Consider the following 71,050-nt stretch of genomic DNA (forward strand, 5'->3'; position numbering starts at 1 on the left):
ATGAACTTTTATACTCCACTTCGTCAAAATCCATTGGTCTACCTTGCACTTTGAATGGACCTTTTACCCAAGCATGATTTTGTAACATTGGCCATGCAGAAAAATTGGCTTGCTGATTTAAGCAGATCTTTCAAAATTTGACATATTTCATTATATAATATCAAAAACGCCACACTTTTTAGTATCACCACTAAGCTCATCAAAAAGTCTTGAAGTATTGGGAAGCAGTCCAGCTCACAGCAGAAAGCCTCCTAATGGATAAGTTTTCTAAAAATTCAGATTTTAGCCTGAAGGTTTGAATTTTATCATTGGCTACCATACTGTCAGTTGCCATCCTTAAAGTGACAGGCTCATTCTTGTTCATTTTTGAGAAAATGCCTGCCAAAGACCAGGTCTGAAGTTCGTCAGGCACTCTTTTGATTAACTATGGTGTTCCATGAAAAAAGTGGCTAGTCCAGTTTGCAACTTTAAGAATCGCACGTGTTTTTTTCTCGAGACACTCATCATGGCTCAGAGTGCAGCAGATGAGATTTATGCATACTTCTTATTTTACCACATCTGACAGCAAAATGTTCTGTTCTCAAGGGTCAAGATTTAATCATTTCATGGCTCTGTCGAAGGCACTATAAAGTGAAACTGGCTCTTTTTATTTTTTTTTCTGTTGTGCATGGTCATGAAGAATACAATTACTATGAGTATAGTTTGTCTTGATTCATGCTAAGACACCATCAGTTTTCATCACGATTTCTTTTGCACCATCAGTGAAAAAGACAAATAACATCTTAATGCTATTATGGAATTAGTTTTGGCTTTGCAGGTTCCCTGGAAGGGTCTCAGGGACCCCAGGAGTCCCCAGACCACACTTTTAGAACTTCTGCTTTAGCTTATGGTTGATTCTAGAAGCAACCCAACATGCTTCGATAAACTCCCTTTTCCTGAAATCAGCCCCAGTTGGTTTCTGTTGCCTGTCAGCAGTGTTCCATGTTAAAATGTCATTGTTTATGGTTGGTTGATTCAAAACGTTTAAGGAACTCTAATTTAGGGCAATTTATAAGTAAGTTCTTTGTTGTGATGGTTTGCACAGCAAATAATCAGGAAGAAGGAAAGATTCTACAGTTTCACTTTACTAAAATAATCTAACATTTATGTACATTCTTGGTGTTAAGTCAATTTTAAACAACCAAGCAAGTCTACTCCAGTCCATGAATTGTGGCAAAAGAAGGATAAGGGCACTAATGTTTTCTCCCTTCTTAGGCATGCTTCCAGCGACCTTCCTGAGCTAAGTATTATTATCCTCACTTTAGACATTAAAGACTTGAATTCTGTGGTTAAGTCTTTGGCCAAGGCCACTCACTGGTCAGACCTCTCATCCTGGCTAGAGGCTCCAAGGCCCAGGCCTTCTTTACTCTACCACGCAGGAATTTTTGATAAGGACAAAAATATAAGCCTGTGATGTCTGAGGTTTATGCCTTAGAGCGCAGTGCTGCAAAATCATGGACGTCGCCAGTGGTTCTTTAAGAAATTTCTTTTCTAAATTCTATCATGATGATATGATAAAATGCTGGCTCTCTACCAACACATTTTTGACATACCATAGAGTGGTATTTTAGAGTTGGAAGAGACCTAAAGCATGTGGTCTGTCCAAATTTCTCACCACTGGGGCATGCTGGACGATTCAACGTGCATTTCAAATAGTACCTCCTGGGCGATGACTGCTGATAACCTGATTATTGTTCATCCCACTAAATCAAAATGTGTCACATTATAAGTGGCAGGCAGCTCTTTAGATGCCCCAATAATCCCTGCTCCCTGATATTCACACCCTTGTACACTTCCCTTCCCTTGTGATAAGATCTGTAACTTGCTTCTAACCAAAAGAATATAGCAAAGGTGTTGGGATGTCACTTCTGTGGTCAGGTTTCCTAAGACAGTGACTTCTGTCTTGCTAACAGGGTCTTTCTATTGTCTTCTAGACTTGCACATTTCGGTGAGGCAAGCTGCCATGTTGGAAAGGCCCACGTGGTAAGGAACGGTGGGCAGCCTCTGGCCAACAGCCAGTGGGGAACTGAGGCTTTCAGTTCTATAGCCCATGAACAGCTGAATCTGGCCAACAACCAGTGATTGAAGTTGGAAGCAGATCCTTCCCCAGTTGAGCCATCAGATGAGACCCCAGCCCCAGCTGACACCTTTGTGAGAGACCCTGAAGCAGAGGACCCTGCTAAGCTATGCTCAGATTCCTAAACACAGAAACTCTGCTATAATATATGTGTGTGTCTTAAGCTGTGAAGTTTGGGGATAATTTGTTAGGAAGCAATAGCTAACTACTACACTGTACTATATTTTATTTATCTGTTGCTCTTTTTAGTAGGACCAGGAGTGAGCTGTTTAAGGTCACTGAGTACTTGTCATGTGTGTTTACCTGTTACTGGAGAGCTTCCTGCCAGGATCCATCCTCATGCTGAAAGGTGGAACCTGAGGCCTGCAGTATAGTTCCTAGTGATCCAGGAAAGCCCTCTGTGCCCTGCATCAGTTCCCGACTTTGGGTCTCACACTAGAACATCCATAACTGTCTTTCTCCACTTAAGTATCATTTAGCTTACAAACCAGAGGCAGCAAGCCAATTACTCCCTGGGGTCTGAAACTTCAACCTGGGAGGAAGACTATTCCACAGCAAAGGTATGAATGCAGAAATGCACATCCTAATCCAGTTCGTAAGCAGAGGTGCACAATGTCTGAAAGATCGAAGCCGTGAGATAAGAAACTCTTTCAGAGAAAAAGAAGTTAACTGGGGAGATGTTGAACTATATGCACTGCATAGGGCATCGGACAGCCCATTTCACTCTGGAGGCTTCAGTTTCCGCATCTGTAGAATGGAGGCTTGCCCCGGGTGCCATGGTCTTTCGATTCTCAGGCTGACACAACCTGGGTTACTATGAGCAGGCTCTCTGGGTCTTGAATCAACTATTAAAGGAGGGTAACAGAAATACCTGTCTCCTAAGGGGGTTGCAGGATTAAATGAAATAGAGAAAATGTGAAATGTGCAGCACAGCGCCTGGCTATTGTTACTTCTCCAAGGGGGTGCCAGGTCCCGAGGGAACTGGGGCCGCCCGGAGAGCAGCGCAGCCCGCACCGGGCCTGGTGGCCTGCCCCGCCCACGTGGGGCTGCGGCCCGTCGAATGACTCCGTGCAACGTGTTGGTGGCGGCTGCCGCGGCGGCGGCGGGCGGCTCGGACTCTTCCGGGCGCCGCAGCTTCCTGCCAAGCACCGCGCAGTCGCCTGGCTCCGCCGCGGGAGTAGCCGGTGAAGGCCTCGTCGCCGGTGCGGGACCCAGGGCTCCGTCGCGCTCGCCCAGCCCGACCCCGGGCCGCCGGACCGCACCATGCGCGCCGCGCCGCCGGCCGCGCGGCTTCTGCCGCTGCTGGTGCTGCTCGCGCTCCTGGCCGCGCCCGCCGCCCGCGCCAGCAGAGCCGAGTCCGCCGCCCCGCCGCAGTCCGGATCCGAGCGCCAGCCGCGGCCACCGCCCGGCCCTGGGCCCGGGAACGCCACCGGGATGGGCTCCGGGGAGGCGGCGGGCGGCGGCGGCGGCAGCTCCAACAGCAGCGGTGACGCCCTGGTGACCCGCATCTCCAGCCTGCTCCGCGACCTGCCCACCCTGAAGGCGGCCGTGATCGTGGCGTGCGCCTTCTCCGCCTTCCTCATAGCCTGCCTGCTGCTGCGCGTCTTCAGGTGGGTCCGCCGCCCCTTTGCAGCCCCCGCGGGCCAACTTGCACCGCCAACCTGCTGTCACTGCGCGCCCGCCGCACCTGCGCGCACCGATGCTCCGGCCCCGGCGCCTGGGTGCGCTCCCGCTAGCCCGGGACTCCCGGCCCTGCTCCACAGGGTTGCACTCGGCTGGTTTTCCCTGCTACACACTTTAGGAATTTTCTCCCCTTCGAACGACATCTCTATCTATAGCTATAGCTGTAGCTATAGCTATGATATGTATCTATATATATCAATAAATATATAAAAAATATTGAATTCCTTTTCACTCTCCACTAATGCTTAACACTCTCCATCGCGCTCCGAATTATGACACCCTTACACGGAATTTATTTTTATACCTATTTCATAGATGAGGAAAAATTTTCCGGAGAGGCAAGGTGGCTTATTCAAGTAGGCTCAGTGGTGGAAGTAGGATTTGAACCTTACCCACCTTGCTGAGCCTCCCTCTGTTCCCTCTGAGGGCTTCTCAGGCACCACCTGCTGTTTTTTCTTTTCATCCGTTCTGCTACCAAAAGAAGCAGTGTCTAGCCTGTGGGGATACCTGTGGGAGGCGCGCATTGCGCGCTGGGCTTTAGGGTGTTTGGCCATCCTTGGTGGCCTCAGTGACTTTCTGCCTACCACCCTGCCTGAATGAACTGCCGCAATGAAGATGTGCAGGGGCATGAGGGATCTTGGAGAGGCTTTTTGTAGGTTGCTCAAGTTCAGGGAGAAAGTGGGAAATTAGAAAGGATGGCCGGGGTCTCTGGAGCAGGGGGATGGAGAGGGCTACAGGGGATGCAGGGAGGGTTGCATTTCCCCCTAATGCCTGGGAAATTCTGGTTTTGCGGGAAATGAACCAAATGTGTCCTGTTACTCAGGCGGGCCTCTGGGAAATCTGGGCATGTGTGTGTCAGTTATTCACAGCCTGTGCCTTCCCCTTCCAAGTGTATACAGTGTGCTTGGGTGTTTGATCAGCTGTTGGAGGTTTGGGGCCAGGGGCTTGTGAGCTTTTTCAGAGCAGGAGCAGAAACCAGATCTGGAAAGGCCGGGTTGGGAGCTCTCCCTTGAGGCTTGCTATTGGTTGCTGTGTGACTTTGAGTCAAGGTGTTTCTTTGTGGGGCCATAGGATTAAATGGTAGTGGTCCTGAGAAAATGGAGAAGGGGGAACTGTGGGCCCACATCCCCTCGCCCCATCCCCTGCCCTGGCTCCGGCTACATTGTTTTCCACTGTGCTGATCCCCTGATGTGCAGCAGACGTTGAATTGCCCCTCTCTGTACCCCATCCTTCCTGCTGCCCTTTATCGTCTGCTTGCAAACTTCAGTGGCTCCCTGTAGCCACTACCTGGATGTGGCATTCAGACCCTTACAGACTAGCTCCAGTGCACCTTGTGGCCATCAGCCAGCCCTTCTGAACCTCCTGTCGCTTCTCTCCTGACACTCTCTGCGGCTGGCTTGTGCTCGTCCACTCCTGGGCCAGTTCCCACTGCACACTTGCCATGACTGCACGCAGCCACCGGGGCCCAGCTCCCACGCTCCGTCCTCTGGGTAGTGTTCCTGGACATCCGAGCCAGGCTGTTGCTTCCTTTTCTGGCCTCCCCCAGCCCTAGCCTTGTGCATCCTCCGTACGGCCCTTCTCACGCCAGGCTGGTGGCTCCCCCACACAGCAGACAGTCCTGGACGGTGGGCATGTCCAGTCCCCGTGCCCAGGGACGGCCTGGCCTTCAGCAGATGCGCCGTAGTCCTTTACTGCCTTCCTGATTGTTCAGTTGTGTTGAACGTTGGTGCCTAGAGCAGCTCTGAGCCTGGAGGTTTGAAACATTTTGCTCAAAATAGGCCGCTCAGCCCACAAGGCGGTGCACTTCTTAAGACGGTATTTGAAGTATTTTGCCAGTCTGCTCCGTATTACCCAGGAGCGGGGCCGAAAAGCAAGCAGCATGTGGCCAGATGTGAGGGCACGTGTTTGAGCAGGAGAGCCGGTACTCAGGGCTGGAAGGGATGGGTCCTTGCTGGCCTGTGAGCTGGGCGTTGGAGGAAGGTTCCGACTTCACAGGAGAGGCTCCTTATGGATGTGCCTTCTCTTTCCAGGAAGGCCTTCTTGTTGGGGAGAGTTTCCAGGGGTTCAGCTGACACCCCAGTTCTGATGTGGATAGGAACTTACAGCATTTTACAGCTGGGAAGGGCCTTGATGGTACACAGGTCCCATGTGCTCCTTTGCAGAGGAGAAAGTTGCATCCCAGGGCGGGGAGTAAGTCATCCGGTAGACTCTAGAACACTACAAGTCTGTGGTCTGTACTGTGACCTTTCCACAGGCCGCTGCACGCTCGCTTCATCGGGCTTCCTGAAGGCCTGCTGCCCTGACTGGGCGTCTTCCTTACCTGCTTCCCCTCCTAGCCCCTTAGCATGCAGTCACCACATCCTGGCTATTCTGCCTCTCAAGTCTCCCTGAGACTGTCTCATCTGGGCCATACCCCTTCCTCCACGGGAGCTTCCCCACCTGCCAGCCCTTCTGCCTGACTCACCTCCCTCCCTCGTGTCCGGAGTCACAGCAGTGCCCTTCAGGCTGGCGTTCCTGCAGCCAGCCTTGTCCCCACTCCCATCCATCCTCCCTCGTCTGGTTTCACCCTTCTTCTGCCCACTCATCCCCCCGTGCGCAGGCTTCTCAGTGTGCTGGCAAGCTGGCTGTGTCTAACCAGGGCCCCACCTCCCTCTCAAGCCCCCATCTCAGCTGTGCCCACTGCTCCCGCCCTGCTGGACCTTCAGGTGTTCTCCAGCGGCATCTGGTGGCCTTAGCCCGGCATGTGCCTCTGACCCTCTGCTTGGGGTCCCCTCCACCACCAAGACTACGTGGCCAGCTCATTGCTGTTTGCCTGCCTGTGTGTCACCTCCTCTGAGAAGCCTCCCAGCAAGGCCCCCTTCCAGAGCACATGTGAGTTTGGGATTTTCTACTTGGAGTCAAGAGTGTCGCTGAACTTACTGGGCGGAGGGCTCCTAAGAGCAGGACTGGCCCTTAATCGTTTGTGCCTCTCTAATGCCTGCTGTGGCTACAAGCACAAGCTGGCATCTGATAAAGGTATTTTTAGCAAATGAATGAACCCCTAAGTATTTTGCTTTGCTGATGCTTTGCTGATGCGTCTCAAAATGTCCTCTGTGATGAGCTGCATGGCTGATGCTGGGAACCTGTGAGATCGGGACTTATTTGGACAGTGGCCGCCATTTCCTTAACGATGGATACAGAGAAGGGAGGGAGGTAAAGGAGGAAGAGTGTAGTAAGTATTATTGCTTATACATAACCCGTGTGTCTGTTTTCCCTGAAGGAGTCGCTTTGCCAGACAACAGAAAGAATGTGGATCCAAGGAAACTGTTACAATTAGAAGCAAAGAATATGTATCGTGGTAAGAAAGATATATACCTTTAACCAAGCAGTCCCATTTCTAAGGTACGCACAGTTTTTACTGCAATACCTATTCTTTGCTTCTAATTTTATTACTTAGGAGAGGAAGCAAAGATGCATGGCCAATGAAGTCCAGAGCAGTTCTGTTTAACAGTGAAGAGATTTAAGTAACCTAGGTATCTAACAATTGAGCATTGGTTAACTAAATTATGGTAGTGCTTACAGTGAAATACTGTGCAGCTGTGAAAAATGATGATGCTAATATAATACTCACTATATGCTGGTTGAGTGAAACAGGTTACAAAACAGCATGTGTAGTATGAGCTCATTAAATAAATAAATAATATATATATATATGGATGTGCAAAGAATTTTTTGTATGCGTGTGTACATGTGTGACTGTGGGAGATTCTTCATTATGTATTTATTTATTGTTTATGATATATTTCTACATTGTCTGAATTTCCTCTCAATGGACATTTATTCATTTTCTTTCTCCCTGTCTGTGCACTCAGCTCCTTGCTACATCCTTAGGTGTGTCTTCCTGAGGACCTGTATGAGAGAGTCTGGGGTGGACCCCTAGGAGTGGGATTCCTGGGTCCCAGGGGTACTCTTACACGGTTTCCTTGAGTATGTACCAGTTTACCCTCCCACCTGCAGTATCTGGGGGTTCTCAGATCCTCCCATCATATCTGACACTTAGTATTATCTGACTTTCTAATGTTTTTCAATCAGATGGGTATGATTGGGTATCTCATTGCTTGCTTTTGCAGATCTCCAGTTCTTATTGAGGTTGAGTAGCTGTCTCTTCCCATACTTATTAATCAATCTGATGTCCCATCTGCAGAATCATTTACAGTTTTTTCATGTATTGGAATCATTAAGGAAAACTGTTTAAAGACTGGAGACAAACTTGGAGGGAGGGAAAGGCAGTTTGGAGGCAGAGCGCCCTCGAGCCAGAGTACCTTCAGGTATATGTGTGTGTGTGCGTGCACGTGTGCATGTGTGTGTGTGTGCAGTTCTGCCTGGCTTGCAGTAGGGCCAGCCTCCCTAGGTCTGTTGCTTGACATGTTTATGAGAGCTGGAAGGAAATCAATAAAGAAGCTGTGTTTAGGAAGTAGAAAACTCCTCCAATTTTTGGATGTTGGAAAGCGTCTCATGGGGTCTCATGGATTCAGGGTTAACAAGCGTAAGCCAGTGGCCGCTGTTCAGTACCTTTTGCCCCCCATGCTCTCTGAGGTCTGACTTTACCCTTTGAGATCTGAGGGGGAATCTGACTTTACTCTGTGGTGTCTTATGAACGAGGTGGAGACAAGTTAGAAACTGCCACCTGAAACCACGACTTTCATTTCCTCCTGGGGATCCTTTCCCCGTCCTGTCGAGTCTCCCAGCTCTCCTGCCCAGGCCACACTTCTCCCAGATCTCTGTTGGCTGCATGCCCAGCCACTTATTTCAAAAGCTGTGTAAAATCGTCTTATCTGAAAGGAGGGTTGTTTTGGTGCTTCCTGGGGGATGAAGAGGAAGACAAATTCTAAGTGATCTGACATTGCCCAGCTGTTGCACTTGGATCAGTGGCAGAGTTGCACGCTGTCGTGTCCTGAAGACGCCGGAACCACGGGAGCTTAGTGAATTACTAAGCCAGGTCTTTGAAAAGGAATAAAAACGTTCCTGCTTCTCCTGGATTCCCCGGATCTCCCATTGTCTGTGTATTTATATTTGTCCTAAGAATAAAAGTTATTTAAGAGAACATCTAGAAGTTTAATGCTTTCAGGATTTGGGGAAAGTGTTCTGAAAAGTTTTTAGTTATTGCTCATTAGTATATCAATATTATTTTAATAAATTGGAGCTTGGGGCAGAGCCCTGGTTAGAAAGTTAAGCCCCTTTTTATGACTTTGAGATTGTGGCGCTTGTGTAGCACCAGGAGGTCATTTTTAAAAAATTTTATTGAAGTAGGGTTGATTTACAATGTTGTGTTTAATTTCTACTGTACAGCAAAGTGACTCAGTTATACATATATATATTTTTTATCATATTCTTTTCCATTATGGCTTATCATAGGATATTGAATATAGTTCCCTGTGCTGTACATAGGATATTGAATATAGTTCCCTGTGTATATTCCCTGAATACAGGACCTTGTTGTTTATCAGGAGGTCATTTTTGATTGCTTGACCAAGGTTTTGAATTGGGGGAGAAGCTATAGTTGTGAAACATATTTATCTTAATTTAATTTTTACTTTTCAAGTGGGTTTTCTTTTTTCTTTGTTTTCCAGTTTTATTGGGATAAAATTGATACACAGAACTGTATAAGTTTAACGTGGACAACATAACGACTTGACTTACATATATTGTGAAATGATGACCACGATAAGTATAGTGAACATCCATCATCTCATAGATGCCAAAAAAAGGAAAAAATCATTTTTTTCCTGGTAATGAGAACTTTTGGGGTCTACTCTCTTAGCAACTTTCCCATCTATCACACAGCAGTGTTAGCTATAGTCATAATGCCCACTCCATCCCCAGGACTTATTGGTCTTATTGGAAGGTTGTACTTTCATCCAATTCCCATGGATGTTTAATCTTACACACCACAGTAAAGAAAGTGTTAAATAAATCTAACCCAGCAAAAATCCAGATTAAAAAAAAAAACAACAGGGTAGAGAGTATGCCCTTGATTCAGTTTTCCACCAAGATGAAAAAGAAGTCATAGCGTGTGGGAGGAATAGGGTCCCTCAAGTGGTTCTTTCCTGGGCGGATTCTGCCTGCTTTGGGGTCATTTAGCAATTTCTGGGGACGTTTTTGATTGTCATGACTTGAGGAGGGGGATGCTACTGGCATCTTGTGGGTAAAGGCCAGAGATGCTGCTGGACATCCTACAGTACCCAGGACAGACCCCCTTAACAAAGAATGATCCAGCCCAAGATGGCGGTAGCACAGGTGCGGGCCTCCTGGTTGTCTATGTGAGCAGTTTACTGAACCTTTCTGGGCATCTGCTTCCCAGCACTAATTAAAGTACCTGCTTCCCAGGGCTATTGGGATGTTTGGAATGAGATTGGGTCAATCAAACCCCTGGCTCCCCTTTAAGCAGCCAAGTGTCCTATTGTACTTAAAAAAACGATTCTGAAAACAGATGTAATTTATACCCAACCTTTTGGTCTTGCTTTTGCCTGTAAATGAGGATTCAGCCATATGGCCAAGATCATCAGGCAAGTGCATCTGTTTCTGAGCCTTGCAGATATGAAACTGGTGACTCTTTAGCCTGCGTGAGCCTCCCCGGACACCTAGGACCCCATGTAGGGTCCCGCACACAGCTGAATTCCCCTGGGGAAGGAGGTGCCTCATGACTGCCCTTACTGACAGGCCTGTGAGGACTCAGGACCTGCCACTGATCCCTTCTATCCAGTTGGAAAGGGAGGAAAATCTCTCTTTAATTTAACCCTGAGCCCCCCGGCTTATTTGGCTTTGCCTGTAAACTCTTATGCCCATGTACTCATCGAGTGTGGGGTCTTTGCCAACACAGGCCCTTCTGGAGACACGGGGCACGTCTAGGGGTGGGGTGGGGGTCTCCAGTGTCAGTGTCTGCATGCATCCTGTACGGAGAGTGTCACAGAAGGGAAACCCTCCCAGATTTAAGCAGAGAAGGCTTCATAGGTTGTGCCTGGGATTTTAGTTTTATGGCTGATGTTTTGGTTCTAACTATTTACAAAGGGAAATTCTGGGACCACGAATTTAGAATCATGTTGTCATGGTTTCACTTTAAAAATCTGTATTTAATCTTCCTGGCAATCTGCCAGGAATCCAGACTTGCTATTTATTTTCCTGAGGGTGCAGGGAGGAGGCAACCCCCTCTCATTGGCAGGTGTGGAGCAGAAGAGGGGCCATGGCAAAGAGCCTGGGCAGGGCTCTTCAGGCCTGGGAGGGCTTCAGACCCTTGTAACCTCTTGGGTGTGGGCTTTCTTTGCACTCAGAGTGCCACTGAGCTCCCTCCTTCGACCCATTGTACAGATGAGGAAACTGAGGCCAGGAAATGGGAAGGGTTTGTTAAGGTCACCCAGTGAGTTTGTAGGAAAAGTAGGACTCAAGGCCAGGTGTTCTGATGCTCAGCCTGGCCTCTTCTGGGCCTCCAAGATGTGGTGGGCTGGGTTTTAGCCTGGTCAGTTGAGTCTCCCCAATGCTCAGCCAGGGACCCAGGAGAGAGCATGGCTGAATGGATGGAGCAATCTTACCAGTGTATTTAATGACCCATTGGAAGCCTAGAAGGTGCTGAGAGAATACAGCTGAGGTGAAGGAGTTTCCAATTCAATCTGGAAGATAGGATAATGCCTTTGTATGATTCTGCTTGGCAGGTGAAAGGCAATCTAATTCTGTAGGGGAGTCATGTGTCAAAAGCAACACTTGATAAATTGCCAGAGGACTTATCAAAGCCCCAGGGACTTTGGCGGGGGACATGGTGGTCAGGGAGGGCATATGGGATGAGTAGAAGGATTAGGACCTGATGGGGTGGGAGAAGAGGTTCTTCCAGGACCGGCTGGCCGAGCAGGTTTTGTGGTGGGCAGGGTTTGTGAAAATGATCATCTGGAAATTATGGTGACAATAATAATAATAGCAACTAATATTTATTAAGCCCTTACTGTATACCAGCCTCTGTGCTAAACATTTTATATGTTTCCTCATCCCTGTGAGGAGTGTCCTGTCGGAATCCCATTTTACAGATGAGTAAATCAAGTTGCAGAGTGATGAAGTGTCTTGCTTAAGGCCATATGGCTGGGGAAGGGCAGGAGTCTGATTTCCAATCCAGCATTCCTCCCCCACTCCTTTTCCTGTTGCAGCCGGATTTTGGAAGACAGGAATCCCAGCCAGAGGATTTGGGGATTAGTCGTGGGTCAGAGGAGCAGATGGAGGATTTGAATGCAGGAGTGTAATGATGAAAGGGCTGCTTTAGCAATGCTGACCCCTTTTAGGTGCTTAACATGTATTTGCTGAGCGAATGGATGAATAGTGATGTGGCTGCCTCGGGGATGCAGGATGGCGGGGGAGACCAGTGGAAGGTGCTGGAAGGACCAGGAGGGAGGGCTGGAGATTCGAGTGGGTGAAGAGGAGGATGAAGAGGAAAGTGTCAGGAGGACCGGAAGGGCCTGGAGAGGTGGGCGTGGTGAAGGGGATGGTCAGGCAGGGGAGAAGCCTTGGTGAGAAAGAGGGTGACAGAAACACCATGGAAACGCCAGCCACGCAGCTGGACATCTCGGCTTGTAGTGGCGGGGTTGGGAGTTCTGTCAAGAAGTGGCTGTCCCTGAAGTGTGGACTGTCCCTGAAGTGGGGGGCAGTGGCGGCAAGGACTGACACCCCTGCGCCTCCCCTACCATGTGGCAGGGACAAGTGGATGCTGAAAGGGTCATTTATGACATGTGTCCCGAAGCACAGTGACCCCAGAATTTCAAGGCTGTGGCTGTGTCCCTGGGTCCACCAAAGAGTCCCTCTCGGTCATCTTGCCACTGCCCTTGAACCAACAGAGCCACCCCTAGAGGCTTCCTTCCTCACTTTTGGCCTCGCTTGCCTCTCCTGGCACCTCACAGACGGGTGAAGTGGACCCAACCCTTTGCAAACACACTTGGGAGCTGGAGGAACAGGTCTTGGGGCATTTGCTGTGGCCACATTTCACGTGGCTCCTTAAACAGGTCAAAGCCGGGGCGTACTTATTTTTTCTTGGAAGAATGAGAGTTGGATCTGTCCCTCAGGGATTGAGGGAAGGAAAGGGAAACAAGGGTGGGGGGCAGGTAGAGGCGTAACCCTGAGGAGTTATGAAGAGGAACCCTAAGACTTGTCAACGGTATGTGGTCCTGTGTGAAATGGAAGCCCGGGACACACTGTGCATTGGGTGCTGGAGGCCGGCGTTGTGATCAGTCAACAGTGGTGTCACTTTGTTAATCCTGAGGGGACAGTGCCCAGGAGAGGAGGGGAACAGCTAGGCTGTATAGGTAATGACTAGTACCTCTTCATCGTGACTGAACTGCTGGTGAACAGATCTAGGACCTCAGTTGACAGTGAGAATCAGGCCATCTCTCTGGGCCCATGATTTTAGCTCAATTATTCAGTGTCACTCATGCGTGGCACCCAGGACCAAATAAACCATGGCCAGGAAGCTAAGTCAGAGGTTGCAGACTGACGGCCCACAGATACGTCTTTTTGTTTTGTTTTGATCTGCACAGTGGTTCTGTTTTCATTTTTTATTAAAGTGCAGTTGATTTACAGTGTTTCACGTGTATAGCAAAGTGATTCAGTTATGCATACGTACATACATATATATATATATATTCTTTTTCAGATTCTTTTCCATTGTAGGTTATTACAAGGTATTGAATATAGTTTCCTGTGCTATACAGTAGGTCCTTGTTGTTTATCTATTTTTATATACAGTAGTGTGTATCTGTTAATCCCCAATTCCCAATTTATCCCTCCCCCCCTTTTCCCCTTTGGCAAACATAAGTTTGTTTTCTATGTCTGTGAGTCTATTTCTGTTTTGTAAATAAGTTCATTTGTATCATTTTTTTAGATTTCACATATACGCAGTGTTTCTAACAACTGAGATAACTGAGAACACTTAAAATTGGGAGTCTTCACATCAAAATCCAGATCTGCTTTTCTCAACAGATGGGAATACTGGAAACGCAGTGCCTCTGTAACGAGGGGCGGGTAGGGGGGGCGGAGAGCTGGGTAGCCACCATCCCATCTCGTCTGTGTTTGTGAGTGCCAATCCTCGTGTCTCCTTGACTCCAAGACCGAGCGTTGGCTGTCATTTGTCACCGCGTTTGTTCTAATGTTTACATCACACCAGGCTCGCTTCACTGCTTTCCTGCGCCTGTGGGCTCTGGGGCGTTTGAGTCATCCCGCTTGACTGGGTGCTGGTACTGGAGCAGAGTGTCTGGCGTGGTGGGGAGGACAGGCATCAGGTGTGGCAGCGCTGCTCGTGTACCTGGAAGTCTCTGGAACACCTGTGTCTGAGAGGGCTTGGCCGGAGCCCTGTTAGAGCTGGGCTGCCTGAGATCCTGCAGCTCTCACTGCACTAGAGGAAAATGCTTTTGTCTCATGTAACCGAGAGTCTCAAGTGGCCCATCTGGAGCGGAGCCAGATGAGATTCAGATCACGCTGGTGCTGGGCTCGTTTAAACTGCTTTAAAAGGATGGTGATGGGTAGAGCGCAGGGGCTGTGCCCAAGGCTGGAAAGGGAGGAGGCTGGGGCTTGGGAATTGTACCCTGGTCGCCAGCCTTGGGTTTGCCCCCGAGCCTGGGGCCCATCCCAGGTCATCGCCCCTTCTTGGGAGGCATGGCGCTGTTGTCACTGGTTCTCCGGCACCTGCTTCCCTACATGGTGGGGCTGCACAGTGGGTTTTGGGGTCGTGTCCTTTCTCCAAGTTTGCTTGGTTTTCCAGGGAAGGCTCAGTGTTGTCATGTTCTGAGGGGGGAAGTTGCAGGGTAGAGGTCGGAGGTTCAAAACAGGAAAGGCCTCTGTCCTCAGAGCACTGGAAGCTTCGGCCGGGTGCGAAGGCGGGCAGCTGACTCATGGCAGCCGCTTGATCCGATCTCTCCCCTGCACATGCCGTTTTCATCTTCTGTATTAATTTTCCAAATGTCAAAGGTAACGTGCTCTTTGGAACGAGTAGTGTGGTTTCAGCAGAAGGCTGGCCCTCGAGCCACAGAGCTACTTCAGTGGGCTTCACACTGAAAACAGCTCAGGGGGAGGAAAGGTCAGAGATGCTGGGTTTGGCTCCTAAAGTCACCAGGTGAGCAGGAGACGGCAGGCAGCCTCTGGGTGGGACAGGGGGGCCCCCGGGCCTCTCCAGGAGAAGGGTCTCCTGTCCGAGAGGCAGGCCTGACACACACGTGGTCTGTTTAAATTTTTATCTTAACTACCTTCTTTGAATTTTATTTATTTATTTACTTGTTTGTTTTAAAAATAGCTCATATATTCACATGGTTTGAAATTCACGAGGAGCCAGAGGGTATAGTGAACAATCTCCTTCTTAGCCCCGCCTGCCCTTCGGCCCCCCAGCTTCCTTCTCTGGGGGCTGTCAATTTCTTGTGACTCTTTCCAGAGAGATTTTATAAGTAGAAATGAATGAATGTGATAGATACACATACGTACATATCTATCTTTCCTGCTTTTAATGACAGCTTTATAAGATGTAATTCACATGCCATACAGGTGTCCCATTTAAAGTGTCCAAATCATGGTTTTTAGTACATTCACAGAGTTGCGCACCATCACCCCAGTCAATGATAGAAGACTGTTGTCATTCCAGAAAGAAACGTGAGCTCGTTATCGGTCACTCCTCATCTCTCTCCCAAGCCCCACCGCGGTGAGCTCTGCCACCAGCACCCTAGCTGCACCGGGGAAGTGCGTGACGTGGATACGAAATTCGGGTTCAGGGTGAGGGACTTTCCAGGAGGCTCACAGACAAAGGAGTTGCTGGGCTGAGACGGAATCGCACCCCTGGACGTGCAGCCTGTGGATCTGACCGCCGCACCCCCAGACTGAACTTCTGACGGCAAACTAACCCGTCCGGCTTTGCGTTGTTTTGTGTCTCTTTGCAGGGGAGGGTGGGGAGGGCAGGCCCCTCTCCACGTGGGTCCTCTGGGCTCCCACTCTGCTCCCCAGCCTCCGTGTCTGCCTGAGCCGTGCGCTGGGGAGCATTGGGAAACCAGTTTCCGACCAGCTGTTGAGCGGGCCTTTGAGTAAACCAACCCTCTGGCTTTAGGATTACATTTCAGAGTAAGAGAATTTGAACTTCTCTTCTGTCTAGTTAGAAATGTTTGTTTTGGCCCCAGTGGAACGATCCTTTGTCTCTTCTCGAGCTTCTCTGGTCTTGCTGGGTCCTGTGAAGCACAACGTGGACATTTACTTAAAACCACCCTTTAAGTAAATGCCACCGTCTCTCCGTGGAGGCCACTGGGTGTAACGGGACCTTGTACCAGAAAAGAAAAATTACGGCGAAGGGGCCATGCTGTTGCAGGTGGGCCAGCAATATCTCTTCCCTTCCTTCTTCCCTGAATCTCCCCCTTCTTGGGCGGGGAGCGCTGTGACAGTTGTGGCAAAGCTCCTTCCTGCTTATGCCTCCCACCCACCCCTGGGTAGGTGAGGAAGCAGGGCTGTAAGCAGAAACACCGGGATAGGAACCCAAGTCTGACTCTAACCTGGGACTCTGTCTGGAACCCGTTGCTTCTTTCTCAAGCTGTGTCCTCGAGGCTGACCCACTGCCCTCCCCCCCGGGGACACATGGGTGACTGCAGATTCTCTGAAGCTGTGTAGCCTTAGCCTTTTCCTCAGACCGGGATGCTGGTGAACAGCCCTGTGGGAAGATCACCAAGGATGCTTGTCGTCTCGGAGAACCTGTTCACAGGTCTCCCTGCATGAAAGCCTTCACGATGTTGTCACCGAGGTGCATTATATGTATGGTTCCTTGTTTCTAGAACCAGAAACAGGGAAGAGTCCCAGGGTTTTAAAGGATCTGACAAAATGGGAAAATTATACTTACATGTGGAAGGTTTGCTGTTAAAATGTTGGACAATCCCGAGATGGTGTTTATCATTACAGCCATGCCTTTTTTCCTTCGAGACCCTGTGACAACGTTTAGGGTTCCTTTGTTTGTGGGTGACAGAAAGCCCTGACCAGACCGGCTTCGGTGACAAACAGAGTAGCATTGTTGGTGTCAAGGAGGGCTGGCATCATAGTAGACTTGGAGCTGGTCTCTCCCTCCAGTCTGTCCTCTACCATGTTGGCTTTATGTTCCATTTCTAGAAGACGGCGATGCAGCTCTCACCTGGGTGAGTTACTGACCCCTTTCCTGCCTGCCTAGCAAAGGTCACTGGCTCTGATTAGTCCCATACTCCCCCCAACCTCCCAGCCATGGCCCCGGGGGGTGCAATACACTGATTCTGACTCAGGTTTAAGTCCCATGGTCCACTCCTGGAGCTGGGGGTGTGGCCAGTGGTCAGGCCTCCTCACCCACGGGGACCATGGAGAGGGGCATTCACCAAGGATACAGATGCCCAAAGGAGGGAGGAGACGGAGGCTGGGCTGCCCCAAACCAACGCGTGTCCTGAGAGAGTCACCGTTAGAAAGAGTTGACGAGAAGTCTGCCCAGATCAATTTGAAATAGGAATGCGTGAGCTGTGGTAAGCGACAAGTTCCAGAAAGTGTGTACCAAGGGCAAAGAGTTTCTTGGTGTTAAAGGTAAGTGGAGGCGGAGTCTAGTGGCGGTGTGGAGTGGGCTTGCAGAGGGAGTGAGTGGGGGACCTGGCACCTTGCCTCTTGCCCGGCACGAGGTGGTTCAAGGTGAGCCTCCAGGGAGGTTCGTGCTGGAGCAGCACTTGGCCCTTGGTCCTGGGGAGATCGACCTCTCTGAGCCTCAGTTTCCTCGTCTGGAACACAGAGATAACAGCGCTGCCTCATAGGGTGATTTATATGTTTTGCACGTGATGTTACACGTAAATTGCTTAGCTGGCACCCAGGAGGAGCTCAGCTCTTAGGGACCGCTATTGATCAGAAAAGATGCGTTAGAGCATCCACGCTCAGAAGAGACAGCAGGACTCAGTGAGGTCACGTAGGCTTTGAACGAATCTGTTTTCCCCTTATCTCACGTCTTCCTCTCCGAGGCAGGGTGTCTCCGTTCTCTGACCCGGGACAGTGAGGCTTGGGGATCCAAGGGTCTGCGGGAAATGCTGGTCGACTATTCATGCATTTCCCAGCTTCTGACTCACACACAGCTAGTAAAGGAAGGGCTCACCTTTTAATTTGAAAAATACATGAGGTGAGGCCCCCTCCACCCAGCCCTCCCCACGCGACTCCAGTCATACATGTGGTTTCTCTCTGGCGCAGCCAGTCACCTTCTGCCATGGGTGAGGCTGCGTCTCTTTCAACTTCTCACAAGTCCTGGTTTTCCCTTCTTAACATGTCCAGTAGTGAAACAGCAGAAGGTACTTTTTTGTGAAAGGTATTGTGGCTCAGAGAGTTGACTATTTGAAATGTAATGTCTTCAGCTCATTGTGTCAAAACTGGTGTTTGATGCATGTATGAGGGCTCTTGCTAATGGCCTTTTGGTTTAGGCAAGGCTCTTTCTGTAGAGAAATGGAACTAAGAGTGTGTGTGTGTGTGTGTATGCACACATACAGACTTGAAATCCAAGAAGAGCTAAGATTTCCATTTTAGTCTGAATGCAGGAAAAAAAAAAAAAAAAAGAATGAGGTCCCAGCTCAAAGGCAGTCCAGCAGGAGAAATTCTCTCACTTGTGGGATGTCAGCCTTTCTTGTCTATTCAGGCCTTCAAGTGATCGGGTGAGACCCACCTGAGTTGGGGAGGGCAATCTGCTTTACTCAGTCTACCCATTCCAGTGTTAATCTCAACCAGAAACACTCTCACAGACACATCCAGAAATAATGCTTGAGCCAATGTCTGGGTAGCCTGTGGCTCAGTCAAGTCTACACATAAAATTAACCATCACTGAACCTTTGGTGTGATCTTCAGGTTTAAAATTACCTTCTCAGGTGACCTGCTTGGAATGGCTGTCATTAGAGCAAGTAGGCCATGGTGTTCTAGAGGTTGGGCTGTGTTCCAGCTTCTCCCGTGGTAAGTGTTCAAGGGTCTTATTTTAAGCTCGGCAGGTAAATTTTCTCATCACGAGACTCTGTGAACAATCAGGAAGAAGGAAGGTGATTTTATGGTCGATGGGGATCCCTTTCCATGAAGCAGGGCTGAAGTCAGAGCCTCCAGAACCTTCTCCCAGGGGCAGCCGTCAGTCCTGCTCCAGAGCCAAAGACTAAGTGAGGTTTCAAGTTCCAAGTGCAGGACGAGGTTTAGGAATCAGATTTTGCATTTTTCTAATAAGCCTCATGGTATTTGAAAAACAGTTACAAACAATGGCGACTCTTCATCCAGAAACCATCTGGCGCCAGTCGCTTCGGGCATCTACAGGAGCTTTCTCAAACCCTCGGGTCCACAGGACGAATCCTATTCCAGCGTTCCAGATGCTTGTCCAGATGTGTGTTGGGAATGGGCAGCCCTGGCACTGGGCACAGTTAACAGAAGGGCAAGTCCGGATCCTTTGCAAAGCCAGGTGCTTCCTCTGAACAGCTGTGACCCATCAGGGCAGAGATAGGAGACTTCTGAGAAAAGTATGATGTGTGCGTCCGTGTAGAACCGGACCTTGAGCCTCGTCTAGAGGGCTTGGGGGGTGGGTGGTTCTCCTTGTGGCTTTGTCTTGGGTTGCTTGTGGCATATGGAGCTGTTTCTGGGCTTAAATTTCCCCATCCAGTACTGGAGATTGAATTGGTCAGGGATTATGTCATCTGGGGCAGAACACTAAGATCTATTTTACTCCTTTGTGGGGAGGTGGAGAGAAAACAAGAATCTGTTGATTGTGAGAATCTGGACCAGCGGTATTTATAACGTAAGCATTTACGCTCCCTTTTGCAAAGCCTGCTTCCAAAATACTGTTGTCCCGTGGCCACTGGGGAGGTGACCGGCTGTGCCCCTCTTACCTCTTAACCACCTGGCTTGGTGTTTGCACCGTGCTGCAACGTGTTTGAAATCCACGCAGTTTCACACCCACACCTCTGCGTGCGTGCCTGTGATGAAAGCAGGAAGGACAAATTGCTTTGTAATGAGGCTAGGGGATTGTCAGGCTTTATAGCTGATTTCCCAAAGTCTCTACACAAAGAACCACAAGGAGCAGTGCTATAGGTTGTACAGGTTGCTTTAAGCCAAAGGTATAGATAAATATTTATATTTTCTATGCAAACAATCCTTTCACAAATCATGTCTTTGATAAATAACACTAGGTAAGAAAAGAGCAAGTTGCCGTTGCTAAGAAACTCTTACTTGACGGTGAACTTCTGTTTTCATTGTTTTGCAAACTTCTTGAGGAGTTTCTGTGTGCTGGGGTCAGAGAGACGGGGCATGTGTCTTTGATGTGGTCTCCAGCTGGGTACGGCTTACAGTCTGCAGGAAGCATGTTTAGAGAATATGATTCTTCAATGCCCCATTTATGATTCTGGGGGGTTTGGCTGGTTTCTCATAGACAGTTTCAAATATTTTTTAAAAAGGAGGGACAGCAGAGAATACAAGGCATTTGGGAAAAAGTTCAAAACAGTGCAGAAAGAAATGCTTAGAGCATCAGTAGTCATAATAACAATATCGTTCCCTGTGGCGTCATAAACTGTCAGCTGTGTCCTGATCAACGTCTCGTGCTTTGTGCAGAGGGTCTGACACTGGCGATGGAAAGGCTTGCTCGGCACTTTCCCCGTGGTTCCCAGTGACCGTCGACCGTCCCAGAGGTAAAAGCATAGGGTTATAACTCCCAATGCTCACAAATCCTTGTGATGGAAACAATACTCATTTGTACAAGTCCTTGTCATGTGAGAGAGGCTGTAGCACGTTTAACTCCCATTTGTTGATTATTTTCACAGACAGTCATTTTTGCCGAGAGCTTGCTGTGTGTAGGCTCGTTAAATGCCTCATCTCACTTAATCCTCCCTCGCCTCCGAGGGACAGATACTATTCTCATCCCATTTTATTTATGAGGAAACTGAGGCCTAGAGAGATGGACTGACTTGCCCATGATCACACAGGTAGAAAGTGGGCAAGCCTGCGTTCTAATCCACCTGGCTGGCCCATGGGGCAGGGCACACAGTGCCAGGCTGTGACGCCTGTGCTTGGAGCAGTGACCTGCCAACACGGCAGGGCTGGGATGAGGGTGAGGGGCCGAGGGATGAAGGGATGAGGGGCATCATGCCAGCCCAGGGGCAGGGCTGAGTTCCGTCCGTGTTGAACATTTTGGTCTTTTGCTCATCGTGTATTTTCTTTGCATTAATTTTGCCTTTTAAAATCTTGCATTTGGGCATTATAGATCTTGATCGCTGGGTTTTACGGTGCTTTGGGCAGGTGTGCGTGAGGACCACGAGGGTTGCTGAGGTCAGGAACCCGCCCAAGGTCCCATGGCCGGAAGTGGAGGAGCTGGGGTATTTGCCAGATCTCCTGGGAGCCAGGCTAGGGGCAGCAGCGTGGCTTACCCCAGTGGGCATCGCTGAGTTCTCAGGAATGTGCTTCCCCTCTTCCAGGTCGGGGAAGAGGTTGAAGAAGACCCGCAAGTATGACATCATCACCACTCCAGCCGAGCGAGTGGAAATGGCCCCGTTGAACGAAGAGGATGACGAAGACGAGGACTCCACAGTATTTGACATCAAATACAGGTACCGGGTGGGAACAGTGGCTTTCTCCTGGACTCGCTGGCTTGGGGAGGTGGGGCGGTTCACCTGTGAAGACAGTGAGTGGCCAGGCGTGTATTCTTGTTCTTTGGCTAAGTCTTTGACCTTGGGGTATTCTGCTTCTAGGGGGGAACTGCTTTGATCTCTCCCAGGAACGCGCAGCACCCAGAAAGCCAGCAGGGAAGTGCTTGCAGGGAAATGCTTATTCTCAACTCTTTCCTGACGAGAACCCTTGAGAAGTCAGCTTTGTGGGCGCGAAAGGAGAGCTGAATTTCGGACAACGAGCTTGTCATGTACAGACTGTGGGGAATCTGGTCCAAGCAACCGCCATGTACCATGCGCCATGCACACAAATGGAAACTTGTTTTTCAGCCTTGCTTAGTTGGTAATGGAGAGCGTGGGGTGGGGGTTACTCCTTGGATGGAATTTACCGCTGAATTCCAAAGGCAGGTGTGTTTCTTTAACGTGGCCCGTAGGAAAGTCAGAATGACTTTTTAACTTCAGGATTGTAGTTTGGGCTTTGGCTTCTTTTGGGAAGTACTACTCTGGGTATGTGAGATTCTCAGTGTTAGAGCTGGAGGCAAGTGTAGTTTAGGGATGAGGGCTTGGAGGCCCAGAGAGGGGCCATGGGTTGCCCAAGGTCGCAGTTATTAGTGGCAAAGTTGAGACACAAATCCAGGCTGGACCCTATCTGGAGATTCCTCCCTCCCCACCAGGGTCCTCCAGAGAAACAGAATCAATAGGATATACACACACAGAAAGAGATTTATTATAAAGCTCCAAGTCTGAAAGCCTGAGAACCAGGAGAGCCGATGGTGTAAGTTCCAGTGAGAGTGCAGGAGAAGACCAATGTCTCAGTTCCAACACGGTCAGGCAGAGAGAGTGAATCCCCCCTTATTCTGCCTTTTGTGCTATTCAGGCCTCCAGTGGGTTGGATGAGGCCCACCCATGCCGGGGAGGGCGATCTGCTTTACTCAGTTTACCCAGACAGTTGTTAATCTCAGCCAGAACACCCTCCCAGACACACCCAGACTAACGTTTTACCAAACATCTGGGCACCGTGTCACCCAGTCAGGTTGACCCGTAAGAGTCGTATCACACACAGCTTTTCTGTACCTCCTGACTTGTCCTTTTCCAGGACAGCCTTGGGTATTCTTGGCTATAAAGGAGTTAGATTCAAGAAAACAGTGTTTGGGATTTCGATTAGAACAGCATTGACTCTGTAGATTGATTTAAAGAGAATCAGCCCTTTATGCTAAGTGAAATAAGTCAGACAGAGAAAGACAAATACTGTATGATATCACTTATGTGTGGAATTAAAAACATACAGCAAACTAGTGAATATAACAGAATAAAAAGAAGCAGACTCACAGATAGAACAAACTAGTGGTTACCAGTGAGGAGAGGGAAGCGGGGAAGGGGCAAGATAGGGGGAGGGGATTAAGAACTACAAACTATTAGGTATAAAGTAAGCTACAGGGGCTTCCCTGGTGGCACAGTGGTTGAAAGTCCACCTGCCGATGCAGGGGACAGGGGTTCGTGCCCCAGTCCGGGAAGATCCCACATGCCGCAGAGCGGCTGGGCCCGTGAGCCATGGCCGCTGAGCCTGCGTGTCCGGAGCCTGTGCTCCGCAATGGGAGAGGCCACGGCAGTGAGAGGCCCGCGTACCGCAAAAACAATAAAATAAAATAAAAAAAATAAGCTACAGAGATATAGTGTACAACATGGGGAATATAGCCAGTATTTTATAATAACTATAAATGGACTATAATCTTTAAAAATTTTGAGTCACTATATTGTACACCTGTAACTTACATAACATTGTACATCAACTGTACTTCAATAAAGAAAAAAAAGAGAATCAGGCCCTTTATGTTGACTCTTCCCATTCATGAACATGGAATAACTTTCCATTGATTTAGGTATTGGAAAAGATGTCTTTCAAAAACTTCTCCATAAATGTATTATAAATTTTTTCTAGATATATTCCCAGGTGTTTTACCTTTTGAGATATATATATATATATATATAAAATTTTTTTTCTTTATTTAAAAAAAATTTTTTTGTGGGTAGGATGTATCTTTAAAATTTTTTTAAAAATTTTTTATACAGCAGGTTCTTATTAGTTATCTATTTTATACATATATATGTCAATCCCAATCTCCCAATTTTTTTTACTTTAAAATACTGTTTACTTTAAAATACTATTTTATTTATACTCATGTCTGAAAAAAAATGTCTGTATTATCATGTTCACGTACATACCAATATTGGAAAGAGAGTTTGTTAACAAATCACACCTAAATTTTATGAAGAATGCACAACATTGACATGGATTGGTTATTGATAGAGTGGAGGAACAAACCATAGCTATAATTTGCAGTTTAGGTATAGAGCAACCCCCTTTGAGAAGAATCAAAACAATTACTAACCTGCACCCATACTGCAAAATACTAAGTACTTAAGAAAGTGATTATACTGATTTTATTGCTAAGCCGTTTTATCGGTCTCACATTCAAGGCACAGAAATGAAACAAAATGGGAAGACCACGATGTCCTCATTATGAGTCACAATGGAAAGGCTCAGCTGCATCCTGCAGGCCGGGGGTTATTGTACGATAGGGAGCCCTTGATGGCTTAAGTGGATCAACAGACTGTTTTGATTTTGAGCCATGGGATGAGATCTCATCCATATTTGGTGTGTGAGCCGACTCCACGGGGGCTAGGATAGATGGAGCCATTTTTGTGGTAGCCTCAGACCCAACTACATAAGAAAAGACCCTAAGCAAAGAAATATCACTGTCTGTCCAGAAAGTCTAACTGTTGACTCTTTCTTGAGTATAAGCTGGAAAAGGGGCCCCTCTAGAGAATCTGGATACAAATATTATTGTCGTCTAAAGACTGCTGGGTGGAGGTCGTGTCTGGTGTCACAAAGAGGAGGAAAGTATTGTCAGATTAAGAGCCTTCCACAACGAGTCTCAGTTCTTCAACTAATGGAGCAAGTTCCTTTCCTAGGAACAGTTAGCGCTACATTGGCATTGCTCCTGGCTGTGAAACTCACCATCAAAGGCAAATGATTTCAAAATTAAAACTTTTTTTTCAGTTTTATTGAGGTATAATTGACATACAGCACTGTATACGTTGAAGGTATACAGCATAATGACATACATATATTATGAAATGATCACCACAATAAGTTTAGTTGGCATCTAGCACCTCACATAGTTACAAAAACATTTTTTTTTTACCTTGTGATGAGAACTTATAGGATCTACCCTCTTAGCAGCTTTCAGGTCTATCATACAGCAGTGTTAACCTGTAGTCATCATGTTGTACATTACGTCCGCGGGAGGTATTCATCTCGTAACTGGAAGTTTGTACCTTTTGACCGCCTTCACCCAATTTCCCCCTCCGCAACCCCCTGCCTCTGATAACTGCAAATCTGATCTCTTTTTCTATGAGTTCGGTTAATCTAGATTCCACGTGTAAGTGAGATCGTACAGTATTTGTGTTTCTCAGCCTGACTTATTTCATTTAACGTGATGCCCTCATGGTCCATCCATGGTATTTGTAAATGGCAGGATTCCCTTCTGTTTTATGCTGACTAGTATTCCATCGTGTGTGTGTCTGTGTGTGTACGTGTGTGTGTGTGTATATCACATTTTCTTTATTCATCTGTTGTTGCACACGTAGGCTGTTTCCATGTCTTCGCTATTGTAACTCATGCTGCTGTGAACGTTGTGGTGCAGATATCTCTTCAACATAGTGATTTTGTCTCCAAAGGCAAATGATTACATGGATCTACCTGGTAGGTGTTAAGGTAGCAGGTAATACTTTTGCTGTTTGGGAGTCCGAGCTTGCTCCCTGGTCTGTTGCAATGCTCTGGAGGATTTTTGTTGGCCACTGTAATAATGGGCCCTCTTCCCGTGAGCCATGGCCACGGGGCCTGCGCATCCGGAGCCTGTGCTCCGCAACGGGAGAGGCCACAACAGTGAGAGGCCCGCGTACCGCAAAAAAAAAAAATAATGGGCCCTCTATCTCTATGAGACACAGCGATAGCATGGGGCCCTTTCACACATGGTAATTTTTAATTACAGGAATCACTTAAGGTCCCCCAGGCACCTCCATGCCTCTCCTCCACCCCGATTCTGGGCAGAAACTCAGGACTCAGCAAGTCCATTCATACTAGTCTTTCATCCCAGATCATCCACGGTAATGACCCCTGTATCCCACAGGATCAGTCTCCACGCCCGGGTTTCTGATTCTGGGGCTGCTGGCTTCCCTCTGCTGTCACTTTGGGGACAGCTTCAAAGACAGGCTCCTCTGCAAGCCGCTGCCACACGACTCATGACCTCAGTCTGATCTCTTTTTTAAAAAATATCACTTTCTTACTTTCTGTTCATGATGTCTAGAAATGCAGTTGATTTTTAAAAACTATTGATTAAAAAAAATCCAGCAACCTCATTAAACTCTTATGAATTCTAGTAGTTTAAATGCAGATCTTTTGAGTTTTCTATGTAGATATATCACTTGAGACTAATAAGACTGCCTCCCTTCCCCCCAGGTCCTTCAACATTTTATCTCTCTCTTTTTTTAAGCCTTTTTATACTCACTCTTGGCCTCTAAGTCATTGTTAAATAGAAGTGATGATAATAGGCATCCTGTCTTGTTTTTGATCTTAAAGGGTGTGCTTTCAATATTGACACTAAGAGCAGTGTTTGCTGTAGGGTTTTGTAGATTTTTTTCCCCAGCAAGCTTCCCTCTAGTCCTAGTTTGCTAATGTCAGATTTTATTAAATTCTTTTTCTAGCTCTGTTGAGAATATTATACTTTCTCCTTTAATCTGTTAAGGTGGTGAACTCATATTCATTGATTTTTTTTCTAATATTAAACCAACTTTGCATTCCTGAGATAAAGGAGCTTGGTCATGGTCATGTTATCTTTTTATTCACATTGCTACATTCAGTTTGATGATATTTTGCTCAGGACTTTCTTGTTTCTCTTAGTGACTGAGATTGGTTTGTCATTTTCCTATTTTGTAATATCCTTGTCAGGCTTTGGTAGAAGTTTTACTAGCTTCATAAAACAAGTTAGGTCGGTTCCTTATTTTCCTTTTCTCTGGAATAGTTAGTATCAGATTAGAATTATTTGTTTCCTAAATGTTTAGTAGAATATGCTAAAACTGGCTGGACCTTGATGCTTTCTTTGTTTGAAGATTGGAGAAAACTATTGATGTCCAGGCGCCATCCTGCTTCCCTGTTTGTTGTGAAGGACGGACTTCAAGTGGTTCATGTGAGAAGTTGGTGCTGTTTGTGAGGATGTGAGTGAACTTGGGGGTGAGTCACTGGACACAAAACCACTCTAGTCCTCAGGCCCAAAGATGATTGACCATTTAAAAAGACCAGGTCATAGCTTTTATTACAGATGTAATGTGTGGTATAGAAATTACGGATAAGAAAAAGGGAAAATAAAATCACCTTTAATCTCACTACTTAACGATAACCACTGGAGTGTGTGTGAGTACGTACCCGTGGAATTTTCTTTTTTACAGAAATAGGACCATGTTACACGTGCTGCTTTGGAACATTTTTCCACCCGAACGGTGTATCACAAATGACTTTTCAGGTCAATACGTTTGACAGAACAAGAATTTTAAGGCCAATTTTATGTTGGCTTTAGCGTTTTTGAGAACTGCTCTGTCTGCACGTGATGATCTGTTCACAGGTCCTCATCTTTCCTGTTTAGAGATGGCTCAAGTAAATTTTTTGGTTCCCCCTGGGAGACAGACGACATTTAAATCGGATGTGGCTGAATCATGGCCTTGGGTGGTTTTATGAGTGAGTGCAAAGAGGAAAATCACGTTTTTGGCACCTGGGCAGTAAGGCCGTAACCTGCCTTGTATTACACGTGCAGCTCGCTGATAACATCTCCTGACTTAGAGCCCGTGAGCATCCGCCAGGCAGGAAGTGGGGTGGAGAGAAGGCAGGCAGGGCAAGGCTTCCGTGGGCAGCCCTCCTCCCAGGCTCCCACGCCACTGGGATGTCACAGCGCGTGAGGTAAGGCCTCCGATGTTTAGGGCCAGATGTGGGGAGGGAAAAGAGCTGTGGAAGTGAGTTTCCAACTCTGTATTTAAAAAGGCTAATTGGAAGAGAGAAAGGATGGCTCAATGGAGTACAGAGACCCCTGGGGTTTTGAAATGGTTCCGTATTTCAAAAGGCATTTGCATCCTGGCTGCGTGTGTTTTGAGCTTGGTTGGCCTAGCGTGCAGGTGTGGCTGATGTCGTGGACCTCTGGGCCTCCGTGGTTTATCACCGGAGCCTTCTGTGACACCCTCCAGGTGTCCCCTGAGGCGAGGCAGATGCCGCTCTTCCTGCCGTTTGTCTGGTAGGTGGCACCAGGAGCCATGACAAGTGCAGCCCGAAGGTGTGCTGCTGGGAGGACACGCAGCTCTGGCCAGTCCTGGTCTCCAGGGGCCGGGAGGGAGGGCGGGCTTGGTGCCTCTGCTTCTTAGGTGTGGAAAAGACGTGGCCCATGGGGTGCAGATGTGCTCCCCAGAAATGCCTGACTCCCACCCTCTTGTGGACAGGGCTTCCGGAGGGAATATAATTAGAAACGGATGAGATGTCCCCTGCACCTCTGGGGGCTGTGCCTGGCATCTTGGCTTTGGAACAAAAGGCGTTTGGTGGCTGTTTGCAGCCAGATGCCCCTGGAGGCTGTGGTGGGAGAGGGAGAAAATGGACTTGATTTGCTTATCCTAGACTGAGGGGTCAGGGGTCAGGGTCCGCATGGCCACCCTATGGCAGAGACAAAGCTAAGGCCCTGCTAAGCACACTCAGGGCAGTGACTTCTAGAATCCTTGAGCTCGGAGGACCCTTCGGCCCGCCCCACGCTCCCTCATCACCTGAGGATGCGGAGTGAGGCTGCTAGAAGCGTCAGCGTGGGGACCGCTGCAGAGGCAACCGGTACCCTGAGCTTCTGGGGCCTGGAAGGAATCAGACGGGACCTGGTGACCTGTGGGCTCCCTAGGGTGGCTGGAGCATCCTCCCTGGACCTGAAACGGCATCAGAGGCCATCCCCAAAGCAGGTTGAATAACTCTCTGCCAGCCCTCTTGCTTGTAGAATTCCGAGCTTATGTGTTATATATAAATGGGCATCTCCTGAGGCATTTTTGTTTTCTCTGAAAAGCAATATTGGCATTCTGGGGGCAGTTCTCAGCTGAGGTATCGTGCACCTTAAAACTATTTGAGTTTTATATCTATGAGGAGGGAGACTATGCAAACGGGAATTTGTGTGGCGATGAAAATTTACTGCTAGGTGATTCTGTTTTTCATTGAAGTATAGTTGATTTACAATGTTAGTTTCAGGTGTACAGCAAAGTGATTCAGTTACACAGATATATATATCTGTTCTTTTAAAGATTCTTTTCCCTTATAGGTTATTACAAAATATTGAGTATAGTTCCCTGTGCTATACAGTAGGTCCTTGTTGGCTAACTATTTTATATTGATATATAGAAGTGTGTATATTGTTAATCCCAAACTCCTAATTTATCCCTCCCCCTCCCCCCTTTCCCCTTTGGTAACCATAAGTTTGTTTTCTATGTCTGTGGGTCTATTTCTGCTTTGTAAATAAATTCATTTGTATCATTTTTTAGATTCCACATATAAGTGATATCACATGGTATTTGTCTTTCTCTTTCTGACTTACTTCACTTAGTATGATAAGCTCTAGGTCCATCCATGTTAAGTGAATCTGACTTAGTTTCCCGCCTACATGGACACACAGTTTATAGAGCTGTGTAAGGATCAGGCAAAGAAAAGGGGGAAAAAAAGGAAAACACACAAATAATCCTAACTAGCACTGCTTTTGTAAAAGCTAGCCACGTTATTCAGTTGTTCTTTTTTGTGTTCGACGTCCTGGGATGAAAGTGGGAAGTCTGCCGAGGGCCCCCCGGCACCTGGTGGTGTGGTCCTCATGTCTGTCTGTCTCAGGAGAACTCACACACGTGGCCTGGTTTCCTCCCTCGGCTTCTCCATTCCGTGGCTGCTGTGCCGTCTTCCTGAGGTGTCCTCGTCTGCTGCACCGAGGGGTCAGCTGCCAGCGTGCAAGACAGGTGCTGAGACAGGTGCTCCTGTGTGGAGGGCTCTTTCTGCCAACAGACAAACTTCTTGTAAAACATGGGACAGGGACAGGTTGGGGCATGTCCCTCTCCTTCTCTGGGATGGCTGTAACCCAATGTCGCTGTACAGGACGGTTGCAAGTCGGAAGAGAATAAGCATGGGTCATGGCACCTAAACGTGCCTTTACTTCACCTGGAGTTTCCAGGGAGTGTGGGAGCGGGGTCTGCATGGATCACCTTTCTGGTTAATCTTAGTGATAAAGCAGGGATGTCAATAGCAGTTTGGCTTTTCTGGAGGACGGAAAGGGCCCAGAGATCCCTCTTAGAAATCTCTGCTTGTCATCTTCTACGTGCACCCAGCTCACTGCAAGTGCAAGATGGGTAAGCCTGGCCCTGCCCTCTGGGAGCTTGTGCTGAGGTGGGGTGTCCAGGAACATGGACTCTTATAAGAGGACCTGGTAAACGCCACAGGGAGGAAAGAACAGGGTGCTGTGGGCAGCCACCAGGGGCACATCTCCCTGGCACCTCTTCCCAGAGGAGATGAAGCTTAGAGGGGGTTTGGAAGGACAAGGGAGTGAGCCTGGAGCACATTGACGGGCAGGGAGGAGTGAGGGCATCCGAGGAAGAAGTAATAGCATGTCGACAAGTGCGAGTTTGAGCGGGTGTAGGGCCAACCGGGTGAGCTGCATCTGTGAGCCTGTCCCCCCAGGACCCTCCCCTGGGGAGAGCCCCAAAGCTTCATGGCCTCAGGGGAACAGCGGGATGAAAAGAAGAGGGCCGGGACTTTACAACCTTCCTCCTCACCCCAGTCCCTCTGTCGGTTTTCCCCAGAGCTGCCCGAGTCACAGTCACACCAGAGAGTCTGAAGGGCAGCGAAGCACACTGCTCGGACTTGAGGTCCAGAGCTGGTGACCTCTGAGGTGCTGGCACGCGCCCAGGGAAGCTGCTCCCCGTGGGGCAGGCGAGCACATCTGTTTTCTTTTTCCAGGAGCAGCCCTGGAGATTTAGTTCTGCTGAGGAGGGAGCCTGCGGAATCAGATGTGCTTGATGGTTCGTGGTGGCTCCCCTACTGCTCCGTCTCCACCCGCTGTGTGTGTGTGTGTGTGTGTGTGTGTGTGCGTGCGCGCGCACGCGCGCGCGCGCGTTTCTTCCTATAAGCACAAGGAGTCAACAGCTGCCCACAGGGGGTTGGGGTGCAGGCAGGGAAGCTGGCAGAGCATCCCGGGGTGTGCCCTTGGGGCATCCGGAAGATGCAGTTCAACGAAATAGCAATCTTGGGACACCTGCGAAGGTGAATTTTCAATGCATTGGCGGTATATAAAGTTCACATCTCTGCGAATTCTGACGGTCTGCTGTTTCCAGATTCAGCAGGCTGAATCTACCTGACTCCGTAGTCTGCTTTTGTTCATATGCACACCTGCTCTGGGTAGCTCTTGGGAATCGGGTCCCTTTACTCTGGTCCGATTCTTGGTTTTTGAAAGCTTTGCTGCTCCGTCTCCAGTCCCCTGGCCCCGACCCGTCACGCTCAACATTGAACTTGCAGCAGGATGCAGGGGAAGACCTGACTGTGGGGTCAAGGCCGCTGGGAGTCTTAACATTTGAGGTCCTCAGGCTGCATCTGTAGAGTGGGGGTGTCTGGGCTCCGTGGATGTCAGTAAGCGGGGGTGAGCCCCCCTCTTCCTAGCCCAGAGGAGGGGGCATGTGGGTGACGCAAGAAAACCAGCCTTCACAGCGTGGACATGGCCGTGGGGATTTATCTTTTTCTTCCTCTAATCTGTTGAACAGGGGACCCTAGTGGTCAATACGAGGATACCCATGTCTATTTTTTTTAAATTTGGAAATAATTTCAAACTTAAAAGTTGCAAGACAAAAACAGTAGAGAGAACACCCAGATACCCTTTACCTAGATTTTCCTATTTTAAAATTTTGCCTCACTTGTCTTATGATGGCTCTGTGTGTGTGTTCAGATTTTTTTTTTCTGAACCATTTTCTGAACGCGTTATGTCTCTCATGTCCCTTTCCCCCCAGTACTTAAGTGTGTATTTCCTAAAAATATGATGTCCATATCTTTCAGTAATTAGTTACCTGATATTTATATTTGGGATCATGTAACGTTATGAAAAGCAGTTTATTATTTGATAAGTTCTATTAAGTCTCCACTGTTTTTCCATGTGATTATGTAATGCCCACGTTCAAACATTAATAGATGCTGGGGACCTCTCAAATTTTCCCTCCTTTTCTAAATCCCTTTGGATGATGTCTTGAATAGATTCAGTTTTTCAACTTTCACCCATTGTACAAATATTTCTTGCACCCCCTTCAATTATCTGACACTGTGCTTGGTGCTGGGGTTTAAACGTGAACAAGCTCCGACAAGGGTCTCACCCTCAGGGAGCTCCCAGTCTAGGCAAGAGACAGACACGAATCAGATAATTACATAAACCATAAACCAGGGGCCAGCAGGCTAAGGGCCCTGGGCCAGATCAGCCCACTGCCTATTTTTGTATGGCTCCTGAGCCAAGAATGATTTTTACATTTTTGATGGTTGAAAAAGAAGCAAAAGAAGAATAACATGTAAAAATTAAATGCAATTCAAACCTCAGTGTCCACAAATAAAGTTTTATTGGAACACAGCCATGCCAAGCATTTCCAGCAGCAGGGTTGAGCAGTTGCCATGAAAACTAGAGGACCTGCAAAGTCAAAAATATTTAGTACCCTCTGGACTTTTACAGGGGAGGTTTGCCGAGCCCCGGTGTAAACTCCCACAGAAGAGCTAGGAAGGAGGATTACAAGGATAAGAGAGGTGGTGTTCTAGGGGTCTGTGTGGGGACCTAGGAAAGCATCCTGAGGTGGGAGCTGAGGGAAGGGAAGGTGTTACCTGGAGGAGTGGGTGTGCGTTCCAGGCAGCACTTTCAAAGGTCCTGGGGTTGAGGAGGGTGGCGTTTTCAAGGGCTGAAAAGGCAGTTGTGTGGCAGGAATAGAGATGGGGGGTGAGAGAGATGGAGGCACTGCTGGAGGGGCATGGGGAGGGGTGTCAACTGCCCTGCTAGGACGGCGGCGTGGCCTGGAGGATGGTCGTGGTTACGGAGGGGGTCACAATGGGTGTGTGGCTCTGCCAGAGGCCACTGACTTCTTCTTCTTCTTTTAGGTAAAACCTGTTCTCCAGCGTGTTGGCATCCTGTGGCTGGTCGGCTGAAGCTGGGGGGTGTGAAGGATCTGGAAGCTGTCCCGTCCGAGGTGTTGAAACCATAACAAACATTATTTATGAAACTCTGGCACATTTGTGTGTAGAACGTCGGCTCCGAATGTCACTGCAGGAGACACCACCCTCTGGACGCTCCTTTAAAATGTCACCCTTTATTCCCTCAAGAGGGCTTTTGCCTTGCTAAGGGGCAAGGGGAAACATGCTGATTTAAAAAATAATTTTAAAGCAACTGCCGACAAAAGTAAAAGAGATCAGAAGTTATCAGGAACCTAAGAAAAGCCTAAAGGATATTCAGCGGCATGTTTAGGGTTTCTGACAGTCTGCTCTCCTGGATCCACGCACTTTTATATGTCTGACGCTTTGTGGCCTTTCTGGGCTCGGTCGAGTTCTGGCCTTTCATTGGTGGTGGCTGCGTGAAAGTTCAGAGTGCAAGGGCTCGGAGCTGCTCAGCTTGTAGCAGATGTAAACACGTCCTGTGGCTCCTTTTCTTTTCTGTTTCCGAAAGGGTTCAGCAGAATTAGGCATGGAATTTTAAAAAAATCACTGTGATAATTTAAATGAATGGTGGTTTGGTTGGCTGAAAAAAAGCCCACTGCCAGGGACTACGTTTGCAGTTGGTCCAGGCCAGACTGGCCTAGGAACCCACCTGGACCCAGGAGGTTACTGCAGGAAGGCCCCTTGCACAGGCGGGTTTGGGTGGTAGCTTGTCTTGCAGCTCGAGTGCCCGCCCCTTGCTGGAAGCAGGGCCTCGGGCTGACTCCTCAGGATGAGAGAGGCCTCCCATTTCACTATTTCCCCAGGGTTATTTGCTGCAACGGATATCCTTCTGCAAAAGTCTCCTAGCAGTGCCTTTGGGGGTGGGCTACTCTGTTCTCTCTGGAAAGGTGTTTTGTAATTTTTTTTTATCTCCTCTTTTCTGGCATTCTGCAGGGTTTGCAAATTTGCCTGTTTATTGTCTGCTCCTCTGCTTGGGATGAAAACTCTGGCCTTTCCCTACTCGCCCCTATTTTCAGATTTTTCAGTTTCCTGGGAAGGGGCTGCCCTGCTTTGGGGTCCCCTGGTCCCCAAGACCCTCTGGGCATGGGTGCTCTGCAGCCCTGGCCCATCAGGGTGGCACTTTAGCCTCTGCAGAAGAGAGGGGCGGCCACTCTGAGGACAGTGGCCTGCTGGTCCTCGGCTCCCTCCTGTGATTTGGCTTCTTTTGTTGACTTTCCTTCTCCCTTTCTCCGCCCTGTTTGCCAGAGGGGGGCGGGGGGCTGCTTTATCTCTACTCTCCACCGTGTCCTCATGGGCCAGGGTGGTGACTGAACGGGATGGGCCGCCTAGCAGCTGTGCGCTGTCCGGACCTTTGAACTGGAACCGTGGCTCACACTTGCCTTTCCGACAACCGCGTCTGAGCCATCTGCGGAGAAGCTGGATTCTTCTGCCTGACGCACGAACGCCGGCCTCTGTATGCCAGGTGCTCGTCGCAGGCCTGGCAGAGGCGGCCACCGAGAATGACCTTCCAGACGCCACAGCTTTGGCACTAGAGGCTCTTAAATAAAAAACGCTTCTGGCGTGAACCGTGTATGCATCAGTTTGGAGGTTTTCTGAGATGGAGGCCAGCAAGGTGCCTTCTTTTGATGAGGGATGTGGGCCTGAGGCTCAGAGGAGGGCAGAAGGGGTGCCCAGGAGGAGGTACTGGGCCTGGGTTTGAAGCCCTGGGTGCCTCAGTGCTGGGGCTTGGATCGAGCTCAGGGGTCAGGTCCCACCCAGGCCCCTCTGCCTCTAAGTCCTGCCAGAGTGACAAAGTTCTGTGGGATTCCAGAGGTGCAGAGACAGCTGGTGGTGGTAGGGAGGCTAGAGGTCCCCTGTTGTGGGCAAGGCATTTGTGGTGACCAGTGCTGGGGAGAGTGAGGTCCCAGGCAGAGGGGAGAAAGGAGGGTGGGATGGGGACAGGAGGCTGCAGGGGGCCTTCCTTTACATGCGTAACCAGCTCTTCCTCTGCGAAGACAAGTTCCGTTTCTTAAAAGCAGAGTGAGTTGGGTCTCGGGGAAGCAAAGTTGGGCTGGAAGGAATATCAGACCTGGGTGGGATGACTTCCTTTCTCTAATGCCGCCTTCTTTTTGTTCTTTTCATGGGCGCTTCAGAGGGGCCAACTTTGGGGTCCAAAGGGACAACACTGTCCAAATGGATCCCACACCCCCCAGTGTTCCTGCTGTCCTCCCTCGGTGAAAGATTAGATGTTCCTTAGCTGGGGGCACCCCGATTCCAAAGACCCGGTTCCCGTTCTTTTGCGAGCATTTGGGGACTTTTCAGATCACGTGTCCAGTATCGGCTCTGGAAGGTGTGACCATTATAGAGACATGATCTAGTCGGTGTCTTCTGGATTCACTTAAAAATAGGACTGGAAGTTATAAGAAAACATTTCAGACTGATTTAAGGAGCAGAATTTTGATTAAAAATGGATTTATTATAAAAGCGATGTTTTCATGGGTGACATTTTGGAAGACAGATAGTTAATTATAAAGAAGATAAAACAAGTTATCCGGATAACAATACCCTTAACAGCATTTTGACGTCCCCCTCCCCTTCCTTCCTTCCTTCCTTCCTTCCGTCATTTATCTGTATTTATCATTTGCAAACCTTTATTGAATGCCCACTTACTCTGGGCTCTGTGTTAATTGGAAGGCTCGAGAAGTTGAGTCTCGGGAGAAGACCAGACACGTGACCTAGAGGGATGACGGATCATAAAGGGCTGTGACAGGGATGCGAGGGCCTCAGAAGACTTGACAAGGGAGGGGCCAGCTCTGCTTGGCGCTACGAGTGGCCTCTGGGCTTCTGTGTGGGCGCCTTTTCGTGTTTTTCTCTACACATTTGGGTCCTGCAACCTGATTTTTTCACTTACCATTATGAATATTTCCTGGTGTCCACAAATATTTAAAACGGTTTTAAAAAAAAGCCTTAGCATTGTGTTTTGTAGAATTGCACGACGAGGGACCCCACCTCTGATCTCTACTGGCAAAAGCAAAGAACAAGAGGGGCCCCATGCCGAGGACAAGGAGTGAGGTCCCTGGGGTCTGAACTGGACCCCAAGGAGAACTCAGACGACGGTTGGTTTCCTTTCCTCCTCTTTCGATATTTCAGCCTGAAGCCTGGGGAAGGATGATGTCTGCCTGAGCGCAGAGCTCGGCTCACCACGGTCCAGCATCAGCTCTGCTCGCGGCCAGGCCTGGCCATCACCACCCAGCTGTGTGCAGTTCTGACCCTCGGCTGTCCCCACCCTGGCTGAGCAGCTCAGTGACTGTCCTTGTGTCACTGAGTGGAGACCACAATGGGCAGCTGTTGCCCGTGTGAGCCTGTCCAGGGCGGGCAGAGTACGCTGGGGCTCCTGACCCCGCGGCAGACCCATCGGAGCCCCACCAAGCCTTCCCAGAACCGCTGTGGGTGTCGCCTCAGCACGAGCCCCCAGTGGTCCTGATGTGCAGAGACGGTTCAGAAGCACTGGTCTCCCCGAGTCCTGTCCTTGAAGTGGCCATCGTGTGAGGTTTGGATTCAATTTTGGTTGTTCTCAGGTGTCTATCTGATTGTCCCCACACCACTGACTTGGGCTGCTGCCTTGGTCAGGCACTAAGTTCTATATCAGACTTTCATGTTCAAAGCTTTTGCATCTTAGCCCTACGGTATTAATGATCATCCTTGGGTTGAGGTCCTAGGGCCTGGAAAGAGCCAACCCAGAGCCTGCACCCCAGCACGGAGCACTGCCAAGCAGGAGGACGCCGGGATGTGTAGGGTGGGTGTGCCGGCTGGAAGGGCACTGGGGGGTCATGGAGTCCAGCATCGTCATTCTACGCTTGAGGAAACTCGGGCTCCCAGAGTGTATGGGAACTCCAACTGTTTCCTCCACAGGAGGGTAAATTCCCTCTGAGCCTGGAGCGTCTGTAGCTAGAACCCTAAGCAGTACTCAGGCGGAGGCCGCTGTCCTCCTCTTCCTCCGGTTCTCCCTTCTACACCTGTGCCTCATGGCTTTCCCGCCCCACCTGGCGGGGGGATGGTGGGTTGCTGAGGGGTGTGTCGGGGGCACCCCTCCCCCACGTCCAGACTGGAGAGGGTGTGGTGACTGTCCGCGGGGCAGAGAGTGGATTTGGACCCACCTATAAAAAAACCTCAGATCCACAGTGCCGTGCCGCCGGGGGAGACCACCGTCAGGTGTTTCCCAAAAGCAGTGAGCTCAGTGACTATGGAGTCTGAAAGCCTTGAACTTCACCAAGGGGGACGAGAGTGGCATCCCCAGAATGTTGGCCATAACCAACCGGGGCTGCTCCTGCTGGGGCTTAAGCTGCATGTTTCCTGGTCTGGAGGCCCCGCCAGGGCACGCCCAACTGGGGGCAGGAGGAGGGGCACGGGTCCCAGTGGGGCCCAGTGTGAGGTCCACGGAGGCCAAGGCAACGTGAGGATGCACGCGAGCTCACCACGGGAGCCCAGAGTCAGCAGGCCTGAGACTCTGCATTTCCAACAAGCTCCCAGGAGAGGCCGCAACTTGAAGAGCAAGAAGGTAGGTTGCCTTTTTCCTGCACCCTGCTTTGCCACCGCTCATGGCTTTCTGAGTTCTGACCCTGGAGGTTTAGGCCACAGGCCCAGCATCGTCCCGGACCTGCCCGCTCTCCTGCAAGAGCCCTAGTTACTGTTATGGCTCCTGGAAGTCCTAGTTGAAGGGTCACCTGTGCCAACTCGTCCCAGATACTGGAGGCCAGAAAGCAAGGCTGAGGATGTCACTTATGTCCTAGAAGAGAGCAGGGACGTGGTGGGGTGACAGTTTCCTTCCCATGCCCAAGAGAACCACCCTGCTTGGAGGATCAGGGTTTCCGAGATCTTGGGAACCTGGGAAGATGGCCCTCATGTCTGAGGAAGGGTCAGCTAGTCCGAGAGGAGGGTTGGTTATCAACCCACATGGATATTTGGCTCTTCCTGGTGAGCGGGAAAAAAACTTAAAAAAGTACTACAGTTTCCTTTCCTTCTCAGCAACCTACAGGTGAAAAACTCAAATCAAAACTCAATCACATAAAATGTCTGGGGGCGGTGTTTTGACTTTCTGGAGGAACAGGGGGTGTTCCGGGGGAGGGCTAACCGTGTGAACCGCAGGCACAAGTGCACACACTTTTAGAAAGGGGCTTTGCATGTTCCTGCTTGTAAACGTGCTTTCCATCCTCTTGCCGCTGGAATGTCCCCTTGTTCCCAACGTCCAGCCTCATACTCTTGCCAACACTGCTCTTTTCGCCCATCCTCTCTTGCCTCTGCGTACTCTTCCCATCCCTTCCCCCATAACCAAAAAACATTCCAAATCCCCCTGCTTGTTGCTTGCAGTTAGTTCACCCTCTTCTCTGAGCCTTGGGATGGTCCATTTCAGGCTTTCGGGACCTCCCCTCCTGCCCTAAGCCCCGATCACACTCTCCCCCACTGCCCTGCCCGAAGCCAACAACACTCTTTCTCTCAGAAGGTGCCATTATTCAGACGTACCCCAGGTACTTGTTGACATGACTGCAAGGTCATCAGAGCACTCACTGGTCCAGCCTTCCCCATGATGCTCCAGCTTCCAGGAGGCCATGGACTGTTAATTCTTTTTTTTTTTTGTGTGCCAAGTCTGGGCACTTGGGTGGAGGGACAGTAATCCCTTTTGACAGTGACAATAACAGTAGTAGGAAGACCCGGCAGTGAGCGACTTTGGAAGTGTTTTTAGAGTGACAAATCGAGTCAACCAGCACTTTACTATAAGAGTACTCTGAAAGCCCTCGTTGATCCTGAAAAGTCTCGTACAAAAGGAGGAGACAAAAGAAGAGAATGAAGTGAGGTAAGGGGAGGGACTCCCAGTATTTGTAGAGGAAGGGGGAGTCCATCACTGCAGCAAAAGCAGGGGTGAATCCCCGAAGCTGACTGTCCTGAGTCTCTGGGCTTCATAGGAAATGCTGTGATTTCATTCATTCACCCTACTCTGTGCCAGGTACTGTTCTAGGAACTGGGAACACCCTAGTGGACAAAACAGACTTAGCTTCGGTTTCCGTGGAATTTATACTAAGCAAAAGACAGACATGGAGCAAATAAAAATCCTGCCATCCTGCTGAGAGCTCTAAGGGATGATGGAGCACAGGCGGTGGTCAGCCCTGAATTGAATTTGAAGGGACAGGGCTGGATGAGGGAGGACCCGGAGTGAGGCTCAGGAGAAATGGCTACCAGGTGGGCTGTGTCCTGAGACCCCCACCTACTTTCCTATTGAAGAGACTGGAGGTGGTTTCCCAGAGTCAGACGCCCTCTCCAGGGCAGGGCTACCTGATTCCTAAGAGAGCCTCGTGACTCCTTGCAAAGAAAAATGTGGAAGAAGAGGGTGATGGGTTTTAATTGTTCTAGTTTGGATTCTTAAATTTCACTTGGCAAGAAGAGGCCTCTAGCAACAAGACGGTTGATTTCATAGAGAACCTGCATCTGGATCTAGTTTCACCTCAGAAAAGGGAACAGTGAAGGCTCCTTGCAGCGTGGGGAGGGGTGAGGTTTGGGACTGCCCCCTGGCTCAGACATTTCAGCATCCCTGCGAGGTGACTCCCATGAGTCTTTTTAGGGATGGGGACCCGCCAGGAGTTCCTGGTGAGAAAGGAGTTACAGGATGGCTCTTTCTTTGTAGGAAAAGTTAGAAGCCTGGGATGATGTTATCGTTTTCCGGACAAGACTTTTCTCTGCTTCTGACGCATGACTGCTGGCAGTACCAGACGGCACTACCATAATCCAAGTTCACAGCTTGAGGTCCCCTGAATCAACTCGATGACAGGAAGCTGAGCTGCAAGTCCATGGAGGACTGGCTCATTCACCTTTACTCTGAGAGCATAGCCCTTCTGGGTTAGGGTAAGGGAGGTAGGGGAGGGCTCGGTAGGGTCCCCAACTTTGGTGGGTATTGTGCCGTGGCTTTTGTGTACAAACCCATTGGAAGCACAGATCGGTTTCTAAGCAGATTTAGCTGAATCCTCAAGGCAAAAGAAGCTTCGAGAGCTGGGTTTACTCTTCTGGGTCCTCTTCTCTATAACTCTGCCCAGTAATTCCCCACTATCTTGTTATCTCTTTGATGCCTTTAAGAAGATTGTTCATTTTATAATATTCTACCTTTAAAAAAAAAAAAAAACTGTCTTCAGGGGACGGTTTCAATGGCCTAGTGGGCCATTTCCACCAAGGGAAGTCTTAGTTACTTCTCTTGGTACCTCCTTGACATGGGACTTCTTACCAGCTTCAGAGATGCCCACTGTGAGAAAACAGCATCCAGCAGAGCTGGTGTAGGGGAAGGGCAGAGGGAGGCGAGCTGGGCCCTGGGGCAGGGGTGGAGGCTGGCTCATCTGGGCCTCTGGGCCACCCAAGGAAGCCTCTAGAACTGGCGTCTTCATTCACCAGCTGTTGAGTCCATGTTTCCCTCAGGAACTTTGGGGATAAGAACAGCCCGGAAGGAAAGGAGTCAGGAGTGCTGGAGGCACCTGCAGACCTCAAAGGGTCAGAGAGGAGGGATCATATTGCCTGCAGAGATAAAGAGCTCACATATTTTTAGGGGACTCCCACCTAAGCATTTACGTAGGGTATTCTGTTTTTTTTTTTTTTCCCTGAACTTAGGCAGTGTTATAAAAAGAGAGGCCCAAGTGGAAATCAAATTACATTTACATTTCTTCAAATTCACTCCAATTATTTTCCCGTATACTTATATATGTATTTTATCTACCTATCTATCTATCTATCTATCTATCATCTATGTTATTGTGGTCAGCTTGTGCCTTCTGACCTATGGCCTTCTTCTGCCACGTCTCAAGGACAACTGTGCCAATGACCCTTCTTCGGCAGAGGATACATTGTATTTAGGTCTTTCTTGTTATAATATCAAATAAGGAGGAAGAGAGAAGCAATGAGGATGCTGAGTCCAGAGGGTCTAGATGGTGGCCGGGCGCTCGGGAGGCTGGAGGTGAGCCCAGGAGACTCTGGGACAAAAGCCGAAGACAGGAATTTTTTCTCTTTTGAGTCAAATGCTGCACACTCTGCAATGTAAGTCTTCTCCACAAAACCCCACATTTCCTGCAAATTTACAGAGTCCTTTGCAGGGTTGGTTTGGTTGAATTTGAGGTTCCTGCCATCTCTTAGTCCTACAGCGTAGCTGAGGGCACGGATGGGTTTCCTGAGGAACGTGCTGTCATTTATCTGAACCTTCTCCTATCCTGGGACCCCTATGTGGCTTCCAAGTTTTCGTTGTTATAATTAATGCTTTGAAAAACCTTTTATGAGCATCTTATGATTGCCTTCTCTTATCCTTTCTCAGGATAGATTCCTGAAAATGGGATCTCAGGGCAAAAGTTTTTGGTATATTATATACTATTGCTTTTATTTTTTCTACAGAGTTTGTACCAGCTTGCGAGCCAAGAAGCCTCAGATAACATGAGTCTCACCCAGGCTCCCCTGTTAATGTGCCTTGTCCTGATTCCATACTTCCTACATTGTCAACTCCATGTGTGTCCTGGAGACACCCCAGGAGGAGAGAGGAGTTGGGATTGTTGGAGGGGTTTGCAGACCTCAGAAGATCAGAGAGGAGGGTCCCTGGGATGGAGCCTTTCTCTTCTTCTTAATGATTACCTTGGCCTTGGAGGTGATCAGTTTTGGATACCAAGGAAAACCAGGCTTCTGAGCTTGCAAAGCCAGGGTGGAGGTCCTCCTGCCTCCCCTGGTTCTCCCATAGCCTCTAGGGAGAAGGATGCCCTTTGGTAGCGAGCCAGCTATCAGTAACCGGCATTTCTGGTAACCGCGCCTTCGGCAGCTCGGCTGGCAGGGACCCTCCTCAACTTCGTAACTGCACAGGACTTGATTCATTCATTCATTCATTTCACAAATATTTACTGAGAACCTACTGTGCGTCATGCTCTATTTTGAGCTCGGGGGACACTCCAGCCTACAAAGCAGGTCAAAAAAGTCCTGCCCGTCTAGATTTCATATTCTTAGGAACGTTTTCCTGCATGAGGATAACGTTAGGAGTCTTTCACTCTTTTAAGCCCTCGGAGTAGGATTTCCCTCTCCCTGTGCTACACAATTCCCCCCTCCGCCCCCAGGTTGACCTGTTCCTGAACGAGGACGGCTCCCTCCAGAGCTTGTATTTGCCAGCAGCTTAGGGTGCATGGAATTTCTTTAGTTTCTATCACTAGCCTCTGTGGGCTGAGCAGATCCCTTTATTAAGTGTAAGACCCGTGGGGTGGGGCAAGTTGCAGGGAAACCAGAGCTCAGTGTTGGCACCAGCAGGCTTTCATCGCAGGGAGGAATGCGGGGCTCGGGAGGCTAGGGGGTGGGCTGGGGTCCAGTCAGATGCAGCATGTGGCATACTCCCTGGGTGGCCCAGATGTCAGCTAAGAGAGCTACAGGAGAAGTTCATTCAGCCCAATGTTAGGACCTGAGATCGTGACATGGCTGGGGTTTAAACGTCTATCTTCAGAAGGCTGCAGCAGTTGAAAAAAAAGACTTGATCCAGTCCTAAATGTCTTCTGGATGCATTCATTTGCATTTTCTTTCCATTACACGGATTAAGAAATGGGATGGATCACATATTTGCATGATTGCAATTTAGCACTTCTCAAAATGTGTCAATGACTGAGCTCCCTTAAGACCAGCAGGGCTGCTGTGCAAGATTGGAGGGTGGTCTGCTGGATGGGCCCCTCCTGGCTGTCTTGGGCGGGGGCGCCACCGCATCATCTGCGACCTGTGGGATCCCATGATCACCAGTGCTCCAGGCGACAGGTCAACAGAAAGCCAAAGCACGCCTGCGTTTTTCCTGCCCCGTTCTGGAAGGGGGCTTCTCACTGTCCCCTGGCCTCAGACTTCTGCTTGAATTAGCAAATGTGAAATACAGCTCCTGCACCATTCTCCGCAGACAGACCAATTCTAGGAGGTCACTTGAAACATACATACAGCTCACAACGTCAAGACTGGCGTGAGGAAGGGCAACCAGACATTTCTTGGTCCTTTCTGCAGACTTGGCTGCTTCAACGAGGCAGGGAGGCGGGAGTGGCATGCTGAGCCACATCCAGTCCTCAGAGATGCCACCAGCAGGGCCCCTCCCACCAATAGCTACTTCTCCTCCTCCAGTCCTGTCCTGTGAGGAGGGGAAGTCCTCCCCTGTAGGGCTAAGCTTGCATGTGCCAACCCCTTAATCGCACTCAGCCAGGTAAAGGGCTGTCCATTCACTGAGCTGCCCAAGCCCGCAGGAGGTAATGGAGGTGATGACAGAACTTTTGGAGGTGGGAAGGGAGACGACAGCTGGTGTGTTCACAGCACAGTATCTTTTCCGGGATGCAATACACCTGTGCCTAGTCACCTGCTAAATCTGGCTGTGAGCCCCACCGGCACTGGGGCTCAGACAGAGTGTCAGTTCTGTCTGAATTGACATGGAGACACGGCTCTGATGAGGGCAGGGCTGGTGCTCCATCCTTTCCCCCTCAGAAGCTAGCTTCCTGGGAGTACAGAGGAGCTGCCTCAGGTCTGGTGAAGCTCTTGAGTCCCAGAGTTAGGGGCAGACAGGTGAGGCCAGCGTGGTTTCGTGCCTCCCTGGAGGCAAGATGTCCTCTTCTAGATAAGAGGGCAGTTGGTGTGTCTTCTCCATCTGCCACCATGAATAAATAAAGCACTTAGGGAGGGTCCGTCCCCTACCGCAGGTATGGACATATTTTGGGATATTTTAATGGGGCCTGGGGAGAGGCTATCCATCAGTTTCTATGGTGTGCACCATGCAAGCACATACTTTACATGTGTTTTAAAAATGTAAGCTCTGGGAGCATCACAGAGGGCTCATGAGGGCGTTTTAGCAGCTGTCCAAGGGCGAGTGTCTCTCCCCAGTCCAGGTACCCCCTTGCTTTCCTCCTGGTCATGGATGATACTGTGCTGACAACTGTAGTTTTCTTCCTAAGACACAATTCTCCTCCAAAGGAGCATTCTAAGGGTGGAGAGAAAGCACCAGCCCATCCTTCCAGAACTTCTTAGTGTCTCTCTTTCATATGTGCCACATTAGCACCGTGTCAGTATCTCCAGGGCTTACAGAAGGAGCTTGGCAGGCAGGAATCCGTTGGGTCTCTGTATCTGATTGCTTTCTTGAAGCCCAATAAAGGACACCATTGTTTCTAGGAGGTCACTTGAAACATACATACAGCTCACAATGTCAGGACTGGCGTGAGGAAGGGCATCCCGAACCCCTGCTCTGGCCCCTACACCCCCAAGCTCAGCAAACTCCTGTCAACTGCTTCAGGCAGAATCAGACAAGGTGTGTCCCGAGCCGGGAAGCAGCTGGGTCAAGCAGGAAGAAAGGGCAGAGTCCAAAAATAAACTGTTGATACTTATCTATTATACGGCAGCTGCTTATACTAGCTGGGGCAAGGGCTGGCTGTTTCCTCTGTTCTGTATACAGTTCCCTTTGCAGGAGTTGGTCTACCCGGGAGGCTCTCAGGAGATGTTTGTGGAATTGGAAAACAATCCCCAATTAGATGCCTCCTCAGAACGGTTTTCCAAGTCTGCCTTCAAATTCAGATGCAGATACACCAAACAAAGGCTGACACCTCTGAAAGATGTTAGAGAAAGTTTATGAATGTGTAACCCTTCATTGAAATCACCACCTAGTTGCCTCTTTCCCTAGGTTGTCAACACCCATATTTATTTGTAAGTAATTGTGTATCTAGTCACTTAGTGGACTGATAAAGGAAAACTCAGGTCTTTGAGATTACGTTAGGGTAGGCCAAACTGCTAAAACAAATAGACCCAAAATACAATGGCTCGAACGCAATAGATGTTTCTTTCTTTCTCACATAATAGTCCAGGGCAATAGTTCCACATTCTTGGGACTGGAGGAGGAAGTTCTGCTGTAAGATTCCCTGAGTCGCCCAGGCTGATGACAAGTGGCTTCCAAGGTTGCTATCATCGTCAGCATCATTCCAGGCATGTGACATGGGAAAATGTAGAGGAGAACGCCTGGGAGGTGTCATGGGCTGCCTGGAAGTGGCACACACCCTTCCGCTCACTTTGGAGAGAACGTTGCCACCTGGCCACACCTAACAGTGTGACTGGGAAACAGGGTAGTAGATGGGCAGTCGTATATGTAGTAACCTTGGAAACAGGGACTGAATTTGGGTGGGAGTAGAGAGACTGTCCATGTGAGGGACAGTGATGCGTGCTTCTACCGGGAAGAGCTCTCCCAGAGATTAGCATCTGTACTGGCTCTGTTTATCATGACCTCCCACCTTCACAGTGTTTCTTGAGGTTTCTACACATCCCAGAGTACAACAACATGCCCGCATCCTAGAACATGAGGATGTTCTGAGTCACATTCTTGGAGTGTGTGACCACCACTACACTCACAAACTCCTTCCCAAATGTCCGCTTTCAAATCTGAAACACAGACTAAGTACAAGAGAAGAAAAACAAGTTCCAAGAAAAAGCTTCTTCAAAGGAAGCCCCGAGACCCTGGATCGGAAGGTGGGGATGGTACCACCACCGTTTCTGTTTGCCCCAGGGGCTGCGGCTGCCCAGGCTCTCTTCCAGATGGGTTCTGTCAAGTCAGGTAGGAGCACACATGACCATTAAGACTTGAACTCCTTCTGGCTACTGAGGGGTGTCAGTGCTTTCTCTGGGTGAACAGTTTAGTTGGGGGATTTCGAGGAAGGTTGAAGAGAAAGCGGTGTTAGTCAAGTGGCCATGCCAACAACATTCAGGTGTGTCCACTGCTAGTTAGTGTAACACTTGAAGACTCTTTGCTGGTCTGACTTGGACCTCTCTCTTACTATTTCCTGTTCCTTTTTTCTGAAGCCCTCATTCCCACCGGTGGTTCAGATCATGCTCTGTGCATATCATTTCTTCCCTTTGGCCATGACCACTCCACTTGTCTCAATGTCACCCTTTCCATCCAGCCCAGGCAGAGGTCCTCTTGCCTTTCAAAGCAGTTTCTGGACATTACACCAGGCTCTGGATCTACTGAACCCTCTTGTTTGGGCTTAACGTTTGAATATGATTTTTTTTAAAGCAACATCTTCTGGTTACGAAAGAATTTATACTTTTGGCAGAAGATATGAAAAAGGCAGAAAAGTATAAAGGGAAAAATAATTCATCATTGCATCCTTGGAGATAGTCACCCTGTACATCTGGGTGGATTTGCTTCCTTTTTTCCCTGTATGTATCCATTATACGTTATGGTTTGTAAAATTGATACCATGCCGTCAAAGTAGTTTCTCACTCTACCTGGCTAAGATTATAACACGAGTATTTTCCCAGTCAAGGCTCTTCCCAAACGTGACATTTACTGACCACACAAGAGTCTACTGAATGAGGGAGTATCATAATTCCACTATGCAGAAGTTTCCAAAAAGTGCTCATTTACACTCCCATCAGTATGAAAGTGCTTGTGTCACTTCATTTGCCAGTTTGGTGTCTGAGAGACACACACCCAGATGGATCTGGGGAGGAGGATGCCAGGGGAGGGGAAAGGGTGGAGGGAACAGGACAGGCAGGACAGCCTTCAGGTCTGATGTCTGTGGAGGCGATAGAGGACAGGATTGGGTAGGAGACTCTTAGATCGCTGCACGATTTTAAGAAAGTTTTGGACAGGGACGGAAAATCCCCACCCAAGTTTCTAGCAGGTGGATTTCCGAGAGTCCGGCAGGAATGGGCTGGTACAAAGACATTCCTCACTCTCCAGCTTTGGTTAGGGGCCTCCATCGTGAGGAGGGGGCGGGCAGCTGGAGCTGTCAGTCAGCTCTGATTCCCTGGGGCAGGTTCTCTTGGAGGTGACTGAGCAGCACCTCTCCCCCACCCAAGACTGCCCCATTTCACCGGATCAACTGTGAATATAGTCAAAATACGTAATGATTAACTGCAAACATGGTCTCATTTTGCTGGTATGCCTTTTTTCTGATTAACCTTGAGATCAAACATTTATCATGAATTTAGCTACACACGTGTTTCTTCTAACAATCATATGCCTGGCTTCTCAGTTTGCCCATGGTTGTTTTCCTTATTAATGTATACAAGTATTTGCTGGATTAAGCCTATTGTTCATTTCCCTCAAAAATGTTTAACCACTTAATCTTTTCTCTTTATGTTTTATGTAAGATATTTTTGATACTGTTTTTTTTAAACTTTATTTTATTTATTTATTTATTTTAACATCTTTATTGGAGTATAATTGCTTTACAATGGTGTGTTAGTTTCTGCTGTACAACAAAGTGAATCAGCTATACGTACACATATAACCCCATATCTCTTCCCTCTTGTGTCTCCCTCCCACCCTCCCTATCTCACCCCTCTAGGTGGTCACAAAGCACCGGGCTGTTGATACTGTTTTTAAATAACTGATTCTTCAGTTACGATCACCACTTTCGTTTGTTTCGTGCTCAGAAAGCTTTCGCTCATCCTGGCTTTAGTTAAATATACTCCACTATTTTCTTCTAGATGTTTTTGGATTCTTTATTTTTTTTATACTAACACACTGGGATTTTATTTTGGAGTGTGGTATGAGGGATAAAATTTGATTTCCCCCCCCAAAAGCCTCATTTTCTAATTTCGCTTTTAGATAATTCAACCATTAACTATTGCTTTTTTAAAAAGTTGAAGTATAGTTAATTTACAGCGTTGTGTCAGTTCCTGGTGTACAGCAAGTTAGTTCACTTACATAGATATCAATTCCTTTTCAGATTCTTTTCGATAATAGGTTATTACAAGATATTGACTCTAGTTCCTTGCGCTATTCAGTAGGTCCTTGTTGTTTATTTTATATACAGTAGTATCTGTTAATTCCAAACTCCTAATTTGTCCCCCTCCCCCCAACTATTGCTTTTTGGTGATCCCTTTCTCAGATTTAAGTTTTTAAAAAATATATAATAGATTTCAGGATTGTCTGGTTCTAATTCATTGATTGGTTTGCATAGTCTTACACCAGCACCACACTATTTTAATTACTTTAATAATAATATAGTTAAATCTATCTCTTAGGGAAAATACTTCCCTGATCTCTTGATACTCTTTAAACAATTCTTAGCTATTCTCATCTTTTCTTTTTTTTTCTTCCAGATGAGCTTATAATCTTTCATCAAGTTAAAAAAAAATCCCACTGGAATTTAATTAGGATTGTATTTCACCTAAAAATTACTTTGGCAAGGATTAACGGCATCAATATAGCAGTGTTTGAATCCCAGTTCATGTCTCTCAATGAACTTTTCTCTTTTATTAATCTCTGTCAAAAGTTTGTTTTTAATATGTCTTAGACATTTCTCATTAGTGTTGTTTATACATTTTTTCAATATTCTTATGAGTGCAATTTCCCCCCTATATATTCTGCCAGTTGTTGGAATATAGGAAAGGTATCAATTTGGGAGATTTTTGTATATTTATCTTGTATCTTACCACTTCCTTAATATCTTATTAATACTAAGAATTTTCCAGTTGATGCTCTTCTATTATCTTGGTGCATATCATACTGTAGTCTACAGATATATCAAACATTTTGGATCTTCCTTTCTATTATAGAGTTTGAAAACAAGTTGGCATGCTCTCTTGTTGTCTTGAGGGTTGACTTTTCAAGTTATAGGGTTGAATTTATTTTGAAACTTCAGATAACTTAAAAGGACAGCATGCGGTTTGGGGGTTTATTAAAATGAGGACCGGGTTTGAACAAGGCAGTTCTGGAGTGCCAAATATACTGGCCTATATTTCAGGATAGTCTCCCTCCTTTTCTCAACTGGATGGTATATCATCCCTGATGAATCCCACATGTGCGAGTACTTCACAATGCTGGTTAACATGCAGTACAATCGGAGTGGGTTTGAGATCTTCTGGGAAAGCTGAGAATCCTAACAAGTCCATGGGTTGGAAGAGCATGGGGTTGAGAAAGCACACACAGGCCTGTAGGAACAATGTCACCCTCCAAACGAGCCAAGTGACAAAAGCACCCCTAAACAAACACTTGAAACTTTTCAGAGTCCTAGTCATTGTGTCTTTCCATCAGGTGTCCTAGAAGACGTTTCCCAAATGTTTGTTCATGAACTCTGAGAGGCATGTGGAGGAATTAAAGGAGGTAAGTGTCTAATTAAAAAAAAAATCTATATGTATTTTTAAACAATTCCCCTTTAAGGCAAAGTGTGGACGCTCTGTGCATGTGTTGGCTGCATATAGAGGAGGTTCAGGGAGACTCTGAGCATCTTCAGGACTCTAGTGGTTGAGGGGCTGAGCTCTCACTTGATCACTGCCAGCTGCCAAGTTGCTTTCTGACCAACGAAGAGTTTTAACTCTTTTACCTTAGTCCTCTGGTATTTGTTTTAGACCCAGAATGGACTTGTTAGTTTAAATTGGGAAGAAAAGGGAAACCTGATGTTGAATTACAAGTCAATGCAGAGCGTAAGCATGAAAATAGTTCTACAGATGTGCTGCAGGATAACCCTTGTCAGATGTATAGGTTGCCTTCATCTCATCAAAATCCTTAGTTTGAAGAACATTCTGAAGTACGCTTACATCAAGAGGTACCTCAAAAACCGGTGTTCAAGAGGAAAATGAACATGCACTTCAGGGAGGTGGGAAGAAAAGCCTTCTTTTGCCGTAACGTGTCATACGTGGAAATGTGGAATGTGCATGACCATTCTCTCTTACCATTTAGGAGCAAAACATAACAATTATGAACCCATGCCAGTATTTTTAGTGTGGAAATTCGTGCAATTAAAAGTCATATATTTCTAAAGCTTTGATCTAGTTTTGAAGCTGTGACATGTAGTTAAATTTCAATCTCAGGTTTTAATTTTTGATTCCACCAAACCAAACACAATACGTGTTTATTCACATTTGTTGACTGTGCTTTTTCGTCTGGCTTGAATCATTCTGAACAGTTGTAACCTGTTGCCCCCTTAGCCTAGAGACACATTTCTGAAATCACTATAAGATGCTCAATTAACTTTGAGCAAAGTAGTTTCCTGCATCCTTCAAGAAAGACATGTCTTCAAAATGTCACCCCAGTTAATAAAAGTATGGGGATATAGCCAAGTTATGGGGGCAGAATTTGCAATAGCTGATTGGGGTATAGGGCCAGTTGTCTATTAATGGCAATGAAATCATGTTATGTGCATGGAGGAGAATTCAACTATTCCTACCCCTATACAGTGGAGGACTTGTATCTGGTTCATCTAAAAGTGGTTTCAAGTCACTAACAAATGCGAATGGCTATAAGACTATATTCTTATGAACCTATACTAGAAATTCTTACCTGATAGATGACAGTTTCCAAATGCCTTGTTTTGATACTAAAGTACAGAATTCCTACAGGCATCAGTGCAGGGATCTGAATTGGTCTCATTTAGCACATTTCAAAGTGTTTCTTGTCAATGGAGTCAAAACTCAACACAAACTATAGCCTATGTTATTCCTAAAAGCTTTTTTCCTTGAGATGATAAACAAGTAAGCCAATTTGGCTCTAGACCATTTTGCTTAAATCCCTTTTTCTTTTGTTACAACATTAGCTGAAGACAGCAAAAACTTGATTTAATTAAGAATGAAATGACATTTACTAAAACTTAAAAATTAAGAATTATAAAAGTAAAGCATGGGGCTTCCCTGGCGGCGCAGTGGTTGAGAGTCCACCTGCCGATGCAGGGGACACAGATTCATGCCCCGGTCTGGGAAGATCCCACATGCCGCGGAGCGGCTGGGCCGGTGAGCCATGGCCGCTGAGCCTGCGCGTCTGGAGCCTGTGCTCCGCAACGGGAGAGGCCACAGCAATGAGAGGCCCGCGTAACGTAAAAAAAAAAAACCAAAAAACCCAAAAATATCCACTTGAGCATCCCTCTTAGTTATGCAGAAACAGTGAGAGCAAGCAGTCATTTTTTATGGATTTTCGTTGTTATAGAACCTTCTGTGACTTGCCCTGAATGCAAAGCTAGTTAGGTGAGGAGGTGGATTATTTGCATAGGACCTAAGGTCTTCTGGCGAAGACTCCAACCCCTAATTCCTGATAGTGTCAAAATCTTGCACTCTTCTGGGGGTAGATGAGGGTGGGCCAAACTCAGGCATAAAATATTACCTTGAGAAAAGACTGCTGACTCAGGCTCAACATAAGCAAGGTGCAAAGAGAGCATAAGTTGGGGAAAGGGTGGGATTCTAGCACAGAGTGTGGTAGGGTGGAAGCGACCCTTGACCCAGACACTCAGGCACACTGGATGTGCTTTGGAAAATAGTGACTGTGAGTGCTGTGTGTGTGCGCATGTGTGTGTGTGTGTGTGCATGCGTGCTCAAAGGTGGAGCAAACTAGAGTGAACTTAACATCTACGAAGTGGGACCATCTTCCTTTTAAGACGCCTGCAGCCTGCTCTGGGACCAACCAGCCAGGCAGGGCGTCCGCACGGCAGGCTTAGCCCAAGTCCAGGGAGCTGTGCAGAATCAAGTGTTGAACAGCGACACCATGTGGTAGTAAGGCTCAACAGCACGAGAGAGCTAGTCAGGTTCCGCTTCTCTTTCCTGGTGACTTTTACAAGAGCCGACACTGTCCTTTGGTGGGATTCCAATCAGCCAGAGAAAGGCAGACCAAAGTGACACTTGTTGAATCCATTCCTGGAAGCCAAGCTTTCTGACCTTCTCCTTTCTGGTCAAGCTAGGTGCTTCTAAAGGACTCTTCCTAGAGAAAGGGAGTTGAGCAAGAAATGAAGACAGCTTTCAGACGAATATTAGCTGCATCCTGAGAGGTGAGCCAACTGGGGTCCAGATGGGCTGCACAACAGATTCAGCTAAGGGTTATCTGGGGGCAAATGCACATTTAGACCTGCCCCAGGGAGTGTCGCCTTCCTGCTGGAAATTAACCTATGATGAGAAACAAAGAGGTGGGTCTTCTTTCGACCATGCAGCCGCAGGTAAACTCTCCGGAGGGATTTCTGAGCACCCCATCCACGGCAAGAAGGGACTGGAAGGAGACCCAAGCCAACAGGGCCTCTCCAGGGGGGCAGGCACCAGGGGCAGCTACAAAGTGCTTTAAGTTTCTATTTCTAGAACCAGGCTCAAAATCATTTGGGCCTTTTTGAAAACGAGTGATAGTAATGTGGAACAGAGAAGAGTTAAAAAATAAAAATAGCAGTCTAGGGACCGAACCTTCCTGAGTGCGCAAGGTTGTTGGTTATTTTTGTCGCGCGGCTGCAGTGTTTCTGTGTGTTTAGGCTGGAGCCAGTGGAAGTAGGTGGGTGAGGAAGTCTTGTTCGGGCCCCCGGGAGCCCCAGGAACCATTCAAACCCTACAGGCCACTTCTTATTGGAGTCGACATTAGAGTTACCTGCAGGGGAGCACTTTTATCTCACGTTTTGGAAGGGAAGTTAGGAAGAAACCATCATCAGACCACTAGTAAAGCTGTTGAGTTGTTGAATTCATCCGGGAGAAGAGGGAACTTGAGTTTCCCAAAGTCCCTTTCTCCACTTTAATCTGCACTCTTCTCAGGTCACCCTGGGCATTTCCCTCCCAGCAGTGAGAGCAGCCAGTAAGAACTTGAGTGATTATTTGATTAATGTCTGTCTTATCCCTCTAGACGACTGGTTTCCTGAGGGCAGAGATCCTGTCAATCTACTCTTCACTTTATCCTGCGGAAGGTTGAAATGTCCACAGAAGATTTGGAGGAGGTCAGTCTCCAGGTGCAGGGAGAGAAGGTGGTGTCTGGGTGCTGTTGGAAGCCACTTTATTTCAGGTCGGGGTGCTGCTCAGTCGGGGGGAGGAATGTGCTGAATGGCAGCTTCAAAGCTATTTGTGGAAAGGACCCCATCCACCAACCCTGCAGCCAACACACTCCTATGCTACTTTGAGACTGTAGTACTTCTAGGCTTTTCCTGTCAAGATTGATGGGGCAGGTGAATGGTAGGGAAGGAAGGTGGGGCCTCCCAGCCCCAGGAGAGTTAGGGCAGGTGGGGGGAACAGTGGCCGTGGCTTACAAATGTCGCCCAAACAGGTGGGTTTGGCCTCTGGTTGGGAGGAAAGTGGGCTGAGGAGGGGAAGGGTGAAGAAAAAAGGACAAACTGGCACTCCCTTGGGAGGTCCTGGGGTGACGGTTGGTACAAACAGGTGGACAGTTCCTGCCACCAATTCTCAGTAATACCCCCAGCTTTCCCAGAGCCAACAGCCCCACCATTAATACACCCAGGGAAGAGCCGTTCAGACAAGATTGCCCCCTCTTCTGGTGCCCCTGGCCCATCAGGAAATGAGCCTGGGGTACTAATCGCCTGAAGTCAGTTCTGGGAAGGAAGAAGCAGTGTTACATCAGCCAAATTTATAAAAGTGTCTTAAGATGTAAAGATCCCAAACACCTGTAAAGCGAAAAACAAAGAAGGTCCCAAAGCATAAAGGAAAAGCAAAATGGGTCTCGGTGCTATTGAGTTGAATTGGGAGGGACATCACTGCTTTCTCCCCACTGCTGGATCCACGAGTCCAGAATCCTATGCTAATTTGGGAGGAGGCAGGGCTCTGTCCACCAGTAAAGATCACGGAATTTAGATTGTTGCTTGTTTGTCTGTTTCTCCTACCGAACCTTGAGCGTGTGGAGGCAGGGTCTGTCATTTGTTCGTTTTTCGTCTGCTGGGCAGGTTCCCTGTACCCATGGGAAACACTGAGTCAACGCTTAGGGAATGAAAGTGCTTTCAAAACGGGAGTCCTTCTCCCGTTGAAACCAGGTGCTGTCGCCTGGTTTCTATTCAGGCAAATGTGGGACAAATGATCATGATATAGTCACCAGGCCGCTGTGTTGACTCCTACTTGCGTCTTTGACAGGTAAGAGGCAGGAAAAATTGAGTTGGGTTGGAGATGAAAGAGCGATGAGGTTTCAGAAAATGATGGGTTGCCAGTGCTGGAGGGACACTTCCAGTTCCCCAGGTCCAAAGACCTCATTTTAGAGCTGAGGCCACTGTGGCCTGGAGGGCCCTGTGCATGTCCTCTGCTTGGCACCAGCCTTTCTGAGACTGGGACCAGCATGCCTCCACACCGCCACCTGGAGCAGCAGTCCCGGTGTCTGGTTGGTCACAGCCTACGATGGCTCAGGCCGCTGCCTTGTGTGCATTGAGGCCAAAGAGGGTTTGAGCTGCGGGGCCCCAAGCATAAGGGACTTGAGATCCAGCACCGGCAGGGACAGCTGTCTTTGGTGGCATGAGGGCTGCCATCAAGACCAAAGAACAGAGGGAAAAACACAGGAGGGCTCGCTCCACAATACTGGACCCTCCAAAGAACCAGCCCTGGATTGGGGAAGAGCCCCCAGAGGTCGGACTGGACTTCTCCCCTCTGATCATTGTTTGCGGCAGCCGCTCCCCCCTCCTACCCCTGCTGCCTGCCACACAAGCTATCCCCCCATCTAGGTGGGGCCAGGGACCAGAGTGCTGGGAGAGGTATCCTAACTGCTGACCACAGATGCTATTCCAGAGGCAGAGGCCAAGGGCCCTGCGATGCTTGGGCAATACCAAAAAGGAGAGGAGGGTAGGACCTCCCGTATATCCTGGGTATGAATAGAAATGGTACCTCAGGGCAAGTAGCCAGATACAGGCGCCCAAAGCACCGGCCTTGATGTCTGGTCTAAGGTAGACTTGACTTTGTGCATCATAAGGAACAAGAGTAGATACATGATCAGACCTTGGGGAAACAGGATTGACCTTATTCCTGGGCATTAACACTTTTCTGGAGGAATCCCCATCACTCCCAGCAACCTACTGGGCAAGAAGGGAGGCCCGAATCACAAGATGTAGGTGGGGCTTCTGCCCACTCCACTGGGCCAATAGAAACACAAGTGGCACTACAGTTCCCCAGTGACAAGTCAGTTGAGGGGCTCAGGGGTGCTCCAGGCAGCACACTGGCTGTCCTCTATGAACTGCCAGGACCTGCTATGCCAGGGGTGTGGCTCGACCTCTGCTTGGGTCGCCTGGTAGGTAGGGCAGTTGGTTGCAAATCTATCAGCTAAGAAAGGCCGGTCTTGCTCAAGGCAGAATTACACCCAGGTCCACGGGCAACGTACTCTAATGCCTGAAGGGATGGGGTGGTGGGAGAGAGCCCAGAGGGAGAAAATGAGTACATTAGTCTGCCTCGTCCACCTGGTGGGATGGATTTCTGTAATACCACATCAAGGATGTAGCAATTCCAAATAACCCCACTGCCCAGCACTCCTGCAAAGAAACTCTTTGGACTATGCTCTCCAATGACAGCTGATCCCCCCTTGGGTAATGGCATCCAGTTCTCCCAAACCGGACGTCACCTTTGACCCCAACTCAACCAGTTAACAGATGGCGTCGATTCCCACGCCCCAGCCCTTTCACTGCGACGCCCGCCCGCTCAGGCACACCCCGTCTGCAGATGACTCCAGGGCTTGGCTGTCAGTCATGGAAATTCTACACTGGTTCCCTACTGGTCTCCCAGTCTCCAGGCTCAACGCTTCCAGTCCTTTCCAGCCACCGCTAACAAGTGATCCTCCCCCGACACCGCTAACCAGCCACTTCTTCCTGGCTCACGAAACCTTCAACATCTTCCCATCACCCAGAGATGAACATCCAGACGCACACTTGGGGTGAGCGTCTGGACCCTCCGTGGCCCTCACTCTTCTCCTGCAGACACCTTCCATCCCTGCCCAGACGTTTCCCCAGTTGTTGCTGAGCACTTGGCTCACACCCCCGACTCCTCTCCCCATTAAGGGCCTTGATTTTTGCTCAGATTCCAGCTTGCATCCCCACTCCGCGGTTGCCCAGCCCTCTTTAGGAATCTTACAAACTGATTAGTTTCCGTCTGCTGCCTTATATGGCTGCCTGTATTGCCTGGTTGCCCGTCTCTCCAAAGACACTGTAAATTCCTCGAGGGCGCAGATTGTGTTCTGTGGCTCTCTGAAGCCTCAGCCTTGAACAAAAGGCCAGAAGACCTTGCTCGCTCGCCCTGCAGGCTGGTTGCTCCCAGGACCCCCTAGGGCCAGGTCTAGGGGCATTGCAGTCTTCAGTGGTAGAGAGAGGCAGCCATCAACTCAATACTAATGTCAAGGTTGGGCTGAGATGAAGTGAGCAGAGACAAAGGGAGAGAGGAAAGAAGAGTCTAGACGTGGCTCCTTTTGCTCTCGAGGGAGAAGTGGAAACTCTCTGTACCCATCGACAGGGAATACCAGCACTGCCCCAGCCCCAGAGCGGTCTGAGTGGAAATTGCCATCCCTGTGCCCAGCGTTTGCTGCACCCACCCTGGCTGCCCAGACATGCCAGGGGGTGCGACAGACAACCTGGCTGTGGGTCAGCAGAGAGGCTGCTGGGGCTGGAAGTCACGTCATGGACACAAGGACCCCCCGTTTCAGGGAAGTGAGTGTCTCAGGCACACAGCGACCTTCACCTCCCGGTGAGGGATGGAGAAAAGAACGTGAGTGCGGATGTGGGCTGGCGGCAGAGGAGCTTCCGGCTGTGGTGGCAAAGGCCCCTTGCCTGCCCCCACTCCGCCCACGGAGACGGGGGATGGCGGGTGGTGGCCATGGGGGAGGGGCCAGAAGACTGCAGATTTCTTCTGTCGGAACTAAAATCCTCTGTCAAGTGATTCCCAGGGTCTCACCCTCTTTAAGCTGGAGCAGAACATCATCTCAGGTTTCCCTAAAGCCTGGCCGTTCGGGGCATGGGTGACAACCCGCCCTCCACTGGATTCTGAGGTCAGGGATGGTCTCTGTTACGGAAAGGATTTTCTGGGTGGAGAAACGGGGTTGAGATCTGAAAGATCTGGTCCTCCACCTGGCGGGGGGAAGGTGGGCAGAGGCTGGTGCCCAGGCGTGCCTGGGCTGTGGTGCCAACTGACTGTTGTCCTGGGGATGCTGGGGAGGGGGACAGCGCCCGTCCCCGCCACCTCCAGGAGCAGGACCTGACCTGCCCTTCCTTCCCCTCGCGCCCACTTCTCCCTGCTCGTTCCCCTCCCACCAGAGCTGCGGCCACCCTGGGCTCAGACGCAGTTCACCCCACAGTCTTATAAACGATGGGGAGAGAGGGAAGGAGAATAGGGAGTCTCAGGGAAGACAGCCATGGGGAGGGATGTGGCTGAGCCCTGCCCACGCCCAGCCTGGCCTCCAGGAGACTTTGCTGGGAGCGGAGACGCCCCAAAAGGCAGTGCAGCAGCCGACCTCCTGCAGCCTCCCCAGGGGGACGTGTCCAGTGCAGAGGGTTGTTCTGGGATCTGTTCAAATTTGGAGATTTCCTCGGTATCCCTCGAGAATAAAAGGCTGCTTGCTGGGGTGCAAGGCTGAATTAGACGTACCTTCTATTTCACACTACAGTGTTTCTCATACTGCCAGTTGCAAACCATTAGTGGGTTGTGAAATCAATTTAGTGGTTTACAGCCAGCACTTTACAACAACAGATTAAAAACAAAAGCCTCAGTGTATGGCATATAGAAAGGGTGTTTGTTTTTCAATGTTTTTTTTTTTTCCAACGTATGTACATGTCTCCATACTTATAACTATGCTTATACCTCTATGATATCTAGATATCTGTACTGGGTGGTGATGAAAAATCATATTTCTTAGTGTGGTTTTGGGGGTCAAAGCAAGTTGAACAACATTGGTCTAGACTAGAACATCCCTGCTGGGACCAGCTGGCCCTGGAGTAGCACAGAGAGAGACCAAGCCTGAAGCTTGGGGCCTCTTTTGGCCTCATGGACCCAGAGGCCTGGGTTGAGGTGACCAACCGGTGGGGCCCCATCTCTCCTTGGCGAGAGGACATGCTGGGGGCCCCAGATGGGAAGGGCTGTGATGAGAAACCTCCTCTGGAGGACTCTGATGGTGCCTCTAGCTGTTTAAATGCCGCCGCTCTGTATCGGTTTGGGGCTCATGTTCGCTTCTGAGACATATAGACTGGAAAGAGAGCCCAGCAGAACTTGGAAGACCTGGAGGATGGCAAGGCAGAATGGGAAACAAGGAATTTGTCAGGGAGTGTCAGTGGTCTTTTGGGACACGCTCTTTGAGCTTAGGGGATGGGCGAGAGCATGCACGCTCAAGTTTTTAGCACGCTTTGCTAAAAGAATGAAATCTAAGAACCGCTGGAAGAGTTGGAGGTGCCAGGGATGGGGGTCTTCTTCCTGGCAGATCAGTTTCAAAGGGCCCCATGGGAGACCATTACAGAAAGCACAGGGGTCTGAGGAGGGGGCAGGCCCTGCCCGATTCCTCACTCAAAGCCATCGTTTCGGCTAGCTGCAAGCTGCAGTAGAGAAAGAGAAAAGAGGGCAAGCCTTTGATCATTCACGGTGGGAATGCTTCACAAATGACAGAGGTTTAGAGAATAGCGTCCAGAATGCTGAGAGGGAGGAGAAAGAATGTAAATGTGCGTGTGCGCGCACACACGATACTCCTGCCTGGTTTCTGGTAGAGACAGCATTCAGCTGGGAGGATGCACTGTGTCAAGCACCCCTGAATCAGGGTGGTGGGACCTTTACACGGAGAGATGGCACATTTCACATTTCATAAGGAAAAATAAAAGATACAGTATCTAGCCCGCTGCTTTAAATATATACTATATGCTTAATTTAGTTAGAACAGTTTCACCAAAGATTTCAAAATTTGTGCTTGTTAGTCACTGTGGAAACTAGGAGAGGTGTTGGTGCCCCGGGGTGCAGGCAGCATGAAGAAATAGCTGAAATTGAGATTCCAGAGTTAAATGAAAACTCCGACTTTCAGAGCTTCGATAACGTGTGCATTGTTTTTCATCTTTCAAAACCCCGTTACTCCCCCTCACTTCCCTCCCCCATCCCTTGTTCCCTCATGTAGCCACCCCCCCGCCCTTTCCAGGGCTCCCCATCTCCCTGGCTTTCAATACACCATGAAGAGGATAGAAAAATTAACTTGACAAAGAGAAGGGATGGATTCAGGTGTTGGGTCTAGTCTAAGCTACTTCCCAGGCCTGTTTCTCTACCGATTGGAATTTCTGTTTACTCCCATTTGGGAATAACCAGAAAGGATCCTATTGGTGCTCCTTACCGAGCAGAGGCTACCTGCGAAGTATGTACCGCATTATTGTCATTTTCGTTATTCCGTAGTTGGCTGTCACTGTGCCCTGGGGAGAGATCAGAGGAGGATGGAGGCCAGAACCTCTGATCTCCACAAGGCTCTCGTATGATCAGGGAAAGCATGGAAACAGACACATGGAATATAGGACAATGACAGCTAGGATGAGACCAAGCGTGCAACTGTCCAGAACAGAATCTCACTGCTATTGTTGCTTTAACATGGGGTGTGTTTTGCATGTTAAACATCTTTCCATGTTAGTGGGGAAACTTTGAGACCCTTGGGAGCATCCTTCCAGTTGCTTCAACTTTGACAGTGTGGACTCAAGTGAACGAAACTATTCCTTACGAGCAAAGGTTCCCGAGAAGACTGGTATTAGATGGCTGGGGAAATGAAACAACTCACTCTGAAACTGCCTTGGCAATAAACATAACTTATAAAAATTTGAGACCAGCATGCCTGCCATCTCTCACTCTGATAATAGGTAGTAAGCACTGAAGGACTCAACCAGGACTCCTAATCAATGGTTTGTCTTTGTGTTTCCCCAATTCTGCACCGAGGTGCCCCAGGGCACTGCAGCAAATTCCTGAGTGCCACTGAATATTTGAACATTTTCAAAGTGAACACAGCGACATCTGTCAGACTCCGCGCGATTAAGTTGTTTGGAACTAACTGCTTATTAATGGAACTATCAGGTATTTCTTTTAGCCTAGGGGCACGGCAAAACATTACTGAGGCAGTAGGGCACCTTGAACCGGGAATATTCGGCACACCGTGGGTCTGGTGCGGCTCCAGCACGTACGCAATCTGATAGACACTCGGCAAGGTGCCCGCTCCCAGACGTCTCTGCTCCATTTCTCCTGCTCAGCCTTGGCACTGGCCAGCTCCTTTGAACTTGCCATGGCTGAGATCTTGATTCACCATCCCCACCTATGGTTCAGCCCCAGAAGCAGCCAGGATGCCTGCCTTTGGAGCTAAGAGAGAGGCAGGTAGCTCAATGACTGTGGCAAAGGCCTGAGTTTGTCCCCACATGGGCACACAGAAGTTGTCAGAGCCTGCCTTTGGGCCACTTGATAGCAATGACCGAGCCCCCGCCCTCCGGACCCTGTCGCTTTCTTCCCTGTAGCCAGCACGATCTCCACTGACCACACCCTCCCCGCCGCTTCCCATCAGCTTTTCCCTGCAGACCCTGAAGTGTGCTGCCCAACTCTGTGCCCCTCCCCGGACTGTGAGTCCTGCTGGCCCCTGGCTTCACTCAACTGTTGCCGTCAACTGCCATTGGAATCTTCTCTCGTTAAAATTCTCAGCGGTTGGTGGCCTGGTTTTGCAGCCTGGTAGATTATCAGGCCTCAGGGACGTGGTCCAAACCTTTGTGCGGGAGCCCAGCAGCTAGCACACTGGAAATGCTCAGGGAACGTGTGATGAATCCATCTAGTAACTTAATTCCCAGCATGGGTTCTAGGCCGGTCACGGCTGCCCGTGAGACCCCTCTGGTCACTGCCTGATCATTTCCCACGGGCTCTGCCTGCCTTAGCAGAAGAAAAACTTGATGTGGGAGCCTTGGTCCAACAGAGGTTTGTGGCCGGAGGGCTGTGGCCCCCTCGTACGGCCCCACTCTTGTCCCCTAGGCTGTGCCTGTGCTTTGCCACGGTTCTTGTGTCTTTCTTGGTGGGTGACGAGTGCATGCAGCCCACAGAGATGGTGTGAAGATGTGTATGCTGGATTTAGTCATCCTTTCCCCTTCTCACAGCTACAAGGAGAGGAGACTGGATGTCCCCAAGGTGGAGGTGTCCACTCCTTGCCACCCCCCTTCTGGGGGCCCTGCCTCCCTGGGCTGCTGTGCTCTGTTGTCACCAAGTGTGTGCAGGGCCTTGGGGGAGAAGACTGGGAGGGGGCTGGAGAAGAGGCCACCCCTGCCTTGACACTCCTGGACTCCACTGCGTGAGCCCTGAGAGGGCATTTTGGAGGTGGAAAGAGGCCCCAGTCTTTTCCTTTTTTGAGTACCTTGAATATTTGAAAAGAAAAAAGAAAAATGCCAAAAACTGGTACAGAAAATTGTAGAAGGTATATTTTATTTAAATGCTTAGTAAGTAAATGCCTTTTAACACTTGTACAAATACAGCGGCTGGGTAGACCTTCATTGGGAGAGAAGGTTCACTGCCTGTGGTTTGAGGCCCTTTGTGAATGAGCCCTCCCGGCACTCTTCATTCCTCGTGGGAGGTCTGTGCACCTTTGGGGGTGTCTCCTGCCAGAGGGATCAGGGCCCCATTCTCCTGGTGGACCAAGGCCTTCAGACCAACTCTGTGCCCATGGGTGGGGAGGGTCTCCTTGCTGGGTTGGGATGAACAGCGAAGGGGCACACCTGGGGTGGTGCCCAGGCCACGGTGCCCCTTCTCAAGGTGGGGACCCATCACTGGGGTGTCCGGGCTGTCGGTTACAACATGCACAAAGGCATCTCTGACAGATGGCTTCCACTCGGGCCTGCAATGCTTTGGGAATTAAGCGAAAGCTCTGTGGCCAGGGCCAACTTTCTGCTGGTTTCTTTCTGTGATGGTAGCAGCCAATGGCTCACTTCAGGACAGGCCTGCGTCGGCCAGGCATCGTGCCAAGAGCTGAAGATACAGTGATTATTCACAGTGACTGTCCCAGGGGAGCTGGCCGCTGGCTTGGGAGGAAAGCACCGGTGTGTGAGTCACGTCCACACAACGGGGTGAGCGCTCTGCTCTGGTTGTGATAGACAGGGGCGCAGAGGAGGGGCACCCACCCAGGGCCCGAGTTCCCGAGCAGTTTCCAGAGCGAAGGGAGCCCGAGCTGAACCCTGATGAAGACAGGACTCAGCCAGGCCATTAGAACTTGCGACTGAAACCCACGGCCCAAGGGACCAGCGGGCGGTGCGGACACCCTGGCTTGGGCGAAAGCACAGAGGTGTGACAGACCAAGGGTGGGGACTTGATGGGAGCTAGTGTCCAGGAAACTAGTGGGAGGTGCGTGTAGAGCAGGGGGAACCGGGGAGAGCTGTTATCCTGCAGAAACTGGTGAGCAACAGGGCTGCGAGGGGTCCCACGGGGCCTTCTGGATGGAACTTGGCCTCCAGTCTGCAAAGAACAGACCTAAGTGAGGCCAAGAGGCCGCTGCAACAGACCCGGTAGGAGAAGAAGCCCTCAGCGTGGGGGAACAGGGACGAGGGCTTGAGTGGAGGAGATGGGTGATGGCTTGTGTAGGGGTGGTCCCGGGTAGATGTCACCAACAAAGAAAGGAGCAGAGGTGGGGGTGAGGATGACGAGGTCTCTTGTGGCCTCGGGGGGGAAACAGAAGGGGAGGTGTCTTTCTGTCGCCTCTGTCCAGGTGGGGCTGTTGGACACCAGCTTCTGTAATAGGAGCCGATGAGAGATGCAGCCCAGGGAGGGTGAGGCAGAGTGGTGCGCGAGCAGAGATTCCTGGGGACAGAGGTGTAAGGGACAGGCAGAGGGGGGCGGGGCAGGGTGCCATGTGGTCTCCCACCAGCCCGGGGAGGGAGTCCCTGAAGGCACGAGCTTTAGGGTTGCTATCCCCTTACCGGTGCCTGACACACAATGGGCACTAAATGAATGTTTGTCAGATCCGCTGAACACAAATACAGCACAGAGGCCAATAAGGGGGGGCGGTGCGGAGGGCATCCGGTGGGTTTGGCAGCGGGTGTGGGGCATTTGCCAGACCCTTTCCAGGAAGAGGCAGGTGTGGAGGGAGGGATGGAGGAGGCTGTATTTCGGGTGGAGTTGGGTAGCTTGGGGGGTGAGGAAGTAGAGACAGTGTGTCTCTGTGTTCTTTCTCGAAGTTTGACCAAGACAGGAAGGGGAGGAAGTGCAGGACTCATCACTGGAGCATTTTTTTAAAAATTAAAAATATCTTTTTACTGCTTCCTTGCCCCTGCACCCGCCCCCGCCCATGCCAAATACGATTGCAAGTTCCTTGTAGAAAAGCTGGGAAATAAACATAAGTAAGAAGAAAATAAAAATCACCTGTAATTCCATCCATTAGAAATATATACTGTTGCTTTGGAATCATTTTCCTTCCAGACTTTTTGTTTTTTTGTAGAAATAGTATCACGCAGAACCTTAGTATTTTGTAACGTATCTTTTTCACTTAATACTTCTTGAATACCTGTCTCTGTCTGAGCTACTATAATTCAAAACATTCCTTAAAATGTTACCTACCTATCTAATTATCTATGATTGGAATGGTTCAAAGTGCAACGGGTACAAAAGAGCATTCCGTGGAAAGCTACCTTTTATTGCCCGCTTCCCAGCCACTCAGGTCTCCTTTCTGGAGGCAAATCATGTAACCTTACAGCATCCAGTTTGGTGGTGAGATAATATTCCCATATGGGCATGTTCCCAAATTTATTGAAATAGCTTCCTGTCTTAGAGAGTTAGGTGCTATTTAATTTTAGTTTGCCATTATACATAAGGCTCTGATGGAAATCCTTCCAGACAAATCTTTGAACACATACTTAATTGTCTTAGAACGAGTTTCTGGAAGTGGAATTTCTGGGTTAGAAGGTAGAGCCAATTAAAGAAACAAAACAAAGCCTTTCAAAACCAGATTTTACCTCCAAGGAGACTGATGTTACTTGACAATCGCACAACGAAGCATGCCAGCCTTCCTATCCCGCCTGGCTCTCTGCCCCATGTCCTCCAACTGCACCAACTTAGTGGGGGAAAGGTGCTCGTGGGTGCCTCCAACCCTAACTGCAGGTGGCATTGTAGGAGAGACAAATGACACCTTGGGGAACAATGGGGGACTAAGTGTTGGGAGGGCAGCCCACCTGGCGGAGGAGCAGAGGAGAGCAAGCCATGGTGGGTCCCGGAGGCTGCATCGTTGGTGAAGGCCGCCCCCAGGGACAGACCCTTTCACATTTTCAGAAACCCCTAGGCAGAAGGGGGGGCCCCAGGCCGTGAGAATCATGGGCACACCGAGGAGAGGTCCAGGGGCAATTGATTCACACGCTGCATTTTGGCTTGCTTTGCCCCTGTTAAGAGGCAACCCTGTGGCTTCTTCAGTGACAGCTTCCAGGTGTGCTGGGATGGGTTCCCAGAGCCGTGTGGACGGGGGTGAACACCCTTAGGTGAGCTGAGCGAAACCCACCTCTCCCTAGACTTTGCCCCGGGCACACAGCCAGTGCTTTTACTGGGGAAGGGAGGCTCCAGACCGCTTACACCAGCCCAGCTGAGAGGGGAGGCAGAGCAAAGCCAAGGAACTGCTCCCCACTCATGAATCCTAGGTCTTGCAAGGTTGGAACCGGAGGTAAACTTGGATGTGGGGAGAGGCAGGATTCCCTCGGCATCCACCGTCCCTTTGGGACACCACCCACAGTTCCTGTACGCCGCCCTGCTAGGGGAGCTGTTCCTCTTTGGCCTTTATTGAACGCCCTAGACACTAGACTATTTTGTAGACTGTTTATTAGTTTTTTTTCCCCCTGAAAAACAAAAAACCAAAACAAACAAACAAAAAAAACGGAAAAAGGGAAACAAGGTAGTTTGGTTTACAGTAGGTAGTAGTTACTTGCCTTGGGGTTACGGTTGCTAGTGGTCGCCCTGCATTTTCTTTCAATCTGACTCCAAGTTTGGGAGGCCAAGTATAACCCCTGTTCCCCAGGAGCACCTTCAAGGACTATAAACTTCCCTGAAATTCACATCCCAGAGCACTGGCCCAAGAGCTCGCTGGGAGTCCCCCCCCACACCCCCGTGAATGTGGAGTCATATCTCGCTGCTATAGCTCGCTAGTTCCCGGGTTATTAATTCTCATTGATTATTCTTTGCAAGTTGTTTTGTTTCCCCCCAAGGCCTTGTTTTTGTCTCAGCCATCATTTCCAGAGCCTGATCTCCAGGTAGATTCTTTATTGGCGTCTGCATTAGTTTCCTAGGGCTGCTGTAACAAATTACCACAAACTGAGTGGCTTAAAACAACAAGTGTATTGTCTCATAGTTCTGGAGGGTCAGAAGTAAGAAATCAAAGTGTCAGCAGGGTTGGCTCCTGGCAGAGGCTCTGAGAGAGAATGGGTTCCTTGCCTCTCTTCTGGCTTCCTTTGATGGCCAACAATCCTTGGTGCTCCCTGGTTTGTAGACGCACCTCTCCAATCTCCATCTCTGTCCTCACATTCTCCTCTCTGTATGTGTCTTTGTCTGTCCTCTTCTTATAAGGGCACTAATCATTGGATTTAGGGCCCACCCTAATCTGGTTATGACCTCACCTTAGCTAACTACATTTACAAAGACCCTATTTCCAGATAAGGTCACATCTTGAGGTTCTGGGTGGACGTGAGTTTTGTGGGGGGACACCATTCAACCCACTGCAGTCTGTCTGCCTTCAGACACTTCCATCCACCAATCCATCCTGTATCTCTTGTCAGAGCCACTTTTCTCGAACCACGCTTAGCAGAAGCACCTCACCCTCGCTCTAAAACCCTTTGTTGATTTCCCACTGCCAACAGAATAAAGTCCTATCTCTTTAGCTCAGCTTTAGAAAACTCACCACAGTTAGGTCCCAGCAATATTTTTCAGATTACATTTCTCCTGCTCACACCCTCCAATCACAGTGGAAACATCTTCCACGTTGCTGAACATGCTGTAAGTGCTCTTGTCTCCTGCCCGATCCTCTGTCCCTTGCCTAGATGCTCTCCATCTCAAATGCCCTTGTCACATCACACCTTTCCTCTCTCATGAGGACATTTCCAGCCAGCCAGGGTCAAAGGGCTCACCTCTGCTCACAGACTGACTCGACTCTGCTCTTCACCTCTTCGCAGTCTGTAGTGGTGCTGTCCCCTGCTGGAACCTACTTCTTACCCAGGGATGAGCCCGGGTCTTGAACTTCTTTGGGTCCTTAGATTTGAACATGGTGTATTGAACCATGTGGCATCATGGTAAATGATGGCAGATCCTGCCATTGGTGTGAGCATACATGGGGGTTGGTTTAGACCTGAAGTGATTTGAGCTGTCATGTTTCAATGCAGTAACTGAATCACCCCATGCCTACAGCCCCATTATGTCTAGAGCAGACGAAGAGTCCTGTGCTGAGATGAAATGAGGGGAAGGAGAGAATGATTGCTGCCTCGAGAGTCAAGGGCAGTAGTCTGTCAAAGGAAGAGTGAAAAAACAGACCTGATGCAGGAGAAGCAAATCCGCAAGGCTGGATGACAAGGGGCACTGACCTCCAGGGGAGAGTTGTAATGACCCTTGGGGAGGGGATTCCCTGCCCCCACTCTTCCTGATGGACCATTGGTGACAGAGATGGTGGCAGGGACTGGGAGGGAGGTAAAAGTGGAGACATATAGTGCAATGAACGGGATAGACACCAACACCTTTCACTCTCAGCTTTAAATAGATGCTCTGAAAAGTTGGAAGTAACAAGGACATTTTAATTCCAAAGATTGTTATGAGTGTTTTTTGCTAGCCCCTCCTAAGTGGCAGTGATTGGCAACTGGCTTTTCAAACTCTCTCCCAAATCTTTGCGTCTACGAGGGACTTGGTTCATCTGGAAGCAGGTTTCCTCTAAGCCTCCTTGCCTCTTGCACTCTGTCCTTTCTGTCTGATTATGCCTCAGTTGCATCAAAGCCCCAAAGGCATCACCCTTGGGGATCAAGATATAGTCCACCCAAGAGAGAAGAATAGAGGTATAAAGAACTGGGATGAGAATCCTGGGCGGGTGCTCAAGGTGTGGGCTCTGGGCTGAGCTCACTGAATGTGGCATTCTGCATTGCAGATAGACCAGGACAAGTTTCCACCATCAAAATCTTTGAAGCCACCAGGGCTCTTTCTTGCTGGGATAGGTTTGGCAATGCTCCTTCATGGGGGTAGGTTTAGAAACTCAAGCTAAAGAAACAGCCAAGGAAGAATCCCTGCCTCTTCTGTTGATGGACAGATTGTAATGTTAGCTCTGATCCTTGCTGAGTTGACTCATAACTCTACTTGCATGATCTCACCTGGCTGGGTTCAGAAAATATCTATCTAATTGTAAAAGCAGGTAACCCTTGACTCCATTAAGGAAATTATAGTTTCTTAGACATTCCATTTCAAAGGTTTGCCAGTTTTCCTCCTGATAAATTGCTGGTTTGGGTATTTCAGCACTCACTATTCAACAGAAGAGGAGGGATTTAGTCAAGTTTCCTTTGTTAGTAAGTCTCCTGTGCAATGTACTTGTTTGCAGGTCCTAACAGCAATTTTGCTCAGGTTCAAACAAACCGAAAACCAACCACGCAAATAGGAATGACTCAAGTTAGAGACGGTCCTATCCATCTACATAAAGAATATACATGAGTTTGAAGTGTTTTGAGAATCAGGAAGGGGAGAGGAGACAGAAGGAGAAGGATGCATTGTTCATAATTCTGCTCTTAAGCAGTGATTTTTCTCTACTGCTCCCTATTACTAGAATGTTCCACCCACCTCTGACAAAAGAGAAGTATAAACAACATTTGACACAAAGTAAGACATGAAAAGATCTTTCAATGGTTCAGTGTCCTGGCTGTGACTCAGAATTATTCATTAGATTAAAAAAAAACCCATAAAAACACATGCCTGGCTAGGCTCCCAGGCTGAGTCTGGAGCACAGGTGGCCAATTCATACCATTCTTCTTGCCATTTGCTGTTTCCATTGAAGGAGACTGGGGGAGTCCAACTCTTAATTTCTGAAACAAGGATTCGAGGTAGTTGCTTCTGTTTCTTTCTCCAACTAGACAGTGAATTACTTGAGGGAAAGGATGATGTCCATCTGACTTTACATCTGCAGGAAGCAGCTCAGTAATTGGCACATAAGAACACTCTGCTACTTTTTTTTTTGGAATGACAGTGGTTTAAAAACAGCAAGACCCTCTGTAAGTGTAGGACGTTATATTCCTGTTTTCCGTCAGAACACATAAATATTAGCTATGAGGTTGCACCAGGATTGGGATTCTGAGTCATAGCAGTGCTGGTACCTGGGGCTCTGTGACTTGCAGACAGAGGAGACGGAGCCCTGGGGAGAAGGTGGAGCAGACGGGAAATTGCGGGGTGGATGCTAGGTATGGAGGGTGAATTAGTTTCCTACTGCTACTGTAACAAATTACAAGAAGAGGAGTGGGTTAAAACAACACAAATTATCTTACTGTTCTGGAAGTCACGATGTTCAAAATGGGTCCCCTTGGGCTAAAATCAAGGTGTTGGTAAGGCTGTGTTCCTTCAGAAGGTTCTAGAAGAGCATTGTCTTCTTGCCTTTTCCCATTTCTAGAGACCACCTGTGTCCTTTGGCTCATAGCCCCTTCCTCCATTTTCAAAGCCAGCATCTTCAAATCTCTCTCTGACTCTGACCTTCCCGTCTCCCTCTTTCCCTCACAAGGGTCCTTGAGATTACATTGAGTTCACCCGGCTCGTTCAGTATCACCCCCCCCCACCTCTAGGTTACCTGAATAGCAGCCTAAATTCCATCCACAGCTTTAATCTCCCCCACTTGCCATATAACGTAACGTAATCACAGGTTCTGGGGAATAGGACGTGGACGTCTTTGTGGGGGAAGCAATACTGTGTCTACCACAGAAGGGTGCCTGGGGATTGTGGAGTCTGGTGTCCTCATTCTACGCTTGAGGAAACTTGGGCTGAGAGAGTTTCTGTGAATTCAACTCTTTTCTCCACAAGAGGGTACATTCCCTTTGTGACTGGACCACCTGCACCTAGAACCCCAAGCAAGACTCAGTAGAAGGCTGTTGGCTTCCACTTTCTCTAGTTCTTCCTTTTACACCTGTGCCTCACGGCTTTCCCTCCCCATTCGTGTGGGGGGATGGGGAGTGGTGTGTCAGGGTGGGAGGCACACTTCCGCTGCATCCAGACTGAATGGAGAGTGGCCACCATGTCGGGTCAGAGAATGGATCTGATCCGTGAAAGCCTCGTTGTCTTGGAAGAAGCATGAGCTCTCAGAAGTGAGGAAGCCCAGCTGAGGCCACTGAGCTTGCTGACTGGGGGCCCCTGGAGTCAGAATCCTGGAATTTCTCCCCTAGAAGGTCGAGAAAGGGGAGTTAGAGGGTGAGCCTCAGCTGGCTGGTTCACAAACGACAGTGACATTGCTGCGTGGGCAGCGTGTGGGCTTCTCAGTCTGGAAACCCTGTTGCAGCGGGGCTGCTGGCTCCTGGCAGAAGAGGCTTTCTGCTACCGGGTGTCCTCTGAGGAGAGGCTGGTGACTCTGGTGTCAGAGCCCAAGCTGAAGGCAGCAGGGTGTCCAATAGGCACAACAGCGTGTCTCCCCGTCAAGGTCAGGGCCAGAGGAGAAGACACAGGAGGACTTACTTCATGAGACTTTTCCTTGGAAAGAGCAAACCATGATCTCGGGGAGGGGGGGGGGTGGGCAGGGGGAGGGGAGAGGGGAGGGGCCAGGGCTCATTCCTAAGAGCACCTCCTTCTATGTCTTTCCATTCCACATACCGGCCCTTCACCCTCACTGCTGTACTCACAGCCCGAAACCAATGAGAGCCTGGCCTCTGGCCCAGGACCTTGCTTGGAAAGTGAATTCCTCCAAACCCTGAAGGGAGGCCAGTCTTCAGAGGAAGATGCAGCTTGCGGAGTGGGAGTTGGGGGAGACGGCTGGGATGCCCGAGGAAGGCAGCCCCGGCCCCCAGCCCCAGGGTAACTGATGTGACTGCAGAGCACCTGGGGCCGCAGCACGGGCCTGGGTCCCACCTGGGGATATTGCCTCAGTATAGCACTGCAGAGTTCCCCTCTGTCCCCAGTAACTGGCGGGTGGCCCCTGGGGTCGGTGGGAGGATGAAAAGTAAAGCAGGGTGTCCCCCACCTAGGGAGAGCCCAAGCCCCATGGCTGGGGGCCTGGGGGAGCTGGGGTCACCACGAGTGAGCTCTCTTGCTATTGAGAGAAAGCCTTTAGCGCGGCGTTCCTGACCCGCACCCGGTGTCCCCCGAGAGGCAGCTTGAGATCTGGCAAGGGCGTTTGCAGGAAAGTGTGTGTGGACGAAACTGGGAAGAACAGGCTGAAACGGCAGGGGGTGGGGGCGGGGCGCGGCTGGTTGGGTCGTCTGGCAGCTGGTTGCGGCCATGGGGGAGGATGGAGGGAGGGTGATCAGAGTGCGGTCCTCTGCAGACCCAGTGTCAAGGAAGAAGGGAGGGGGGCGCTGCTCGTCAGCCTCAGGGACACTTCTTTTGGGGACATGAGCCCTGGATGGGGAACGACGACCAAGGATGCTCCCTGGGCAGTGAGGCTGGCACCCCGCCTCCGCAGTGGTGCTAAAAGCCTCTCCCAAGGAAGTGTCAGTTCAGAAATCCAGCAGCCGCCGCCCCTGGGGAGGCTCCCTCCTGCCGAGGCCTCCAAGGCCGCGCCACGAGGCTCCCAGAGGTGAGCCCCCGGGAAGCGAATCCTAACAGACTCGATGTCGCCCGCAGTCACTCTGAATGTCTGCCTCAGAGGCTGGGCAGCTACCTGGTGCCTAGATGGGCCCTGGATTCTCCTGCCGGGAGTTCCTGGCTTGGGAAGCCTGAGAATTAAGGTTTCCTTTTAGGAGCCCACGATGACCCTTTCTCTCTCTTTCTCCTGGGGCTCCGGCAGCTTGTGAGATGTACAGCCCCGAATAAAAGAACCTAGCAGACATGGAGCGGGAACAAGAGATAAGGTCTGTGGGCCGGAAACAAGGCCACCGGGCAGCCTCTAAGACCCTATTCCTGGTGGTGAGAGCTGCAGCCCATCGGAGGGAGCTCACGGCTTCTGGGCGAGGGGCAGCCCCTTCAGGATCGGTGAGCTTGGCTGCGTCCGGCCAAGTTTGTGTTTCTCCGAAGGACCCTGACGGCCTCTATGGTGCAATTGCTCAGGGTGGGGACTGGATCTTGAGCAGAGAAAGTCCTGCAGGTTCTGGAGCAAGGAGAGCCCCCCGACCCGGGATGCCCACGTGGATGGAGTCCATGTGCATGGGCCTGGGTGAGAAATCCCAGCAGTCGATGTGGCATCATCTAGTTACTCCGGTTTACTGGAAACCAAGAACTTAGGAGAAGTTGAATCCTCTTCTAGAATTTCTATCCTGAAGCCACCAGTTAGATTTCTGTTTTGAAACCAATTAGCACAGGAGTTTGATGATGGCCTTCAGGTAATATGTTTGAAAATCTGGTGTGATGAAACCATCATCATTATTTTAAAGTTCTGTGATGTATCTAATTGGCTACCGTTCTAGATGAGTTTCAATATGATTTGTCAAGGTCGATGATGTAGCCATCGGTGTTACCCATAACCTCATGAAACCTGCGGATTCATTTAGGAAGTAAAGTTACAGCTGTTGGATCTGGTGTTTTTCAATTAAGAGCAGCACACAGAAAGGCAGTGGAGGGTAGTGGTTA

General features: G+C 49.2%; 1 protein-coding gene across 1 annotated transcript; it reads left to right on the plus strand.

The window, feature by feature from the left end:
- The first annotated feature begins 3,361 nt into the window (after nt 1–3,361).
- FAM174B (family with sequence similarity 174 member B) lies at nt 3,362–34,278 on the plus strand. Its single transcript, XM_082649545.1, has 3 exons — nt 3,362–3,726; nt 21,247–21,378; nt 32,660–34,278. The coding sequence occupies exons 1-3, from the start codon at nt 3,380–3,382 to the stop codon at nt 32,661–32,663; spliced, it is 483 nt and encodes a 160-aa protein (XP_082505671.1). The 5' UTR covers nt 3,362–3,379; the 3' UTR covers nt 32,664–34,278.
- Nucleotides 34,279–71,050: the final 36,772 nt, after the last annotated feature.

Source organism: Grampus griseus (assembly GCF_964374135.1).
Source record: "Grampus griseus genome assembly, chromosome: 2".
In the NCBI taxonomy this organism is placed as follows: Eukaryota; Metazoa; Chordata; class Mammalia; order Artiodactyla; family Delphinidae; genus Grampus; species Grampus griseus.

What these genes read in the sequence shown, in the direction of transcription:
- FAM174B (XM_082649545.1), top strand. Translation starts at nt 3,380, where the DNA reads ATGCGCGCCGCGCCGCCGGCCGCGCGGCTTCTGCCGCTGCTGGTGCTG. An exon ending in CTGCTGCTGCGCGTCTTCAG is followed by an intron (nt 3,727 to 21,246) that starts GTGGGTCCGCCG and finishes CCCCTCTTCCAG; the next exon opens with GTCGGGGAAGAGGTTGAAGA.